At 35.6% G+C, this 63353-nt stretch overlaps 1 protein-coding gene across 3 annotated transcripts; it reads right to left on the bottom strand.

The window, feature by feature from the left end:
- Positions 1 to 26188: 26188 nt before the first annotated feature.
- On the bottom strand, positions 26189 to 62164 carry PIG-N (Phosphatidylinositol glycan anchor biosynthesis class N). 3 transcript variants are annotated; one of them, XR_011332087.1, is made up of 17 exons: positions 61609 to 62164; positions 61407 to 61527; positions 60331 to 60430; positions 52367 to 52601; positions 51797 to 51927; positions 49907 to 50118; positions 48883 to 49110; positions 46238 to 46535; positions 45238 to 45413; positions 44551 to 44738; positions 41786 to 42006; positions 40197 to 40390; positions 38129 to 38218; positions 36743 to 36934; positions 32681 to 32916; positions 31960 to 32116; positions 26189 to 28704 (listed from the first exon to the last, which is right to left on the bottom strand). XR_011332087.1 is itself a non-coding variant. In XM_069826028.1 (16 exons), the coding sequence occupies exons 1-16, from the start codon at positions 61806 to 61808 to the stop codon at positions 32094 to 32096; spliced, it is 2901 nt and encodes a 966-aa protein (XP_069682129.1). In that variant the 5' UTR covers positions 61809 to 62164; the 3' UTR covers positions 26189 to 32093. The 3 variants fall into 3 exon arrangements, 2 of the variants coding, with proteins under 2 accessions (XP_069682129.1, XP_069682128.1); XM_069826028.1 differs by having other exon boundaries at positions 26189 to 32116; positions 32625 to 32916; XM_069826027.1 differs by having other exon boundaries at positions 26189 to 32116.
- Positions 62165 to 63353: the final 1189 nt, after the last annotated feature.

Here is a 63353-nt window from a genome sequence, read left to right as displayed (position 1 = left end):
CACTCATAAGCTTCTGTAATGACATAAAGCCTACGTCCGTCTAAAGGAACTACACTTTCCAATGAAGAAAGAATTATTTAAATCTAATACATAGTTTCCTGAGATTGCCTCATACAAACACACAATACTCTCTCTCTTTATAATATACAGGGGTATCATTTTATTTTTACTTAAATTTTTACTGTACCTGAGTTTTTGAATGTACTTCACTCCCACCCCCTCTACTAATAAACTTCCAACCCTCCTCCACACAGAACCAAGGCGGCGTATGGAGTCAAAGTCGCCTTACGATCAACAGTAGCCTACTGAGTTAGTGAGTATAGTATGTTCCAGATATATCTTCGCGTTTTCCAGTGACGAAAGAGCTTTCAATATTGAATCATATTTTCGCACAGGTACTTACCTACATCGCATCCCGGTTTCCCCCACCAGCTTCTGTTCGCCCCTCTGTAAAGGCTAGTGGCTGGGCTGTCTTAGCTCTTTTCTGACAACATTAATTTCTGTTAGGAATTGGACGCCTACGTAATATTATACAACTGTTTAAAATAACTTAAATAAAAGGGCCTCGTTAAGTAATTAATTGTGACGTGATTTCCCTCCTTTCTACGACCCTGCTACAAAACCACTTGGACGGACAGTAGATAGCATGTCTGAGTAATTTGATCTTTTCGGATCGGGCAGAAGTGAAGATTGAATTTACAGTACGTAAGGTACTCCTTTATAGAGTAGGTACAGAATTATTTCAACATGAGTTACTAGTGCGAAGGACGAAACTGCTAATTGGAATTAGCTACAAGAGTCTATAGTGCGATAATATGCACAAAAGAACTGAAGCCTGTATCGAAATGAACGGCCACCAGTTTTAAAAATGTGTTTAAATATCTATATTACGATTATTTTTTAATTTAAATTCACTCTCTATACTGTAAGCTAATGTGCTGTAAACAGTATTATAATATGCACTGCATAATGAATACGTCCGAATGGATAGCTCAGTTCGTGAGTAAAAACATATTGTTAATATAGTGCTGTATTTTGATCAAACGAAAAATTAATGAAAATTATCAAATTCAAAATCGCGATATTTCCTAGTTTACGTAAATGGATGAACTACTTTTCTTCCCTCCTATACCTAGTAAAGTGATTTGTTTGTATTTTACGCCAGTATCATCGAACTCCAGTCGTGGAAGGGGGTAGCAAACGGCGTTTCCGGTTCTCAACCGCTAATCCAAACGTATAGCCAGGTTAATATTAAAAATGTTAGTAAAAATAAAATGATGTCCCTGTAGTAATATTGAGTATATTATAAACGCATGTCATATCATCCGTATATTAGCCTAATCCGATTGTTGTCCAAGAACTCCAAGGCCGCTTTAAATAAATGCAGAATCATTTATTTTATATTTATTACTCGTATATTAATTGGATTTGGCCATGATATAAAAAAACATTGTTATTTTAAAACAGATATAGGCTATCTCGCAATATGGTAATGCAGAATTCCTGCACGGAAATATGTACTTCGGTACATCATAGTAATATCAGACCTATCAAAATTTTGCATAGAATAGAAGTTATCGGAAATGGTTTTTAAAAAAACTTTTGTTACGTAACATTTGTAAAAAAAATTAGTAATAAGCGAGATATTTCAATTTATTTAATTAAGGCCCACTTATAACCTCCCTTTTAAATAAAGTATTTTGAATGACATTATAGCCTAAAATCTAAGTTACAACGAACTTAATTTATATTCCAATTTTCATCGAAATCCGTTCAGCCATTATCACGTGAAAAGGTAACAAACATCCAGACAGACAGGATACAGATAAAAATTTCAAAAAAAGCTATTTTTGGAAAAAAGAAAATTACCAGAAAAATTTCGGTTACAGATTTTTTATTAGTATAGATTACTCGAAAAAAGGAACATTTTATATAGGCTTGAAATTATTCTAACACTGAACATAGTCGCCAATGTGCGTTGTCATTTCAGTGCGATTGTTTGCTAGAAACAGAAATGAATTATTTAAAGTCTTAAGCTCTCTATTAGAGGCCTATTATTTATTTTAGTGACAAGTTACAATGTTATTGAAATGAATTCGAAGAAACATGAGAGCAAACATTAAAATGTGATATCACACTGACGAACTACTCCTATAGGTATGCTATTTTTAAAATAGGCCCTACATTCTTCTTTCTTTAGTACGTAATAAAAAAAATAATTGTTCATTACAATTTCACCAAGAAAATAATGTTCACATTGAGTATGCGCTCTCTCACCTGGTTGGTAAACACATTTATTGCCATCAGACTACTTAATTGGCCATCAGAGTTCTTAAGTCAATGCTTTGCTTGGCTTTACCTCTGGAATTGTTAAGTTTTTTCTTGAAATGAATTTCACAGGCTGATAAGGATAAATGGATGACTAACTCGCTCACTGAATGAATGCAATCACTCGTATTACCATTCCGCATAGATAAGTAACATACTGCTTTTAGAATGTTGAAGTGTTCTCCGATAACAATGCATAACTACTTAATGCTTTGAAAATAATTAATGTAGACGTCACAAGTCTTTCCTAATCAATTTCGAAGCAGCAAATTTAAAAATATATGGGTTTCACACAACAGTTACATTTTGTAATAAAGTAGGCATTTTTATTAGAGAAGCCTTACACGAGACTTCACACGTCACATACGTGCACTTTGTGGCTAACGAGAAAGACAGGCTTCGGCACGAATCGGAGTCACGTGATTATCATGGTCTAGTCATGGCCATCTTGACAATCGCCTAATATAAATACATGTTCAAAGTTGTAAAAAAAAAAAAAAAAAAAAAAAAAAAAAAAAAAAAAAAAAGTAATTGCTATATTAAACTCATGTTAAACGTGCATTTATATATAAACCTGTTCATTGTTGGCCATGTTATGACTAAGAATGTGACGTCGCGCCGTAGCCACTTTAGATGTCATAGGGGGCTTCCAACACGCATTTTTATATTGTTTATTGTTATAAAAATAACATGTACAAAAATACAATCTTAATTCCTTGAAGGGTCCACACCTGTGGAGTAACGGTCAGCGCGTCTGGCCGCGAAACCAGGTGGCCCGGGTTCGATTCCCGGTCGGGGCAGGTTACCTGGTTGAGGTTTTTTCCGGGGTTTTCCCTCAACCCAATAGAGCAAATGCTGGGTAACTTTCGGTGCTGGACCTCGGACTCATTTCACCAGCATTATCACCTTCATTTCATTCAGACGCTAAATAACCTAGATGTTGATACAGCGTCATAAAATAAACAAAAAAAAATTCCTTGAAGGAGTAAAAACTCGAAATATGGATGTAAATAAAAAAGTGATTTATTACTTCATTGAAAAAAATGGTCTCTCTCCTAAAATCCGAAGTCTACGATACCTATATCAATACACACAGACAGAACTATTTCGGTAAATAAACTTAACACATTCTAAACTATATACAAAAAAACTGCCTTTTGTTATCGTTATTACTGCACTCACATATAAAACCGTACTTCGTAGCAACTGCAGTACCCTCCAATTGATTGCTAAAAATACAGCACGTATTTCAACTTGAGTTTGTGGAGGTAGGCCAATTTCCATTCTCGGAACAGAAACTGGGCTCAATAATAACTATATTAAGGTAGAACATAAATCAGTTGTTGTTTAGTCAACTGTCCGAATACAAGTTGGAACCTCATAAGTGACACCAATAAGGCATCACTCATGAGGCAACTAAATGAGATAATGGGGTAGGGTGGCCAGTTCCTTTCCCCCTCTATTGCATATATCGCTTACTACATATACAGAGTGTCCCATTTATCTTGTGCACTTATTATAACTTTTTTGTTTCGATAGGTATTGAAATTCTTGTTTTTGAATGTTATGTTAGAACGTGGGACTAACATGAGTGTGGAGATTTGGTGCATGTAACTACATTGTGGTACAAGATACACGTGACGTCATCAATTTTTCAAACACCACTACATACTTTAATCATGTTACATTGATTACACACATTAAGACGAGTTCAAATATGAATCACCAATATCACCTTCCTAATCAATAACAACAAAACGAAACAAAAACGCATTTCCAATGTGATAATGTTATGCTTTGAGAGTCACATAAGATGTTCCAAATGGTGACCATTCACATTACTGCACATTCGAAGACGTTTCCCTAAAGACCGAATAACTGTCTGGCATATTGCTGGCTGAATGGACACAAAAGCCTGTCAAATGTGTTGCTGCATGTCGTCTCGTGTTGTCAGAATGTTCTGATACACACTGTCCTTTACAATTCCCCACAGGAAGAAGTCGAGTGGCGACAGATCCGGAGAACGTGCAGGCCATTGTACGTGGATTGTGGCGTCGACAGTTGTTGTGGTTTGTTTACATGTTAAAACACCAAACACACAACACACATCGTGTACGGACGTCAGTCGTCTTTCGTTTTGTGTAAGTTAATGCACAAGATGAATGCACCACAACAAACAGTACATTTTGATGGCATTTATTTTGCATTTTGTTGTTGTTATTGATTGGGAAGGTGACATTGTGATACATTTTTGAACTCGTCTTAATGTGTGTAATCAATGTAATATGACTAAAGTATGTAGTGCTATTTGAAAAACTGATGACGTCACGTGTCTCTTGTACCATAATGTAGTTACATGCACCAAATCTCCACACTCATGTTAGCCCCTCGTTCTAACATAACTCTCAAAAACAAAAATACCAATACCTATTCAAACAAAACAGTTATAATAAGTACACAAGATAAATGAGACATTCTGTATATTACACTAATCAGACTTCAGATGTATGTAAACAATTTTTCTTTCTCTGACACATATCGTCAAGTGAGATTTACTGCCTGATAACAGATGTACGTAAGTATCAGGCAGAACCTCAATCAGAGGGACAAATTGAAAGTATACATTAGTTTGGGGGAACTGCGTTCTGTCATAACTTTGCAAAACTCCCACCTCACCGCACTTTCTTCTTACTGGCTTCTGCTAGGAAAAGAAGACTACCTCTATCCCTAACATGATTTCTTAATTGTAACATTCAAAACTGAAAATTCAGATAGTTCGAATTTTAATCAATCAAGCTTGCCCGGCAGACCACCAACTTTCAAAGAAACAATAAATTACCTGAAAATCTGCATACCCTAATTTACTATAGTTACTGAAAAGTAATATCAAATTGAAATATAATATTGCATACATTAAAACGTCAGTTTAAAAAGTCCGTAATATCCGGGACAAAAATCCTGGAATCCGGGGGGGGGGGGGGATTCCCCTCCAGGTCACCCTCTGAATTCATTACTGCACGCTAAATAACCTATAATTGACACAGCATCGTTAAATAACCAAGTATAATAATACAATAATTTTTACAAGAACAGTTGCCTTAAAAAAGTCACCTTAATATTTTCGTACTAGCCTAATTGATAATACCTAACCTTTTCTCTTCAAATATCTTTGAACGCACTAGGTGAAACATTCTATAGAAAAATGCGACGTAACAAACTGTATCTTATCTAATTGTGCCTCCGAGGCAAGAGATACGCCTTTTTTCCCTTCTTCAGAAGAAATCTAACCAACGGCAGTGTTATCAGCCTTTTAAAGTTCCGTATTAAGTAACGACAGGGTGGATAACAAAAATGTTCCTAAATTATTCAATCCAATGCTGCAACGTAAAATGAAGTTTTTAAAATATGAATAATACTGTACTGACACCAACCTCTTTAAATTTAGAAATATGTGAGCACTAACAGATGCACTTTAACGGAATAAACAGTCAGCGCATCATGCAATGTATTTGCCAATAACTGAAGATCTCTCCGGAAGAAGAATGTAAAATCAAATTCTTGAAACATGTGATGTACGTGGGAAAAGTAATTTTAAGGCATTTATTTGTAACAATAAATTATTGCGTTCAATGACTGAATAGTCCACAACTGTGGAGTAACGATTAGCGCGTCTGGCCGCGAAACCAGATGGCCCGGGTTCGAATTCCGTTCGGGACAAGTTGCCTGGTTGAGTTTTTTTTCCGGGGTTTTCCCTCAACCCGATATGAGCAAATGCTGGGTAACTATCGGTGCTGGACCTCGGACTCATTTCACCAGCATTATCACCTTCATTCCATTCAGACACTAAATAACTTGAGATGTTGATACAACGTAGTAAAATAACCTACTTAAAAATGACTGAATAAGCTTGTATTCTTGTTTAGACAAATGGCTTGGGGAGACTGTTGTTCCTTGAGCATAGTGTACCTTGAAATATTTTTTTGTTTCTGATTTTTGCTGCTACCTAGCCGACTCAAACTGAAGTAGATTGTAGAGAAAGCCGCTGGTAGCTCTGGTTATAGTTCCGATTTGATTTATTATAAAGTATGAGTTCTGTGGACGAAACAATTTTTTTGGTGCCAAAAGTAAGTAACACCGTAATTCAAAATTAAAAAGCAGATTTCAATTTTGTATTGCAAACTATCAAAGATAGAAACACATTGCGCATGTTATTGGATAGAGAAAGGTTCAAAGTTGGACACAGCTGCTCTGTTGTTTGTTTATAGCAACATGGCTACTACACCACAGGAAGAATCATTTTGTGTGTTGGAATTCGCGAGATGCCATGCTGCAAAACTGGTTGTTTCCTCAACTTCATCAAGATTCCAATGACTTCATTTTCATGCAAAATGGCGCCCCGCCTCACTTTCACCTTGAGGTACGGCTTTATCTGAACATCACCATTTCACAACGGTGGATTGGAAGAGGTGTACAACATCTTGTTCATTGTTTTTTGCCTCCCAGGTCACCAGACCTCACTCTCTGTGATTTTTATCTATGGGGTACATAAGAGAGACAGTGTTTGTCCCACCTTTGGCAGCTACTCTTGAAGATATGAGAAATCGAATTGTTGAAGCTGTCAATTCAATAAACAGGGACCAATTGATGAGTGTGGGGAATGAACTGGACTACCGTCTCGATGTTTCTCGCGCAACACATGATGCTAATATTGAGTGTACAGTGCCTGTAGGATAAAACTTTGAACCTTCCTCTATCCAGTGACATGCCAATGTGTTTCTACTATCTTTGATAGATTGTCTGTAATACAAAATTTAAATCTGCTCTTTCATTTTGAATCACGGTGTATTTTGTTCATTATTATATTAATTTTTCTAACGCGAAACCAAATTGTGTTTGTAACTATGAATCAAGAACGGTGTGTTCCCTATCTGGTGAGTAATAAATAGCATATGTTAATTTCCATGATTTATCTGAACTCTAATTTTGGCAGCCACAATTGTTTTAACGTGCACCTCTTGTACCATGAAACACAAAACATCTTGTACCAACGAACATGTTCCATGGTGCATGATGTTATCGGTTTTTATTTTTATTTTATTTTAAGATCATGCTATGAAGTAAATCTGGAGTTTAGAGGACCCCTATTGATCCGGATATCTTGAAGAACACTGTTGAAGCAGTTATGGCTTCTCCAGGAAATAAAATATCAATCAGAGAAGCCTGTAAATGATGGCAAATAGCTACATTTTTTCAATGATTGTGAGATTTTTACAGCTATATTCCTACCTATATTCCCTGTGTTCCAATGTTCCAAGGCACAAGAGCGTGTGTTCCAATGTACACGAACCTGTTGTACCATGAAACACTTTACATATACCTTATTTTTTCATCCATAATAGATCTGTAAAACAGGAAAATACTTGTAGGAAGTTGTAAAGGAATCTGCAATAATCACTTCCATTATTCCATACTCAGCTTTCTTTGTGCTCATACAAGAGCACACTGCTCTGTTCTCTCGCATTTATCGTCGCAATAAAGGGAATCAAGCACCAGAAAATAAATGACAATTATTTCAAACATTTTTTCATTTAAAAATTTAATTTCCAAAAGTTAAAAAAAAAAATAAATAAATAAATAAATAAAATGTGAAAAGTGATTCAAGGTACAACAGTCTCCCCTATGACAGTAAATAGTAAATACAGGCCTAATAAAACATACCTCTGAAATTATTTTCCTTTCTCTTGAAACATGAATTACAGTTTTTTGGTTACATCCTTATCGCGGGGAGGTCTTCAATTTATTAATCGTCCATTATCAGCGGTATACCGACCAGGGAAATTAGTGCACCGTATTATACTGCGTGTTCAGTTCAAATTGTGTCATGGCTCGCTGTATGTCGTCATGTGGCTAGCCGATGAGCCTAGAGAATTCAATCTTCCTACACTTCCGCAGAGGCATATTACCTATGTGCCAGAGAAGTTGCCTAGCAAGTACGGCGTTCATTCAGAAAAGTACTTACCGATAAGTACCGTAACGCTGGTAGTGGCAGGAATGTGAACTGTGTGGAAACATTTAATGAGGTGAGTGTTTTCCTTACTGTCGGGATATGGAGAGAGGTTTAAGACGATTACATACGTACAGTATTTGTTGACATTAACTTCGACGGTCAATATGGACACGGAGCATTTGATTTGTGTTGTGGAATGTTGCCGTTTGCAACCGATGATAACAAATACCCTGGGTACCGACTTACCCGCGCAAAACACATTCGAAAGGGGTTATGGTAGCACACAGACCGTACAGACGGCCATCTGTTGCTACGACGTTCAAGTTATACCGTACACGTTCTCAAGTTCAGATTGAACGCCTTGATTAATAGGCAACTTCTCTGACATAAAAGCTGAAACTCGCTTCAAATCGCTGACTCACCAACAGTGACGTCATGACACACTTTGAAATGAACACCCAGTACTCTCTAGAAGACCCATTACAATGTACAGTACGCCGATGGCTTTAGAGAGGTGCCTTTTTCCCTAAGGGACCAGGAATAAGGGCAGGTCAAGTCAATATTGGACACCTCTCAATATGCAGTATATTAAGTAAAAAGTGAATTTCTCTCTATTACAAGCTGTGGAAGCTCATAGAGGAGCGAGAGGTTAAGGTTCTCACCATTACAGTCAATAAGAATTAACAGCAATGCGGATGTCTTTGTAAAATATATATATATATATATATATATATATATATATATATATATTTATCCAGAGCGTTCAACTGGACATTTCAGCATGGATCCCGGCACGAAATACGCGCATCAGAAATGCTTGCATTGATGTCGTAGACCAGGGATGCAAAACTGTGCTCCAATTGAAGCACGCGTCATAACCCGAAACTCGTAACTCATCCCTTCCCTTCAACTCTCGCATCATTGTACGGTAGGGGGAGAGGAGAAAAGAGAACAGTGTGTATGCCAAACATCACACAAACGTCATTGAAGGCTTCGGCCTTGTGGATGGAGGAATGAACTATTTCCCCATGTTTCCACCCCTCTCTTCCCGAGTTCTGCAACCCTGTCGTAGGCTGCAACATTATGGATCCCTAATCTCCCGCACTATTTTTCCTCCCGTGATTTAGATTAATTATATGCACTCAATTATATTGTCGTTTCATGTTGGAGTTGATTAAAGTGGTGTTTGCATGTATTCACACACTCAATACATATTTTTATGAAATTGTTACTCATAGTCTAAAAAAAAAAATTAAGAAACAGAGTATACAAGAGTACTCCCACACTATAGACGAACTCGGAGACAATCGAAGAAGAAAAATTGCAAGCATTACGGAATGGAACTTCTGCGTGTGAATAACGATTTAATTAAAAGACGTCGGGAATGTATGAATGTAGACAGACACCACTTTGAAAAACTCTTAAAACACAGATTAATACTTATTATGAAATAAAATACAACTGTGTGCATGCAATTTAATGATCAAAGTTGTATGAATAAAAATACGCGAGAGGTTACAGATCGATGACTTCATTTACGCCGGCCACGTAAGCATATCTGATGCGCGTGTTCCCGGCCGGGGTCCATGTTGAACGCTCTGTATTAGGCTATATTAAAGGACATACAATTTTTATGTTGAAACCTTTAGTTCAAACTATATATATGCAGATGAGACAACATCTGTCTTACGGAATATTAATTTATAAGTGCTTCAGAAACACGATAAAATAACCACATTAAATCATGCTAGCAATCCTCCATTAATTTCCTTAGTTTTCATTACATTGCATAAGTGACAAAAGATTTAAGATTTGAGACTTTTTTATTTTGACTGTGCTTCAAAAATTATTTGCAACTTATGTTAAAATTAATAGTAAATTGAACCTCAAGTTCGCTAGCCTTCTATGTCCGAGGTTGCGGGTTCGATCCCGGTCCAGGTAGATGGCATTTAAGTGTGCTTAAATGCGACAGGCTCATGTCAGTAGATTTATTGGCAAATAAAAGAACTCCTGTGGGACAAAATTCCGGCACACCGGCGACGCTGATGTAAACTCGGCAGTTGCGAGCGTCGTTAAATAAAACATAACATTTTAACATTTTGAACCTCAAATTTGATTAGTTCTACTGTGCATGTTTCTCTAGTCCAGGGGTCGTCAGCACAGAGGACCCTGGGGCTAGCGTCTCTTACCCGCGGAAAATGCAGTGCACCTTGGTGCACTCGTAGCTGCTAACGGGTATGCTCTCTATCTCTTCCTGCTGCACGACGGTGGACACGGGACGGCACCGCTTACCCTTTGCACATTTCAGCGAGTGCTGACGACCACTGCTCTAGTCTATTCACTTACCATTATGGAGAAGTATATATATATATATATATTTTTTTTTTCATCATTATGGAGAAGGCTTTCTTTCACGTGAGGACTTGACCTAAGGATAAAAAAATAAAGAATTAGTTAGGCCTAGTTGAATTTTTTTAATTTTCTGAGGTTTTACAAGTTAGATTACTTTCACTTATCTGTCACCAACATTGACTTTATATATATATATATATATATATATATATATATATATATATAAGCATTCACATTTTCTCCTATTATGCAAGATAATGTCTCACTGTACAAAATTCTTCTTAAATTCCATCCAAGTTTTATCAAATCTACAAACTTAATACCTGAGCTGCATATTCCACAACATCAAAATGCAGCAAGAATGAGTTTTCTGGAGTAAATTTTGAAGCTTTTTTCAAAGCACTTCTATCAATATCAAATTATTTTCCAAAATAATTAAACAATTTCATAGAAGTTCATCAATCGTTAAGAATGTTGTGCTATTGTGCTTGTTGAAAGTTCTACTTGTATATCAACCAACAAATTTATCATTAATATTAAAATTCCTTACATTTTTTAAAAGTTTTAATTACAAATACGAATGAATCTCGGGGAGAAGGCCTTCCTGCCACAGCCGATTCCCACATAGTTAAAAAGTTTATAATAAATTACCTTATGAAAAAAAAACTTCCTCCTTTTAAAATTCTTACGCACGGCACTGCTTTCTGCTGTTGTATAAGAAGGGAAAAGGAAAACAAATATATGAAAATCAAGATTTCTCGCTGAAATCGGGAAGGCTGGTTTTATAATATCGGTTTACAAGCAAAACACATTAAGTCAAGAATATAACTTCTGAGAAAAAGTCGTATACGAATATAATATACATAATGTATGTGTATGTACTTGGAATTGGAAAATAAAATACACATAAAGAGAAACAACTTCTAAAAATAATAATTTGAGGATTCAGTTTTGTCAAAATCATTCAAACGCCTTTTTCTCAGAAGTAATATTTCTTATTTAATGTGTAAACCGACGATATGTTACTTACATGTCAGGAGCAGTTTTTGAATATTCGTATTTCAATCTAGTTATTTATCGGGAAAGACCTACGTTGCTTTCAAGTACCTTCTACCTTCTAGAGTAGGGATGTTCGTTCTCTACTGGGTGTTCAGTTCAAAGTGTGTCATGGCTCGCTGTATGCCGTCACGTGGCTAGTCGATGAGCCTAGAGAATTCAATCTTCCTACACTTCCGCAGAGGTGTATTACTTATGTGCCAAAGAAGTTGCCTAGTAAGTACGGCGTTCATTCAGAAGAATACTTACCGATACGTACGGTAACGCCGGTAGTGGCAGGAATGTGAACTGTTTGGAAACACGTACTGAGGTGAGTTTTTTCCTTACTGTCGGGATATGGGGAGAGGGTTAAGATGATTGCTTACGTATTTGTTGACATTAATTTCGACAGACAACATGGACACGGAGCATTTGATTTGTGTTGTGGAATGTTGCCGTACGCAACCGGTAATAACAAATACCCTGCGTACGACTTGGCCGCGCAAAACACAGTTCGAAAGAGGTTATGGTAGCACACAGACCGTACAGACCGCCATCTGTTGCTACGACGTTCAAGTTATACCGTACACGTTCTCAAGTTCAGATTGAACGCCTTGATTAATAAGCAACTTCTCTGACACAAAAGCTGAAACGCTCTTCAAATCCCTGTCTCATCAACAGTGACGTCATGACACACTTTGAAATGAACACTCAATATAATATCTTATGCGGTAGTCCGGGATCATGATTCCATACAACGATATCCCCACTATGTATGTATGTATGTATGTATGCATGTATGTATGTATGTATGTATGTATGTATGTATGTATGTATAAACATCGAGGCGAAAACGTCGAAGAAGTGTGTTTTAAAAGCGGAAATATGAAAACCTTTGATATCTACCGGTACTAGAAATTTCATATAAAGGCAAGTAATTTATATAGACCTAATGTATATTAAAGATAAACTTTCTAAACGTGAAGTAGGGCTTTTCTCAGTCGTTCAACACGAAATTGCACTTCAAAAGCATGAATAAAAGAAAACTGCGACCACTTACCAGGGCGGAAGTTTAAATGAATCGGTCTTTTGAGAAACTCCTTAAGTCACGAAATACAAAATTTTGGGGAAACACAAAACACTGTTTAAAAGAAATGCATGAGTTAAGAATTGGAATATTTTAAATAAGAAATGTTGGTAAAAACATAATGAATATTTATGTACAGTAGTGGCAAAAAAAAAAAAAAAAACCGGACCGACTCTTGTAGCTGATTTCAAAGTCACAGATTCAAATTTTGCTAGTCACAAAACACATCCATCTTATATAATTTTTAAAATTACTCAGTTATATTTGACAAAGTAGTGGTTATATTATATATTATGTGATTTGCGTGAAAGGCAGTATGAATAATAAATCTTAAATTTTGTATTTCATATATTCAATATCTCAGAAGAAAGTTCGTCCGATCGCAATGTCGAGATCTTACTTCAATATGCTGAACTTGATGAAGTCAAGTGCACTTTCTGGGTCTTGAGGATCTGAAGGAGGTTAAACCAGTTTTTCTGTTCCTTCAATTCTACGGGGCTTCGTACTTCACCCTTGTCTTGCTTTCAGATATTCAAATGAAGAAAATCTCATCGAGAGAATTGGCGTCTGGAAAGGTTCCCAAAATGCTGGCTGCGTTCCCACGTTGGATGGCTATTCCTATTCTTTGCCGTAGGTAATTGGTGCAGTGAGAGTCTCCAGTAACAGTCACCAAACTTCTACCAATTTCGGAAACTAGGTCTTTTGCTTCTTTACACCAGGAGCCTATTGTTTCCACAGCAAAGACGATGAAGATGTAATTGTCTACTAGATGTACGTATTTACGACGTTTATTGTGTACGGCAGATTCTGCTGCAGAGCTTGCGAGTTTAGAAGTTGACGGCAAGTGGGATGGAGCTAAGATATCCACACATGTCGTATAAAATTAATTGTAACAATGAAATTTATTGCATTTGTTCGATTCTTACAGTCTTTTGTTTCCTTCAGTGCCTCAAACTTACACATGAAAAAACTTTGAGAGTTTTATTTTCATCTGGGATCAATATTACATTTCTACCTCTATTCGGCAAAGATAACTGCGTATTTTTACATTAAATAACAGTACATACCCCTGGCTTCACTATCCATATCGAAATTACCACAGTTTGACACAATACACAGCACAGGATTCTTCTGTATCAGCTACAAGGGTCGGTCCGGTTTTTTTGCCACTATTATAAAGAATGTCCCGCGCCGTGGCGTCGCGGTCTAAGGCATCCTGCCTAGGACCCGAATTACGGAATGCGCGCTGGTTCGAGTCCTCATGGGAGAAAAAAATTTTCTCATGAAATTTCGGCCAGTGTATGGGACCGGTGCCCAACCAGCAGAGTGATGCACTTGGGGAGCTACGATAGGTAGCGAAATCCGGTTGCGAATGCCAGCTACAACGGCTGCTAACCACACGATACCTCCATTCCGGTTGGATAATCGTCCACCTCTGCTTCGACATGTGGGCGTGAGGCCAGCAGCCAGCTGGTCGGTCTAGGTCCTTCACGGGCTGTAGCGCCACGGATTATTTATATATACAAAAGAATATTTTAAAATAGAATATAACTCAATATTCATGTTTGAAAATGTTTGACTTATGGGGTTTCTCAAAATCTGGTAAAGATTTAACAAAACAATCTCTTTATTTCATGTAATAATTGAAAATTTGGTTTAAAAATAATACGAATTTGATTCTCAAAGCCAGTATTTAAAAGCAGACTTCATAACTTTTGCTTCATGTAAACAAATTTTACTCTAACCTGTATGAAATGTTACTAAGAACATAAACAATAAAGTTCTGCATTAAATAATCTAATACAATTATACATTACATAAAAGACAACAATATTCTAAGAAATCCAAAATTCGGACACAAAATAATTAATTTATCAAACACAACAGCTTAGGCTATTGTTTTGTTCATTTTCTGTCAGCCTTGTCATTGACTTATAGGCCTTCTCCACGAAACCTAATTTTCAAACGCACATGTCACAATAGAAATACCGTTTGACTTGTGGTATTTTTCTACAAAATGCTGTATCTATCACTATCAGAGACCGGCGAAACCTCATTCAGGCCTGCCCATAACTGTTTAACTTTGTGAGTGGGCTTACGCACGGTATCGTTCGCCTGCAGTCAACCTTCCCCCACAACACTGCTCGTGACGTCAAACGATCCTAATAGTGACCCGAAAGTACTGTTGTATTTCGCCGACCTGCGCCAGACTGTGCTGTTTTCAGATGCATGATAAATATTAACCAAGTCTAGTCCAAACCTGATGGGAAGCATACAGATATAGACAAACTACTGTGAACTTAATTTGTCGTCTTCTGAAACGGACCGGTAATAAATATAAAGAAAACTATTTATCGTCAGCATAATATTCATTAAATGCCAACAGTTATTATAAATTACTTACACTTTCCCTTTCATCATATTAATATAAATGTAATGCAAATCCTTCAAACTTTCAGCTTCATAAATAAAAAGAAATCTATCCCTCAGAAGTTAAACAGTAAATCAATATTCTGAAGAACGAAGAACTTTTTTACATTTTACAGGTCTCCATGAAGCTTTTAATTGTGGATAAAGTTACAATGGAATATTTTTATATTTTCCTATAATAGTTGTTGATATTCATACTAATTGTTATCAATGTTTTTTCAAGATATTTCCTTCTCTCCTCTCCACTTCCCTTCTCCCTCATCTCTTCTTTCCTTTTCTTTCTTTCTTTTTTTTTTTTAACTAGTCACAAGTTAAGAAATATTACTGTTTTGTTGAGCCAGATACACTTTGCAGGAAAATGAAATGTATAATATTTATCTTATTATTTTATGGAATTCCGTAGTGCAATAAATTGTAAAATTGTGTTTCTTTAATCAAGAATTATCTGCCGTTATTTCTTGAGTCAGATACACTTTATAAAAAATGAAATGTATAATATTTATCTTATTATTTTATGATATTCTGCTGTGTAATAAATTGTAAAACTATGTTTCTTTAATCAAGAATTTTTTGCTGTATTGTAGCAGAAAATAAAGATTTTTTTTGAAGTGACTAAATAGCCAACGAACTTAGATTTCAAACGTACTGTTTCATCTTAACCAGCGTAGACTGGCTTACATGAATGCAAGTCACTCTACAATACAAGCAAACAGGCAGGCTTTCTAGGGTGCCGCCTGGACTGGCTTATAAAACCCGGGCTGAATGGGCCAGTGCTAACTTTTAACTTGTTCTGTAGCTCCGTCGGAACCCCAGCCTGACGGCAGGCAGTTACGGGCGTGAGTCCCGTCTGACTTGCCGATATCTAATCCCTATAGAACAGAAATTAGCAATAAACTCAATTTTGTTAAAATTTGACTTATGGGGTTTCTCAAAAAACCGATTCAAATATAGGGCGTACCATTCATTTCGCAACCAAAGTCTGGGGCAGATGCTATGCGATTTGTACTATGGAGAAGTTTTCTCAGAGTAATTTGGTTTCCCTAACATTAAGCTATAGTCATGCTATCTCTTTATCTCTCAATAGCTTCCTTTTTTTTGTCGGTTATTTAACGACTCTATAACAGTTACTAAGTTATTCGGCATACCGGTACATTCCCCAGAGACAAAAACATCGAATTTGGCGAGATAAGACCGAAGATTCGACATATTATTACAGGATATTCGCCTTAAGTTTGGGGAAACCACTTCTTGTAATTGAAAAAAAAAAACCTGTATCGCAATAATGAGTTTATTCCATTGTTTTCGTTCTGCTAAGTAGCATCGATTGTCGCCTACTATTTTAAATAGACCGGCCCGATGATCTAGCGTCACAGCTTCTGGCTACAGTTCATGAGGTATTAGGTTTCAATTCCTGGTTAGAAAAGACATTTTTTCCTTCAAGGAAACTGTTTCTGTGTTCATCAATGGTCTGGAAATTAGGTTAAGTTTAGGTTTAAGACCAGATAGGCCTATTCATAATCATCCTATCATACCATCCTCCTTCCGGGTGCCCCAATCTCAGAAGTGGGTTACACAAAAACCATTGCCAGAAGAGATTATGTATCGAATGGTTTCTTCCGAGGTCTTCCCCAGCCGTGGGACTGAAGCCGGATGGACTATGGCGAATCCTCAGCCTCACTTCATTTTACCCCCTTTGGTCTGATTACCTGGTTGGGTTTTTACCGAGGTTTTTCCCAACAATAAGGCAAATGCCGAGTAACCTTTTGACGAATCCTCGGGCCTCACATCATCTTACTACAGCTCCCCAAAATATTGTAAAAAATTGTAGAAAATTACAAAATTGTAAAACTGTAAAAATTGTAAAATATTGTAAAAAATGTAAAAATTGTAATTGTAATATTGTAAAATTTTGACTTGTTCCACATCTTAAAGCTTCATTACTCATGTAAAATCTATGAAATATAATAAATGAAATGAAAAAATGAAATGAATGACAACCTGGTGACACTGGGAAGAGGGGGGGGGGAGAAATATATTTTAAACAAGAGCTATGCGCCATGCTGACTACATGTAAATGTCCAATATCTGTTAAAAATAAAAAAATGAGGTCGAAACGGAAATGATAATCATGATGGTGGTGGTGGAGGATGATAATAATGATGCTGATAATTGTCATCTTAAATAATAAACGATTAAAATATTTAGATGTAAATATCATATTTGAAAAAAAGGCTTAGTTTATTTTAATTCTAGAATATTAGCAATATTCAGTCAGTATTTACATTAACTCTACAACAAAATGGCAATGCTGTGAGTATGATAAACTAGCAAAAATCTGCTTTTAATAGTTCTACGGTAATAGGTCTCAGCCCATTTGACCTTGCATTAAAAGGCGACCCTGGTACATTCCCCAGGGGCAAAATCATCGAAGCATGGAACCGACAAATCTCGTCTAGCGAGAGCCGGTGGCAATAAAGTGCGGCCAGGAAGAACTTTAAACTTTCAAGGCACAAGTGTAAATGAAGAAATTCGTTATGTAATTTTCTCCACGAGGAAGATAATGTGTAAATGCAGCACGCTTCACAAAACAAACAACATTTCCAGCGGATAATGTCAGTTTACACTCCACGCACTGATAAAGGTCGCTCTTTACAATCAGAATCCACGTTACTCAGCCAAGGATGTCCATCGAGCAATTGCGGACAGAGAAACTCCTGTGAAAACAGCAAAAATGTCCTCTGCTCTCCTGACAGATATTTTACTTAGTTTTATTTCCATATTGAACAAGAGTCAGCGAGAGTCAATGAAATAATGCAATTGGATCAGTCATTTCTAAAAGGGCCTTATTCCAAAACTACAACAGCAAACAGATCTCCATAAAAATGATCTTATTCCAGCAACTGGGCCCTTTCAAAACTTCTGTGAATATTTTAAGTCTGTATACACCTTCATAAATGCATGAAATAATGACCTTTAAAAGAAAGGTTCATTCAAATGAGACGAATACGAATGTTTTTTTTTTTTTAACTGATTTGGGCAAGAACTGGAATATTGTCCATTTAGAAATGAATGATTCAATTATCAAATTATGAATTGACTTGTGCACGATTTTAATGGAAACGGACAGGGCCTAATTAACAAATGAAATATGATTCAATAGTTCTATTCCCTTAAAAAAAACTGGATCTCTTATTCTGTATTAATCAGTGGTACCACATCTGCAAGGAATTTTAATAACATTAGGCTAATGTCTAATTATTGTCACATGTACGAAACATACAATAAATCGAAGAAGAAGAAGAAGAAGAAGAAGAAGAAGAAGAAGAAGAAGAAGGAGGAGGAGGAGGAGGAGGAAAATAAAATAAATGAGACAGAAAAGTAAGAAGACGATCATGATATGATTATGATAAGAGTAGGTGAAGGTGAAGGATAGGAGGGAAGCAGGAGAAAAATATGAGAAAGTAACGCAGAATAAAAAATTTGGAACAAAAAAAAAAAGACAAATCGAAAAGAAGGAAAGAGGAAGAAGATAATAAAGGAGATAGTGACTGTGATGATGATGATTATTATTATTATTATTGCGAATAGTAACCTATAGGGAAGGGAATGAAGAAGACTGAAGAGAGGGAAGGCGGGAAGGAAGCTGAAGGAAGAAAGAGTGGGCGAAGCAAAATAAGAACACATTAACACACTAAAACTGGATGGTAGTCGAACATTAAAAGAGCATTTGGACAGTCTTCTTTATTTTTTTCTCTTGTACGGAGGAGGGACCCGAAGGCTTACACTGCAGCCTGAGGCTTATTGTGCTTACCACTCCTATTCTGTGAATGATTGGGTAACCGAACGGCCGCGCTCTTATACAAGTACAGCACGCCGCACCGTGAACTGAACCCGGGCTTTGATTTATTGTATGTTCCGTATGGATGATGATGATGATATGTGAATTAATGATGGCGAAATGAGTCCTACGTCCAACGCCAAAAGTTACCCAGCAATTCTGCTTCAATTGGTTGAGGAAAAAACCCCAACCAGGTAACTTGGCCCAACCAGAATTTGAACCCGGGCCCTCTAGTTACATAGCCAGACGTGCTGATCATTATTCCGTAGCTGTGGACGTCTTCTTTATTTACTGTTCGATCTAGAAATTTCTTTCCGAAGGCGAGACAAAAGAATAATAAATCGTCAACCCTTTTTATTCTCTATAACCTGACATTATACGGCATCTTGGCAATTTCAGAATTATTCATTAGGCCTACAAGATGAAATTCACAGACAACGTACTTTTCAAAACTAACGAACACCACAGTATTACTTAATTTACATTCGCATACTTCTCAATTGAACGTGTTGGCTGCACATGCACTATAATGTTAGGCCTATCATTTTATGTTCAGGAATAACAGAGTTCGAATCCGTATGTTGAAGCCGATATTTAAAAAAAGTACGGTATACTGTACTAATCTCTAAACAATTACACATAACAGTTTTACCTTGTGATGTTGTTCAGCGAATCTTTAAAGAGGGACATCTGCAGTATTATGAAGATTATTTGAATTATTTCACGGCCGTTGGAAACACAATTTGAAGTTTGTCAATGGGAACTCGTTGACGCGCGCGGCCCGAACTCATGAAGGTTGAGATCCCTGAGAATAGGATTGGTCAACAGGGGCACGGCCCAGGATGAATTAACCGATAACAAATATTACGGATGAAAGACAAGTGACTGTCACACTCCGAGATAGTTCGGCGAGTGTAATTTGCGCAACAAGGACGTAAGTCTTATCGCAATCTGGTATTGATCTCATTTCTACGAGTTCATAAGAGTAAATAACATCACTATCTCCTCCACATTGACAATGTGGTCGTTTTTCTGTACACCAATTTTACTCCATCTTACGCAAGATGAAATAAATAAATGGAATTGCAGTAAATGAGATTCCTGAGACCTCTCGCCGTAATGATAATGAATAAATGATGATAATGATTCAGAGTTTATTCATAGCAAGGGCCATATTTATATATTTCTCGTAGTACTGAAATGCTTCTACTAAATTTCGATGAGGAAACAGAATGTCAGGCTTCAAGAGAAAATGAAATTGGAAAAGTAAACCAAATGGGGTAGGCTAGTAGGCCTAACGGAAACGTGAATACAAAACGGAAATCTATAGGAGGCCTGTAGTTACTACCTCCACAAACGTTACTTTGAACTAGGTATCTCCGACTAATCTAATTTTACCAAAGTCTCAAGTATGAAAAGCCCATTCATTAACCAATGTACTACTTAGTGCTATCATGGGTGCCATAGGGGTCTATAGTATATGGGAACCTACAGTTTTTTAATGAACTGTATGGGGAAGAGAAAATTTTGCCCATACAGAGCCATGCGGTGTACAGGTGCCTAAGATTTGTACATGGAGATCTGTACTTACCTTAGATCATTTCTTGCTATTTATAATATAATTTTGATATTTACAAACATAAATGGTGCACTCCTATATCGCTGGAATCCAGAACTCTATATAAAGGAATGGCTGAAGAACACAGAAGTGCTGCAGATACACACTCCAGAATACATCAAGACAAGACTGTGAGAGCTTCATGGGATCGTGTTTACATGAAACTTGTTTCACAATAATTAAAATGTAAAGTAAAATAATTTCTTCATTTCTTTTTTTAATATGACAATATCCATTCAATGACGGTCAGAGGGCTAGAGAGAAGAGAGGAAATGTATTTGAAGGGCAAATAAGGGAGCAGGCATATGGTCAATGAAAAAAATTACCATGACATCATTAAGTGTACTTTTGGTTTTAGATTAGACTTGGTAGTCCAATTACAAGATTCTGACGTTTCCATTCATATCTCACTGTCAACACACTATTTATAATAATTCTTGTATAACAAATAGGTATCATCTTAAAGCAGAAGTAGCCCGTAACCTATCCAAGACTTTACAAAATGCTTAATTAGTGGACATTATTTCATAGAAAAAAAAAGAACATTATCGACAGATAATAGAATAAAAAGAAAACTGAGTAATTATGTAGTAAGCATCAGTCAGATCAAGAATAAAAAGAAAACTGAGTAATTATGTAGTAAGCATCAGTCAGATCATCTTCCTACAATGGCAGTCCTGGGAATATACATTACCAAATGTGTACAGTAGTGGCAAAAAAAAAAAAAACGGACCGACGGAATAATCAAAGTCCCCGAAATGAGCCACTACACATGCATGCCTGCATTCACAAGATAGTGAGTAATCTATTGAAATTGTTGTAGTTTCGACTGCTGACGTAGCCCATTTCGAAAGCCATTACAAAATAAGCTGGTAAAATTCATCTTCTGGGAATAATAAGTTCATTAAGTAGTAAAATATCGCTGCAATCGAAAAGTATTGGGAATAAATTTGAATATGGAACAAAAAAACGTTTCCTTCCCAGGCAGGATTTGACCCACGAAAGTCTCAGTTACCAGTCTATCGTGCTGTCACTGTGAACAAGGCTCTGAAATCAGCTACAAGGGTTGGTCCGGTTTTTTTTTTGCCACTACTTACATGCATTTTAATTAAAATTTCGTATTATTCACTTACTGTCAGTCTCTTTACAATTTTAACAGTGAAATATATGTCCTGGACCTCTCTATTGCGGGAAGATTGCAGCTTGGTCGATGCTTTTTTTTTTTTTTTTTTTTTTTGGAAGGAGGGTCCGAGGGCTAGCACCTCAGCCTAGATTTATTCTGCAACCTCCATTTATATCAAGATGATTGTTGGAGATCTTAGCTCTGCATTCCTCTAAGTGCGTGATTCACTGTTTGATGCCATCTTATCACTTAAGCTACAACATCCAGCGCTGAAGGAGTCTGCATAAGCAGGAAAGACTCTCTGTCTCCCTGTTGATGATCTGCCATCTCCTCAGATCGATGACATCTGTTTGCAGTTCACATAGGTACTACGTCCTGCTGCATCCTATATTGGCTTGAAGATCACAGCACTGTAGATACCACGACTCACCAAGGTGTCATCTGTCTGAGAAAGCTACACACTCTGGTCTGCCGTAGTCTGCTGTGAAAGCCCCCCCCCCCCAATACCTCCTTGGAATGTGAGCAGCTCCCCCAGACAGATGACATCTGTAGGTAAATCAGGGTACCATGAAGAAACTATTGAAGATGACAGATGAAGTTGAAAATAATGAAGATGAAATGAGTCTAAGGTACAACGCCAAAAATTACCCAGCAATTCTGTTTTAAATCGTTGAGGAAGAAAACTTAGGAAAAAATTTCAACCAGATAACTTGTCCAAACCAGGACTTGAACCCAAGCCCACTCGAAGAATCGTGAGATGAATTCAAATTACGGAAACTTAATCACGAAGTTACACACAGTAGGCAAAAACTTTTTAATGCGAGTTTCGTGATCATGAATTTACTGACCTATATCTTCGCAGTCATACAGGAGAAAAACCTTTCAAGTGTGATATCTGTAGTAAAGCTTTTAACCTAAGTAAGTATTTATTGAAACATGAACGCTTTGACACGTGAGATAAACCTATAAAATTTAATACCTGTAATAAAGAATTTAAACTCCAAGATCATCTCGTCAGACATATGCAGTCAGTGGAGAGAAGCCTCTCAAGTGTAAATTATGTGGAAAAGGAAGAGAGAGCTTCTTAAACACAAGCACGCAAGAAAGAGACCTTATCAGTGTAAAACTTGTGATAAAAACGTTTTGCAAGTTTGAAAGTATTTTTTAATTTCCCTGCAATATATTATTTGAGAATACTGCAAGAAAGGAATACAAGAAAATATTGCAGCTTTAATATCTTAGGTAAGTGAGAGGCGAAGAAAAATGAATGCTGCAAGATATGCTTATTTACAGCCAATAAAATATTATTCCTGTTTGGAGATTTACTTGTACAGTAGCGTGCAAATTAATCCGAACGTAATTACTTATGCAAAAACACTCAAACGGGATAAAAAAAAAAGGATCTAAGACATATCTCAGTAATCTATGTGGCCTCCCTTGTTCCTAATAACAGCTCTGAGACGATTTGGCATGGATTCCACTAATTTCCCACAAATATTCTTCATTTCTTCATCGCGAAACCATACACCAATGAAGGCAGAAATCATCTTCTCCTTTGTCGAACAATCCATTTTTTGCATTCTTCTTTTGCAAATTGACCCCAAGTTCTCAATGGGGTTGATGTCGGGTGAGTTCCCTCACCAGGGGAGTACCTGAATATTCTTCTTGTTGAAGAATTCTGTAGTTTTTCGAGACGTATGGCATGGTGCCAGGTTTTGTTGGAACACACCTCTGCCATCCGGAAATGATTTTTGCAGCTGGGGTACGATTCTGGTTTCCAATAAGTGAATATATTTGTCAGAATTCATCATTCCCTTGATAGGTATTAATACTCCAGGCCCTTCATGTGTAAAACAACCCAAAACATTACTTTAGGGGGTATTTGGGTGCTTGTTGGAGATGAGCTGCTGTCACTTTTTCGGATCCTTTCCGTACGTAAGAAACACGGTGGCCATGGACCTCGAAATGAGACTCATCAGAAAAAAGTACATTCTTCCAGTCATTCACTGTCCAGTGTTGATGTAATTTTGCCCACATTAAGCGTTTTTTGCACATAACAGGGGTTAGCAGTTGCTTCTTAATAGGCTTATGAGCCCTTCGTCCAGCTTCCAAAAGCCTATGCCGCACTGTTGTGACGTGAATATTCGCCCCAGTGGTAGCCATTAACTCGCGGGTTAAGTCTACAGCAGTTAGTCTAGGATTTAATTTACTTTTCCTGACAATTAAACGATCATCTGCAGGTGAAGTCTTCCTTTTCCGGCCACAGTTTCCTTTTTTCTGGGGTGTGATGGATCCAGTCTCCCTGTATCGTTTTATGATCGAATTAGCAGTAGCCAAACCGATGTGACATTCTGCAGCAATTTGCCTCGGTGTCATAGAAGAATGCTCTGCTAATGTTATAATTTTAGACCGTTTTCGTGGAGTTGTATCCATTTGTGAAGATGACAGAATGTACACAGGATTGCAGTATTAAGTCTTCAACACAACAGAAATGCTTATAAGTACAAAACGACAGGCAAAATGTCACATATTATAAAAAAAAAATAATGACAGACCTTCAACAATGGAATTACACGTACTACAGATGTCAATTAAAGCGGTATGAGCAGCTGTGAGGCCAACAATGACAGAAAATGTAAAAATATGTTGTGTTCGGATTAATTTGCACACTACTGTATTGTGGAAATGTACATTATCAAACCATACATATGGACCTCTCTTCAATACCCTTGCAATATATTAATAATTAAGTTATTAAACGCCATCACTATATTACTAGATAATCTGTGTACCACCACGGTTACTGATTGATCACTACACTTACTAGCATTCGAGATTCTGGTCGTGAAGAACGGATATATAAATGTGACAAAATTTGCAGCTTCATTTTCTTCGTAAAGACTGCAAGAATGTGGCTTTGTTGCAGGTAGATTTATGGCATGTTATTGAGTTTGGTCCCTGAATGAGAGCACTCAAAGCAATATTTACCCGTAATTTTTCGTCAGTATCAAAATTCCATTCATCTACCCATGATCGTACTCTATCATACCATCATCGAAGGTAATGAATTCCGCCAATTCTGAATACTGCTGGATTAGTAGAGATGAGGAATGTTTTCGACAAGGGGATTGCATCGACGACAATAATGTACAAATTTCACGATTGTGTATGATATCTCAACAAGACTTCATTTCTCTTTAACTACTAAAATAATTTATTATAATTAATGATCATTTTAAAGAAAACAATACGTCCGTGAATTATGAATCCAATCATGGTGTTGGACAGCCTACATCAATTATTTTTCCCAGTAACTTTTAGTGTGTGGAATGTATAATCCTGGAAAATCACTGGATTACTTGTAAACTTGCAAAAGAGGTGTATCTTCCTGTGGGGACTATTAACACAGTATTATTCACGAATATCTGCATTTTGGAAAGATTAGTGCATGCTGCGTACTAAGACAACATTTCACCTTCTTCTTTTGATAGGCAGAGAATTTTGCAAGTTTGTCATGAACTGAAGAAAGGTTGGGACCTTGTACCAAGCGATTATCATCTGTCTAAACCTGTAAAATATTTTTTAAGACAACAGCATTTTAACAGTGATGACAATGTAAAGCAAGCTGTCCAATTATGATTCTGGAGTACCAACAGATGATATCAAGGCACTAGTGAAATGCTGAGACAAGAATGCAACTGTAGCAAAGGGTTACATAGAAAAATAAATGTAGTTTTAATTAATAAGAATGTGTCCTGGTATATTTGTTGACATTACCATCAAATTATTCAATTTTTATCAGTTCCTCCTAGAACCAAGGCATTTGTGGAGTGTATCTTCAATTTTTATAAATATTCGTATGTGCTAGTCTATGGAAAAAATATTACTTTAGCATGAAAACTATATCAGCAATGTTAATATTGAAAAAAACATTTTCATCTGTCATGTTCAGTTATATAATTATCTTATGACAAATCATGACCCCATAAAAATTAAATTCTCTTGAGAGCATATACTAGTCTAACTAATCTTTATAATAAATGATAATAAAGATAAAACATTATTGTAATAACTGTTAATTCCTTTCATCTATTTCAAAACATAATAACTAATATAAATTTTCACAAATAAAACATTATCACCTCAATTTTATACATAGGCTGAGAAATAATCAAGAAAAAAAAAATGGTGGCTTTTCAGTTTAAAAATCTTTCCTTCTTCAATACATTGATCACATCTTTAAGACTGTTCTGTTTTCAAGATTTATGTATGCCTAAACAAATATTTCAATTAAACAATTAAGGAAGAGGATTTAATTAGGTTATGTTATAAGGATATCACATAAATGATGCAAAATCAATAACACTATCTCTAAAAAGAAAAGTGATATATTCGTCATGGATTATAACTATTACATATCAACATATTATTAAATCACATACTGTGTACATACACATATTATTTTCATGAGCACAATTTCGTTTATCAGTTCTTGTCCAATTGTGTACATTTGGAAAGAATAAAATACTGTACATTTAGTAAGTAATGGTGAATGCCTGGAAACAGATTTCACTTAGTAGAGCACTGTTCGAAAAGTGACATGGGCAATTACACCGGGGACAGAACATCTAGAAGCTTGGAGACCGTTACTTTTAAGCGATCTGACCACCCTCTCCTCCCGCACTAGCAGGTACAGCATCATTCATCTGCAAAACATTTTCTGAACGGAAGTTATTGTATTGTGAGAGTGCAGCCGGATCAGTAAAGTAGGTGGTCAACGTTTTCAGTTTGTAGTGCAACGAACAATTCTGCTGTGTGTGGGCTCTTCTGTAGTGACATCACTGAAGCCTCTGGTTGTTCTGTCCCTGATGTAGCAGCTTGCTTAGTGGTGATTCAGCACATCAGCTTTTGGCAATAAAATCTCGTGGCATACATTACATTATAGTTGTAAATAAACTGGCTTACCTTATAAAAAGTGTTGTAACTGTCGACCATCCTCTCTAATGCACATTTCACATCTCTTGAAAAGATTTTCTAGACACACACTGGATTTTATCTATCAGTAGAATTGATAGTCCAGGTCTGTTTCATTTAATTTATGAATTACTGTTGTCTTACGAGGCTTTAGTTTTAACAATTTCGTCACTTTCCAAGCTGATGTCTTGAATACACCTGTTTGTTGAGCTAACTTTATTAATGATTTCGTGGGAGACTTCTAGCCTTTAGCCCAGCCATTTTCACCCAATGTGCCAAGAGAAAATGAAAGTAGTAAAGGCTGCTGTAGAAAAAATTGGGGAAAAAAAAAAAAAAAGTGAGTCCACAAGAGTCAACTTAAAGTATATGCGGCACAAATCAACACTGCATTGCGATCTTGTTCAGATCTATTGTGCTAGCCCTCTGATGACGCATTCCCAAACCCACACCAGCCGACCACACTAAGGTTCTCTGATCCAGGTTTCGAGCAGGCAACCCCATTCGTCCCTAGGCCAACCTCCTCCATGTGTCGCTGGCCGGCATTTGGGGAACACTACGGAATGATAATGAAATGGAGAAATGGTGACGGAATGATGTAAATGCCTAATTTGGGGAAAAACGGGAGAACCCCAGGAAAAACCTCAACTGCGACCTTGTCCGCCACAAGTGTCACTATTGTTTTTTTCAATCCCAGACCTGACCGGGTCTATTTTAAGAAAATTTTATTAAACTTTATATGCGGACGAACGTTTTCATTCGAGTATCGAGCATCTTCACATATCTTTTTCATTAAATTTTCTATTGTGAATCTCAGCATACTTTCGTAGAAATAAAGCACGACAATTTTGGTACGATTTAGTCATAATGTACACATCATAAATGAAGATTCGCTGTTGTAATGTGTACTGCATTGCCACGAACTAAACTGAACTGCACTGATTGGAAGTCAGCTGTAATTCTGATTATCTAACCTTCACGACTCTTCGACCTGTGTTATCTGTTTATACCAGCCATTTTGAACAGGTGTGCTGTGTATGATCTGCTTGTGTGCCACGAGAAAATAATAAATGTTGTCGTAGCAAAAATTGGAAAAATAAAAGTGAAAAGAGTAGTAAAAAAATGAGTCCACAAGACTCAACTTTCAGCAAAAGCAGCACAAGTCAATATTCAGTAAACAGAGTGTACATGTGTGTTCGGCAGAGAAGAGAATGACTGACGTGGAACTAGGGTTGCCAGATCAGTGAAGTTAAGAGTATTGTACCAACCTTCAACTGAATTTGAATTTAAAGGAGGGGGCACTACGAATTCCCAAACCCACATTGGCTAATCACAAACTAAGGTTCACTGCATATCTAGGTTCTTAACAGAACAACCCTACTCATCCTCCATGCACTGCCAGCCGGTGTTTGAGGAATCCTATGAAATGCTGACGGAATGGAAAAATGTTGACGGGATAATGTAGATGGGAAATCAGGAGAACTCCGAGAGAACCCCCAACTGCGACCTTTTCCGCAAAAAAAAAAAAAAAAAAAACTTTTTTACGAAAAAAATCCCCCCCTCTAGTTAGAAACCACTAGTTTAGAATATATTAGTGTGCCACAGGATTTTAAATTACAACTTCAGTGTTCAACATATTGATGTTGATAAACGCTGATCTATACCATGCAACATAAAACCTTTCCACATTCTATCTACAGGAAATGCACACACTATTTCTTCAGTAATTGTGTTCGTAAGAAACTGACAGTATTTACCTGAGCGAAACCTGTTTCCTGACGAACACTCTGTAGCAGGTTTATTAAAATTAACATTTTTTTTTTTTTTTTTAAATTTCCATTGAACTTCACATTATTCCATAATAGCAACTACAAAACAATATTATCATCCTGCATAAAGTATCCAATCCATAATACTGGAAATGAAAAAAATTAAATTTCAGTCTCACTCAATAATAATAATAATAATAATAATAATAATAATAATAATAATAATAATAATAATAATAATAGGAGCAGCAGCAGCAGCAGCAGTAGTAGTAGTAATAATAATAATAATAATAATAATAATAATAATAATAATAATAATAATAATAATATACCGTATTTTCTCGAATATTCCGCACACTTTTTCTTTTCCAAAATATACAAATAAAAAATACGGGTTTGTGGCTTATTCGAAGTGATGTTAGCAACATCACCTGATTTTCCTCCTGTGCAATTCCTAAGGTGGTAGTGCATGCCATTATCATCCCGCATGGGTATTTCAATTGTTAACACTGTTAAAAAATCAATTCATCAGTCTGTTTTTAAGTGAAGTGCAGGTGTGTTCATTTATTATCTCTCTCATTATTCAGCTCGTGTATTTTTGACAGTAATTTACCAGTTATAGAAGTTATTTGCAATTGCCTTAATCTGTACTCTGAAAGTTGTGATTAAGTAAAAATATTGGTTTTTCTAGAATATGACTTAACAAAGACATTAAAATTCTCAATCATTAATGAATATAGAATGTCTAAAACTGTGAAGAAGGAGAAGGAGAAGAAGAAGAAGAAGAAGAGAAAACTGTTAAATGACGTTTGGATTAACAGTATATGTATCAGAATCAAGTTCAAGTGTGATAAGTGTAGAGTTTGTGCATCTTACGTTGTCAATGGATCTATGATGCATGGGCACGCATATCGCTCCCTCTTGCTGAAAAGAGCTTAAAAAAGTGTAGCAGCTCCAACCAGCTGGACAGAACAGAGGACAAATATGTATGGAGAGCTGAGAGTGAAAACGATTGTCTGGGCGACGACGACGACGATGGTGATGACGAAACTAGTGCAGAATGAAGAAGTTAATAGTGATAGCAGATACTGTATTTATTATCACAAAGCACATTGTATCATACAAAGATAAAGCTTCAATATGTATGTGCCACTACAGAACATACTGAACCTTCCATCATACAAAATAAAGGTAATTAATTTACTGACATGTGCTGTTAATATTGGCAAGATAATGTGTAAACAGCCAATTAAGCAAGACAACTGACATGCATGCAGTGCGTGAGGTATGCATAGGATGGGTTTGAAATGCGTCCTGTACCAGGATAAAATTTACTGTTAACTGAAATGCATTGTGTTTAATTATTTTTAATTTGTTGTCAATAGATTTGTTGAAAATTTTATTTTTGTATTTTTTTTTTTCTTTTCCGCCTTTCAAAAGTGGGTGCATGGCTTATTCGAGAAAATACTGTACTTTTATAATAAAATAAATTATAATTCTACAAAGAGAAGTAAATTCAAAAGAAGAATGAACATTGGTAGGTAAGTTTCCAGTGGTTCAAGATAATCAAGATGATTTCGCAATTCTACTTCACTCACAAAGTTAAATTCTTAATTTAATCCAAGGTTAGCAATCAGTAAATCGGAATTCATTACTGCTGAGAATGTCAAGAAAAGAATTTGCCTATCAACATCCGAAAAAGTCATTTTGTAAAATAAAAACTAAAATTAAATTGTGCGTCTTTATTTGAAATCAAATAGACATCGTGGTTGGTCAAATAGAAGGGAGCTCTTTGTAATGAAACAGTTTACCTGCTTTTCATAATAAGTTATACATAGCACTTCCATATTCGAAGATTGTTTTAAAATGATTTCAACGTGAAATCTTTTTTCTAAGAGTTTGGAAGACTGCCTTTTATGTGTAACCCAAAAAACGGGAGATTATCTTTTTATTTGGGTGCCTAGTTGTTTGATTGATACCTAATGCTGAGCAGTTGACAATGATGTCACTCACTCTCTTGCACTCCAATATTTAGCAGGAAGTCTGAAAAACTGAGTATAAGTTAGACAGTAAAGAAGATGATCTTGAGCCATATCTTAATTAAGATTACAGAAAGGGCATGTAGGAGATTCTGCAATACCAATTCTCTGTAAGTATTTATTGAGGCAATCATGGGCTGTGATCTGAATATTGCCACTGCAGATTTTCATGGATCTACAGTTATTAAATTAGATGTATTGCAGAATATAATATATTTTTTATTTTCCATTTGCATTAGAAGCATTGTGGGGCAGCTGGGTAGCTCAGTTGGTAGAGCAGCTGGCTATGGACTGGAAGGTCCGGGGTTCGATCCCAAGTGGTGACGGGATTTTTCTCGTTGCCAAACTTCCAGAATGGCCCCGAGGTTCACTCAGCCGCCTATAAAATTGAGAACTGGGTCTTTCCTGGGGGTAAAATGCGGTCAGAGCATGGTGCCGACCATACCACCTCATTCTAGTGCTGAGGTCATGGAAAGTATGGGGCTCTACCTCCATGCATCCCAAGTGCCTTCATGGGGTGTGATGGGAGCCTTTTATTAGAAGCATTGTAATTTTCTATTATATTCTTGGGTACATAATAAATGATTTATTTTCACTTATACTGTATACACTGAATGACAGTTTTTTAATATGTCCTTTCAGAGAACACTGTACGCAGAAGTTCCTTGCCTGAAAAATGCATCACTCTAAGTAGGGTTTGAACCTACAATTCTAAGACTGGAGGCAAGAATAGTAACCAGCGGACCACCGAAGATCACTTCATAAGGAATAAAATTACAAACGTGGCTCATTTATTCTAACTTTATAGCTTAGTACCTTTCTGCAAAATGCCATCTGTTTAAAGGTGAAGGCTTTCTTCTTCCATTTTTTAAAGCTGTCATGATGGGCGACTGAAAAGTTCTAAACACGAGCTCGTAACTTATGAGAGGAAGGGCATGACAAATTGTGCGCACTATGTAGCTTAAACCTATGGTAGTATTAGTCCAGCTAAAGTGAACACCGTGCAGTGAGAGTAAACATGAAGATTCGAATTAATTTATGTCAGTGTGCATAATGTGGCATAATTGAAATTTTTACCCCTGGAAATCTGTAACCTATAGAAAATCATTAGCAGCTAATAGATATTTATGATGACTGTGTGAGCAGATCTAATTAAAATGTGTGGGAGGAAAAAGGTCAACTCTGATCCTGACCAAAAGGATTCGAATGACACATCTTGTTCAGGAAGATGTGACAAAAAAGGTGATCACTACATTCATAACAACTGTCCATTAAAATCCTACAGAAGTTGAAAAGGAGTGTACATGTTGAGATAACTGTGCTACATCATCACAATGCAAGACCACACACCTCAAGACTCACCAAAAAGCACAGCAGAATAAAATATGATGTCCTTCCACATCCTCCTTACAGCTCAGATCTGGCTCCATTCGACTTTCACTCATCGTCAGTGCTAAAGCGTGACTGAGGAAGTTGTTTTGACTGTGAAGATCTCATTAAGGCTGCAGTGAAGGATTGGCTGAAGGAACAAACACCACATTTCTTCAGTGATGTAATGGAGAATCCATTATATGTTGACAGAATATATTTACAATGGTAGTGATTATATTCTGATGTTCTGAGCTCACATCTCTGTTTTATCTAAATATTTTAACCTTTTTAAGTTATGAGCTCGTGTCCATAATTTTCCAGTTAATTCTCGTCAATTAAATCACTTACTTTGCTGAAGCTTGCAATATACTAGAGTAAAAATTACAGAGCCTAGTCCTGCTGCAAAAGAATACTGAAAATGCGAAGCTTACACTTTCATATCTTTTCATATATCTATTATTTTTTATAATCTGCTAGTAGGAACTGAGCTTACGTATCTTGCAGTACATAATTAAATACAAAGGCAACAATCATTCAATAAATTACTCAAACATCATAAAAAAAAACAGATGCAATTACGTAAATGCTGTACATAAATAAACTGGTAACAATTTCTATGCATAAAACATTATTCTATTATTCTGGATGCTGCTTACTGTTCATTATTTGCTTCCCACCACCTGATTCTAGAGATAAAGAAGATTCCTCATACTTGCTTCTCACGAAGTTGCAACGTCTGGCAGCTTCTAAGAGTGAGATGTCAGTAAGCACAATAGCCAGCCCATACAGAAGCACCAGGAATAAAACCGTGGTTTGCACAATTACATAATGGCTGATGGATGTGCCAATATCAAGCCAACTGCCACGATTGGTGACAAGATGAAGGAAGTGTAGACACATTGCTTCACAGAAAATTAAAACAATAATGAACAACTTTTCAGTTGGTGCCTGCGAAAAGAATAGAACACAAAATTACCAAAACAATTTGGACACATCCATAACTGAATAGTCAAACTTCCAGTTTTCCCCATCATATTAATTATTATAGGAAAAAAGTCTGGTAGAAAGACGAGCTGGAACCTGTTTAACAGTACATTCCTCATTAACAAGAGATCAAGTGTTATATCCTGGTTTTATCAATGTACTCATGCTTCTCCTTTCAAAATCCCACCTCTTCTTCATTTAGACATATAAGATGTACAGGCAACTTCGTTACAAACCTTGGAAGCAATTGTCGATGTCAGAAGGATAAGTTTTTGTTAATGAACACATAACCAATGACACTCTAGTATGAAACATGTCTTTGAAAGTATCATTTCGCATCTGACCACCAGACAACTCTCTTGCTTGTTTTAATAATAGGATTAAGACCACACTCTTACGTTTTATTATTTGTGATTAATAGTGTATTGCTTGTTGCTACATAATTTTAATTACATTATAAACTGTATGGTTTGGAGAAGGTTCTGTAAAATAGTACCAATTTCGCTTGGTTTTGTTCACAAGCACCTAATATTCTCCACATTCTAAAATTGGGTATTTCGTAGACTATTTGTAAGGACACACGAGAAAAAAGTAGAGGTCTAGAGACCATGCTAACCAAGCAATAGTACCTCCTTTTCAGAAAAATGTTGATCCAAATATAACACTCTTAAAAACATATAGCATTGTACTGGATCACCACTAGGTATGGGTTCATTAGTAAAACTTGTTCCTTTTAACACCTATCACTCTCCAGAATTTGTATCAAACAATCTGTATAAAATGACACATGGGTTCCCTATTTATAAGTCACCTGCACTAATCATAGCAAATACAGCAAGTAGAAACCATTGGATGATTGTGTATCAACAACAGAAAATTCATTCAATAAATTCACTTCTACCTTTACATGAGAGTCTGAAAATGCCTGCCATCACAGTCCAGACACAATTGGTACCTCTTAAGTAGGCCTAAGTTTTGGAGCACTCTTTGAAGTTCAGCTGGTGTTCCCCTGGTTTTTTTTTAGTAGGTTATTTTACGACACACTATCAACATCTCAGGTTATTTAGCGTCTGAATGAGATGAAGATGATAATGCCAGTGAAATGAGTCCGGAGTGCAACACCGAAAGTTACCCAGCATTTGCTCATATTGAATTGAGGAAAAACCCCGGAAAAAACCTCAACCAAGTAACTTGCCCTGACCGGGAATCAAACCCGGGCCAGCTGGTTTTGCGGCTGAATAGTATCTATTAATTCTTAAATTGCTCATTATTTTCATAAACGTTTCCTTTCAATGTTATCCACAGATAAAATTCGCAATAAATTGTTCTACTTTTTTTTTTGTGGGAAAAATGGAGCTAATGCTGCTCATATTGGTGTGTAGCCATTTGCGCCTCTGCCTACTTTTATTGGTGATTATGATGATGAGAAATCAGGGAATGTCACAAAATAGCAGTATTGAGAAAAACAAATTTTAATACCTGAACATTCCTGGTTTTCAACCAATGTACCAAATGTTTAACATTACCTCATACGAACATTTCCACTTTTAAACTTCTTGTGGTTGGACAGTTCTATAGTCCTAGTTGCCACCTATAGAATATGCTATATACCATTCATCCATAGTGTTCTGTCCAAGGGCAAGTCTTTCACTGCAAACCCAGGATTATCCAATCTTTCCTATTTTCTGCCTTTCTCTTAGTTTCCTCAATCCATGTTGTCTATCATCTGATATAATCTTCTTCCCAGAACTTTTCTTCCATTCACTATTTCTTCCAGTGCATCCTTCAATGGACACTTTCTTCTAATCAGTGACCCAGCCAATTTCTTTTTATCTTCTTGATCAGTTTCAGCATTATTCTTTTTTCATTAAATATTTCTAGCACAGCTTCGTTTCTTATTCTGTTTTCTCCCATCACCCTTCACTGAGTATGGAAGTAGGCAGGATGGATGAAGATGAATTATGAACGCGAAATGAGATCAGAGTTTGGTGCTGAAAGTTACCCAGCATTTGCTCTTAATGGACTGAGGGAAAACTTCAACAACACAACTTGTTCCAACCAGGATTCGATTCTGGATCAGCTAGTTTTGCAGTCAGAAATGCTGACCACTAATCGTACTATAAGCAGTAACATGAGTTGCAGCCAGGAAGTCAAATGGAGGATAGCAATGGTCAAGGAAGCTTTCAACAGAAAAAGGATAATCTTCTGCGGACTTCTGGAAAAACAACTAAGGAAGAGACTAGTGAAGTGCTTTTGGAGTGTGGCATTGTATGAGGCAGAAACATGGACATTACGACTAAATGACGAGAAACGAATAGAAGAATTTGTAATGTGGATATGGAGAAGAATGGAGCGTGTGAAGTGGACAGACAGAATAAGAAATGAAGTTGTGTTCGAAAGAGTGGATGAAGAAAGAATGATGCTGAAAATAATCAGAAAGAGAAAAAGGAATTGGTTGGGTCAATGGCTGAGAAGAAACTGCCTATTGAAGGATGCACTGGAAGGAATGGTGAACAGAAGAAGAGTTCGGGGCAGAAGAACATATCAGATGACAGACGACATTGAAATATGTAGATCATATGCAGAGATTTAAGAGGAAGGCAGAAAATAGGAAAGAATGGAGAATGCTGGGTTTGCAGTGAAAGACCTGCCCATGGGCAGAACACTTATGTATGTATGTATGTATGTAATCCAAAGTAGTGGAGTGTTCTGAACTGTAACAAATCATATTGTACTGTATGATACTGCGTAACTACGCATATATATGACTTTCAATATGCCTCCCTTGAGTCAAGTTTATGATATCATATACTCGTAATGTTGTTGTTTTCTAATGCCAGGCGTTTGACAATAAAGTCATTTGACCTCTTGCACTCCAATATTTTTCAAAGATATTATCATGACCAGCCACTGAAGCACAGATTTTGAGGTGTTCCGAATCCATTTCTTGGTTTGAGTTGCACAATGGACAGTTAGGGGACTGATATATTCCAATTCTATGCAGGTGTTTGGCCAAACAATCATGGCCTGTTGCCAATCTAAATGCAGCTACAGACGATTTTCGTGGTAAATCGGGAATTAACTGTGGATTTTGATGCAGAGAGTTCCATTTTTTCCCATGGGATTGTGTTATCAAATTTTGTTTGTTGAAGTCTAAGTATGTATGATTCACCACTCACCCATAATCCAACAAATATCTTCCCTCCTCCCAACAGAAACAAACAGCAGATAGAGATATTGAGGTGACTTATACATAGGGGACTCTGTAGATGGTAATGTACTGCTATAGTGAAAAGGAATGGACATAGAGAATTTAACAATTACCAAGCAGTGCCAATTACATGATAATTTTATCTTCCATAACTATACAAAGGCCTGAAAGTTGCCAATCTTTTCTTCAGCATTTCAAAATAATATATACATTTTTTTAATCCAATGCCACCAGGTTGTCTTTTCGACATTTCTGGTCTTCTCTCCTAGCCGTGGCTTAGTTGTAACCCACTTCTGAGGTTGGGGCGCCTGGAAGGCGGAGTTACATTACCCCAATGATGTGATAGGATGATTATGATAATGTGGTGCCAGGAGAGGTCTTAAATCTAAACTTAACCTAAATTCCAGACCATGGACGAACACAGGAATAACTCCCTTTAAGGAAAAATTCCTGTACTCTAACCAGGAATCGAACCCAGGACCTCATGAACTATAGCCAGAAGCTCTGACCACTAGACCATGAGGCTGGCCTTTCAAAATAATATAGTGAGATAAAAATTTATATTTAAAGCACTTTTACCTGAACAATGATGTTGAGGGCACGAAATGTGCAACTCACAGCCAGAAATGGTATCATTATCTTCCACATTATTAAAATAGTCATAATGAATGGTGAGAATACTGTCAAGAAACATCGTACCCATGTAGGATCAAATGAATTGATGCTTGCTATGTTGCCAACTCCAAAAAATGATAAAAATATGTAGAAAAACTGAAAAACTGTTAAAGTTCATATATAAACTTATGGTTCCTACAATATTGTTAAGACTAGATGTGATATACAAACACAATGTAACAGTAAGTGCTTATAACGAACATTCACCAAAACTTCCAGTATAGCAAAACAACAATTCAGATTAATGGACACTCCATAAAAATGCGATAAAATGCAAAAGATCACTACTTTTCATTGCAAATTTTTGTAAACAAACAACTAATGCATATATTCACACTACGATTTAACTGTCATTAGAGTAATCGGATATAAATAGATAAAGACAACACTGATGAAACAAGATACATTCAATGGATATGCTGCAATCTCTTACGAACAACACTTCTCCTTCAATATTTAAAAGATAGTTTTTATGTAAGTTTTATTGATTATGACATTACAACAAACTAACCATTTACACTAAGATTCAGAAGATAATCATAAAAAAATGGAGCGCAGACCTCTAAAGAAAGACATACGGCAGATCTATTACACAGTCACTAGGTAAGTCCAGTTTGTAATGCCCTCCAATTATGAATATTGTAATAATTACTGATATAAAAAACTATTAAGAAAATTGTTATACCTCATCATTAATAACAATGGGGAGCAGAAGACTGAAAAATTAATTAGAAATTAAATATATAACTTACAATTACTTCGGTAATCCTACAGAAATGCCATTCTTATCCAACAACAACACCAACACCAATAATAATAATAATAATAATAATAATAATAATAATAATAATAATAATAATAATAATAATATTAATAATAATAATAAAAATAATAATAAAAATAAAAATAATAATAAAACAATAAATATAAACAATAATAATAAAAAATAATAATAAATATAAACAACAACAATAATAATAACATTAATAATAATAATAATAATAATAATAATAATAATAATAATAATAATAATAATAATAATAATATAGTAATAATAAAAATACTCAAGTGGAAGACAATTATTACCCTTGGATATTTACAATTAGGATTAAAATAAAGTAAAATGTGATTAATAAACGTATTCATGAAACTATATTTGGTAAGTCCCTGCAATTTTATACAAACATAAATTTGAGGCCTCACTATTTACAGTAACTCGGACAGTTTTTTTTTATTACGGCCTTGTGAAAAGTAATGTTGAAATCTATCACCGTTTCATTTAAAGGATACAAAGAAATAAGCTCTTCGGAAATCCCTCGATGATAAACAGCGTTCTTTTACACTCTTATCAGCAGCAATACCAAATGCGAAGTCAAGTAACTGCAAAAGAAACAATGAAGTGACATATTTTGCAATAATTCTTACATAACAAGATAATTATCTAACGTGTTTAAAAGTTAAATTCTATTTAGTAGCATCTTATTTTGTGAAGTATTATTTATTACTGATCATATGTTTTATTTTTTGTCATGTAGTTCAGTTGGTACAGCAACTGTCTGCATACTGGAAGGTTCTGGGTTCAATCTCGGGAAGCAGTGGGATTTTTTTGTTGCTAGAACTTCTAAAATGGTTTTGTGGTTTATTTAGCTTTCTGTCAATTTTAATACTGAGCTTTTCTGGGGGTGAAAAGTGGTCAGAGGATAGTGCAAAACTACACAATTTCATTCTACCTCTCTCTCCATGCCCCCTTGCGCCTTCATGGCATCTAACTGGAATAATTTTACTTTTTTACTACATTTTTGTTTACTTGAAAATTTTAAGATAACCGCAATTACTATAAATTAGAACTTTTCAAGGAATAAAATGTGTTTAACAACTTTATAAATACATCTTAATTAATGGCAGTTATTCAGATATAAAAACATGTACAGATGCGATCAAAACAAGCAATTTTTGGTAACTAATTATAGGTATTTTGATAATTTGGCAGCCAAGCAGTCCTCAAACGAACATAAGCCTAATGTTTCTGATATTCACGTGACAGTTTTCTCCATTTAGTGTTTAACCGGCCATATTAATACTGAATGAAGCATGTAGGGAAATAAGTGTTTTATTATCAATTTTTTAAAGTGATTTCCATGTTTAAATTCAAACTTTTTCTTCATGATTTACATGTTTAAATACAAATTTTTTTTTTTTTCATGATTTACATATTTAAGACTTTTTCACGATTTAGATATATAGTAGTTTGCAAAGCAAAGCCAAAGGACGTACGTCAACTGACTTTAATCTATTTTATTCACAATTTTACAGTGTCCCTACTTAAATAAGAACTAATTCATTAAAAATCTACATACAGTAATAACATTCAACAGAGAAAATAAATGTTTCACGCAATTACAGGGATCCTATCATCCCCTGTCACTTTTATCACTAAACATGGAGTAACAGTGCATGTTAAAATGCGGAAACAAAAGGTGATCACAGCACTCACTGTGGAATGGTATGTATGAAAATATTACGTGCCAAACAACCTGTATGTATGAAAACATTGTCGTCCTATGATGGTTTCGCAGACCATCAGCTGAGTCAAGTTGTTGAAATTCTCTAAGCTTTTGGCTACTAACTCTATAGCCTCTTCATCCCTGAAGTTAGTAGCCGAAAATATGGAGAATTTCAACAACTTGTCTCAGCTGATAGCCTGCGAAACCATCATACAGAACCATTTATTTAGTATTCTGTGGTCTGTTCACAAGTCCACGTGTTTTTCCATGCACACTGGCATCTGTTGTAGTCAACAAAAAATTCTGAGATGACTGCCAAGTTATCCAATCACAAGACGGCATTTCACCTTGCAGTGCTCCAAGTTCCCTGGTTCATAACTAAGGATTATTTATCTTTTTCTTATCTCTCCTCCACCCACGTGGCAACATCTTCTTTTCCATGGTAACCATTTCACTTTTGTTTATAAATAACGAAGGTCTAAGGCTAACTATACATCTTACCACTTAGTACATAGCGTGACAATTAATTTTCTTTCATCAATGTGTGTTAAAACTGCTATTACCCATAATGCTCAGCATAGACAGATTTCACTGATAATATATAGTTCAGGGTTTCATCTTCTAAAGTGACTATTGAGTCTTCTGTTGTAACTGAACGTCTACTAGTTCATTTTTTCTAGAACTGATTTCTAACAAAATTTAAATTTCTTCCCATGTTCAATATTTTTCACGTAATGCTCTTTAATAACGACCATTTTATATAATTTGAGTATTATGCATATGTTCAAATTATTGTTCATGTATCACACAATGAGCTTAGTTACTTAATACTCACTTTTTCAAACGACATTTACCTTGTTTTTGGCAGAGTCAGCACAGTGATGCTCAAGCAATAGCCAACAGAACATATTCATCATCAGAGCCAAGATGAACAAGCCCTCATGACTGGCTGACAGAAGCAGGAATGGAACTATCAGTGACAAATCAACACTGTAAAGGCGCAACAACATTCGTCGTGAGCTCATCAGTGGGAGGCACAATGATATTGCTGAAAAAAAAAAAAAAAAAGCATATCATTAAGTTGTTTTCTGAGGACTAAAGATAATTACAATCCGTACTGCTTAAGATCTTTGACACTTGCATTAAGCAGATGAAGTTTTACAACTGAGAACTATGTTTCTATTAAGGGGACACTCATGTAAATTTTATAACTTCTATAACATGGCCCGCCAAAGTGGTGTGCAACTTGAAAATGGGTCACAGTCCTGCCATCTATCACACACGCACATGCACATGCACACACATACGAGCCCAACAGACTAGGTGTTCTCTCTAGTCACACTTCTTTACCCTGATGATGAAATGTAATTTCGAAACATTGGAAATGTTAAGTTCTAGGGCATGACTGAATATTCAAAAGTATTTTTTTTTTTACATTTGTATTGACGATTTTCTATTTCTATTTTACAATGCAAATCATTCTGTTGGCTAATACTCAGTGATGCTCCCACTTCATCTGAACCTCTATTATCCGTGGTAATGAAGGGGATGGACTGAACGGTTGATTGAAAAAATCGAATAATCCGTACAATGAAAGATTTCGTTATTTCCTCTATGGTCTTGTATTTAACTCGCTAGGTAGTGGATCAGAAGTTCAATAATTTAAGTCTGGTTGCCAACGACGGGTTTTTAAGGAGCAAGGAAGCCCTTTGTAATGATTGTCTCAGGAAAGACAGGAATAAAGGAGGTCTCATGTTGTAGATTTACATAATTTTTTACACTTTATCCTTGTTTTTTTTTTTTTTTATTAAATCGCGCAGTTGTAACTCCAATCTCGTATTCTGATGCGAGATGAGCCACAGTTTCTCTTTCTCAAACCATTCAATTATTTCCATTTTTTTCGATACTTAGCACAATACGTTTTCTGTTATCATCCGTGGAAGACATTTTATATACAAGTTATATTATAGAACGGCAATTTGAACAGTACACAATGTCGTGTAACAATAAAGGCTTGTAATAACACTCTCTAGCAAAAACATGCAGAACCTATTTGCACAAAATAGTACTTCATATAAGTTATTTATTTCTGAAGAAAAAGAAGAGCGAGAAATAGACAGTCGGATAATCGGTTAACAGGGTGACGGATAATCGGGGTTCTACTGTATGAACAATAAGAAAATTCCTCTAAAATCATCCCTGCTCGTCATTTTATAATATAAATTCCACCACATAAATTAATTCAATTCTGTAAGACTAGCAAAAGTCCAGATCTTAAGCAATCACATCAGTATGCACTGAAAACTATCCAACCACCATATTAAAGAAATTAAGTTGAGAATTTTCTTGAATGCATGAAGTAGGCAAGAATGCACATTACATATTTCATACATTCAACGAAAACACAAGTATATTCTTCATTCAAATATAATAATAAACTTACCAAGAAGTGACCAAGATATAATTTGGTTTATCTGAAGCAGCCCTTGCTTATCATCTATACTTCTTGCAACACTAACTAGATTCCATATTGCAACAACTAGCATTAAGGGTTGGACCAACAGGACGGAGAATGTTTGTAATTTCTTTTCAACAATGGATGGAGATGCCAGAGTCCAGGCACATATAATGGCTAGCAGAATAAACATGCAACCTGAGACACACCTGGAAAAAGAAAAACATACATAGAGTATGTACTAGAGTCCTGATTATCTAGCCTTCTGTGTTATCCAGATCGCTTTTTTTTTTTTATAGTGTACGCATATACAGACTGTACTGCATTATGAATAAAAAAAACTCGTTTATTATGTACATGTGAGTAACATCTTTCTACATTACTGGGTTCGACCTTTGTTTCTTTAAGATTACAGGATCAAAAACCACATAGCACCCTCACCTTCTGTATTATCCGGATTTTTTATTATCCAGACTGTTCTTGGTCTGTATAGTCTGGATAATCGAGACTCTACTGTATACTTTAAAATTATCTGGTTTGCCCAGTACAAGCAAATCTCTGTAAGCAGTGAAGGTGAACACTTAAAAATGTTAAAACTTTTTAGATTAATGCAAATATTAACAGTCATGTAAATAAGGAACACAAAAATTAGATAAATATTTTACTTGATGGTAGTTAAAATCTGAAATACGATTCTGTGATAGGAAGGAAGTGTAAGAGATAAAATTTTAGGTATAATATAAAATATGGAAGAGAGAGTGCGTAATTTTCCTATAAGAAGAAATTAATGGATTGATTTATAAGATAATAGCATTGTGTGCAAGAATGATGACTAACAAGATTAAATTTTGACAAGGGTGCGAAACAATCAACAAATTTTGTCCAGATCTCTCTTGTTCAAGCATAGGGTTCTTGTGTTTGATGTAAATCTAAAACTAGGTCCTGTGACCTTCACTTTTGTCATAAACGAAAGTTACACTCAACATTATTGGCTGCGGTCCACCCAGAAAATTACTGTTAAAAATAAATGTTTTCTTGAAGTTTTTTTTTTGTTTTTTTTTTAACGATGTTGTATCAACTACCAGGTTATTTAGCGTCGATGGAATTGATGATAGCGAGGTGATATTTGGCGAGATGAGGCCAAGGATTCGCCATAGATTACTTGACATTCGCCTTACCCTTGAGGAAAACCTCAGAAAAAACCCAACCTAAGTGGGAATCGAACCCGCGCCCAAGCAGAACTCTGGATCGACAGACAAGCACCTCAGCTGACTGAGCTATGCCGGTGGCTTTTTTTAAGTTAAAAAACAAAAATGGAAACCACACTTGCTGAATATGACATGACTATATTTAGACTTCAACAAACAAAATTTGATAACACAATCCCAAGGGAAAAAATGGAACTCTCTGCATCAAAATCCACAGTTAATTCCCGATTTACCACGCAAATCGTCTGTAGCTGTATTTAGATTGGCAACAGGCCATGATTGTTTGGCCAAACACCTGCATAAAATTGGAATATATCAGTCCCCTAACTGCCCATTGTGCAACTCAAACCAAGAAATGGATTCGGAATACCTCAAAATCTGTTCTTCAGTGGCTGGCCATGATAAGATCTTTGAAAAATATTGGAGTGCAAGAGGTCAAATGACTTTATTGTCAAATGCCTGGCATTAGAAAAAAACAACAACAACAACATGACTATATTATGTTTTTTACAGAATAAATAATTGAAGATGCAAGATAATTTTAAATTTTAGCTGGACATAACCAAAACATTATAGTCCTGTAAGAACAGCTATGATCTACAAGAAATTTTACACTTCACAGGGTGTCCTAATGATCTTCCATCTGGTCGATAGTTTAAAACTTCCACAGGGATTCTGGATCTGGACATTTGGTTCAAATACTGATGTCAATTTGATATTGGTGAATATAGTCCAAAATGGGCATTATTTCAAGCTGCTTTAAAATGCCATCCTCTTCTTCTATGTTCCCACTTTGTACAGCCTGCTGTTCGATGCATGAACCTAAACTCAAATACTGTAATTCTACTTTAATAACTTTTCTGTAAAGTCCATTTTTCGCTTTCATAGAAGAGGACGCGTCTTTCTAATGTCAAAATGTAACTCCTAGAACCAGCAGTGCCTTGTAAATCCATTGCCTTTGACCACTCTTAAAAAAGGTAAATTCATGCTACATGATATAGGAATGACATAGAAGAGGAGTTCATAAACAATGCAACAGTAAAGCTACGGTTTGTTCACAGTGATCATCACCTGATGCACATCGCCAGCAATTATAAACACTGGCGATGATCGTCATGAAGTGGTTTCTTTATCAGCGTACATCACTGTCAATTCTCATTTGTTTTGTTGCCATAACTCGATTCAATATTTCTACATGGCCTTCTCTAAATATCGATTATTGAACATGTATGCAGTGATGTGGGTCCTGAATTTGCTTCAGAAGTAACCTCCAGCGACCTGCGTCATGTCCAACGATCTATGTTGGTGATCATCGCTGTAAAGAAACCGTGCGCATTCATTTTAACTGCTAGCATCTCCAGGCGACAATTGCCAGCAATGTGTGCCCGGCGATGATCAGCGTAAACAAATCACAGCTTAAACATAAAGAAATTGGGTATGATGATTATTTTCAATATATTACTCAAAAGAAACAACTTATTAAATAGTTTATAAAAAAGACAATTTTACTGTATTCCATGAACTTTCAATGAAATGTATACTTACACAAGCCAAGTGTTGGGCTCCCTTCCTATTACTGGAAGTAATGGAAATACTGCCAAAAATAAACTTGAGATCATCCAGCCTAAAAGAAGTGAAGAACGGACGGGCTTGGAAAATGAAGTCAGCACAGGCCATAATGCCAGTCCTAGCACTGCAATGCTCAGGATAAAGCGGTAGAAGAAAGACAGAACCTTCAAACACAATGATAATAATGAGATACCACAAAATAAAATGCACAGGATGTTTCAGACTGATGTCTTAAAATATTCAAGAACAAGTTCAATGAAGATAAAAAATTGAAATCACAGAGTTTGTAAGTATGTGGTTCCAATGAGGTGCACAACTCTTTAATATCAGGCAGAGTAATACTGAACACGTGTCATTGTCTGCTTGTCAAATATTTAACATTCAGTACAAATACTGACGTCAATAGAGATGTACTTCTTCCAGCACAAAATTGTAGTGCTCGATTATAAAATATTTGTTTAATCTATGCTAAAATAATCTGAAAGTCAGAGAATTACTTTTAATAGTTCCTTGTACTGTTAAACATATTTAGTATAATTTTACATATAATACTTATTAAGACTTAATGACAGCTGCTTGAACTGTGACACTGAGGTGCCATATAGATTTCCATGTATCTATTTTCATTATAATCCAATGAAAGAGTAATCGTATCCTACTTACAAGAAGTTCCACACCCAAAATGTGGAAGAAGAGAAGCATCGAAAGTTTCTTTAGACCCATTGATCGCCTTAAATTGTGAAAGGCTTCAATGAATGTGGCTTTAGAGCGAACCACAGCCCACCAGATGAACTCAGGTAACAGACAGTACACATAGAACTGAAGGGGCAACACTTGTACTGAAAACAAAACCAAATTAATAGTCAAGAAACATTGAATTTTATCTTCATGTGTAAGTATATTTTATGTAAATATTTACGCTCATAAAAAAAACATTAAAACCTTACCTTAGTCTACCTTAAAAACTGAATATATTATAACAATGACAACTACATATCGTCAAAGAGGAAATGATAAAATTTTCTAAATCTTCCTTCATAATTATAAAGGGTGATTAATGACTAATGACCCGCACTTTACGAATCAGTTTTACAGGCCATTTTGAGCATAAAATGTCATATGAACATGGGTCCGATTATCATTAGTTTGAAAGTTATTTGTAAAAATCTAAAAGTCTTACTGTGAATCAGGCTCTGAAGTTGCTTGCATCATAATACAAACATTGGAATGTAAACTAAACTGAGTACTGTGCTGTAATGTGAAGTACGGGGAAGAAGGGAAAGATAGGTCTGGTGATTATCAGCTGCGCTCATCAGGGACAGCTGTGCCAAGGTATAAAATGCGTGAGCCATTCACATCTGTGTGGCCAAGTGCACTGAAGTGGAAGGAGGGATATTTGAAAATCTGCTTCTAAGAAGAAGTGTGTTTGTTTTATTATTAATACAGTATTTTGAATCAATATTTCTGTGTATTTAAGTGAATTCTTAGTTCTGCTCAAAACAACTGCTACTTTCCTAGGATTCAATCAGCTATAACTCCTTAATGGTTGATAATCAGACCCATGTTCACATGACATTTTATGCTCAAAATGGCTATAAAAATGATTCTTAAAGCTTGGGTCATCAGTCAGAATCACCCTTATAGAAAGATTTTTTCTACTCACAGGCTAGCAAAGCAATCGTCAAAATGATGATGACCAGGAAGGCGATGTTAATCCCATAACCTCCAACACAAAATCTTGCATGGACCAATGCTAGTAGCTTCTTACGATTTGAGTAACTATCAAGAAGTGAAATGTTTCTCACATTACTGCTCCCGTCACTAATCAGGGATTGAAACAGCCATGCAATCCATCCCAGAATTGCAAGAGTTATGCATGTCAGCAACAAACTCTGATAATAGTTCTGGTAGTAGTCCAGTCCCAGAAGACTCAATTCGATTAGTTCTCTGCTCAAAGCAATCTGTTAACAGAAAACGTGATGTAAGCATATTTTTGTACAGGGGTTTAGCCTGAGAAAAATTGTTTGCAATTATTTTCTCAGTGTTTAAACTACTGAAGTATATGCATTTCATAATTAATATCATAAATAAAGAAATTACTGGTGACACTAGCAAAGTAGAAATAAATGGTATTTCAGTTGAAATATTCCTAAAAATTAAGAATCATGCCATTCAAAATTTGATGTACTATACAACTCTATCAAGGGACTGTGGCCTTAAAGCGTTATAAATGGGAAATGATTTATGAAATGAGAAAAAACAATTCAGACACCACTTTTTTAGGAAACATATTTTATTCTGCATTAGTTACAGTGGAAAATGCAAATAAGAGCTAATTTATGAAAAAAAAAAAATCTTTGATTCCTTGTCGTGTTTTTGTACTGATAACATTTTCAATGCGGTTCAAGTAACTAAAGAACAGAGAAGTAAGAGGGATTAAATATTTTAATCGATTGACAGCACTACATGAAACCTCCAGTGAAATTTACTCCTTGAGAAAACAATTGCACATGATACGTGAAGTAACAAATGTGTATGTGAAGTGGATGTGGTTATGTTCCTAGTTGGGTCTTTCCCATGGCTAACGAGAAAGACAGACTATGGCATGACGTCACATTCTTAGTCATAACATGGCTAACATTGAATAAGTTTATATGTAAATGCACGTTTAACAGGAGTTTAATATAACAATTCCTTTGATTTTTAGAATTCTGAACATGTATTTGTATTAGGCGATTGTCATGATGGCCATAACTACAGTGAGGATCATGTAAGAGTAGTTCCTAAAAGTCTAATTTGGCAGTCTCGTCAGTGTTGCCAACTAATACCAGATATCACCAAAGAGGCTAAAATCACAATGCTATGTACTGAAATAATAATAATAATAATAATAATAATAATAATAATAATAATAATAATATGTTAACAATAACAATGTCTTGCTTATTTACCCCATCTCATGTTTATGTTGCGAGGTGTTTCCTAAATGGTTCAATAATTTATTTATGAAATAATATATTTTCCTCCTGGATTTCTCGCATATTATGTTGGTAATTAAGATTAGTATGATCTAATATTACAATTTATTTTGTCAGGCAACATGAAATTTATTGCTTTGACTAAAGAGTTTACAATTCATGAGACCTAACCTAAAAATGTATTTACTTGCTTGCATTTTTCATCAGTTTACTTTACTGTAAACTGAAATCATTGCTGTCAACATAACAGTTAGAAAATAACTGCCAGTTTTAGTATTTGTCAGCACCCGAAATTTGAAATGAAGTTTGTAAAAGAAAATTAAACCTCAGAGCTGAAAATAACTATAATCCACTAGCATATTTAGTAATAGTGGAAAAATGGTTAGGTTTCACCCTTAGGGTATTAAATAAGCTGATCCAGACTATAGACCGAGATAATCATGTGACTCTGATTTGCACCATACCTTTCTTCTTAGCTATGGGTCCTTCCAAAGTTTGTTAGTTAGTTAGTAGTAGATTATTTTATGACGCTTTATCAACATCTTAGGTTATTTACCATCTGAATAAGATGAAGGTGATAATGCTGTTGAAATGAGTCCAGGGTCCAGCACCGAAAGTTACCCAGCATTTGCTCATATTGGATTGAGGGAAAACCCCGGAAAAAACCTCAACCAGGTAACTTGCCCCAACCGGGAATCGAACCTGGGCCATCTGGTTTCACAGCCAGATGCACTAGCCGTTACTCCACAGGTGTAGACTCCTTCCAAAGTGAAGTACTAAAATATCCTATACCAATGCTTGAAAAGGTGGTCTGTCACATTTCTTGCAATCCTCCTTCGACAAATACTACCTAAATTTTTGTGAGGAAACTCTTCTCTTGAGATTCTCCTCTGTAGAGAAAACTTTGTTCTCAATCCAGTTGGTGCAGGCATCCATGATGGAATCGACAAATTTCAGTGAATGATTCACTGTCTGGTGGTTGAAATTTAAATCTTAGAGTTACAACCACCTCTAGTCATTCATTATTATGGTAATTTGTGGTTCCATGTGTTTTGCAACCAAGGCCTCTAGCATCCTAGTATCACTCTATTTGTCAGACAAACCATGAGACGAATTTTTCTGGTCTCTCAGTCAACTCAAGGATCAACTGCCTTTCAACAAACATAAGAATTATTATAATGTTATTGTTCCATTGGAGATTCTAAGAATTTTACCATCATTGTAGCGACAGATAAAATGTATTGAAAATGTAGGAAATATGCAGGAACTGATCAAGTTTATCATTACCAGAAAATTAGTAAAACCACAGAATAACTAACAACAAACTTACAGACTCATTATATCTTCCAACAGTAATGTGAAATTTGATTTCATTCAACAATTGATCTTCCTTGGATTCACTAAGGCCAGGGAACTCCTTGTACAGCCATGATAAAGTGCCAGCTTTTATCAATTCTTGCTTCTTCTTATATTGTGCTGCCATCTGACGAGCATTGGTGAATACTAATTCAGCCAGCTGATGTTCTGATACATTAAAATAATCCTGAGGGAGAACACCCTGAAACAGGAAAGGTTTTAATAATGTATAAGGAACAACATAAGTAAACTTTTATCATTGATACTTCAACTCCTAATAGATTAATTTTATGACATATGAGCTATTAGAGAGATATATATGAAGGGCTCAGAAAAAAGGTGGTACAAGTGACAAAATCTGAAAAATTGATTTTATACGATATAAGTACTCTATGTTATGTGAAAAGCTCAGGAAAAAAGTGGTACAGTTGAATCTTCGATTGATGCTGCGATCTGGTTACCTAAAGTTTGGATTCTTTGTAAAAACAGTCGAATGCTCAGAAAAAATATGGTATAAGTGCACTGTCTTCTGCAGATGTTTATATGTCTTGTGTAAGGTGGCTAAAAAACAAGAAGAAAGTGATTTATGTGATGGATTATAAATGATTATGAAATGTAAGATGTTTTATCCATTATTACTTATTTAACTGTGTAATAATGTCATGTTTATCACATAATAAATATCCACTACTAACATGCAATTGTGATGAATGGAAACATAACTTCATATTGAGATTAAAACTCTTCTTTTCACTCACCTAAATAAATAATGTTACATAATAATAGGCCTATGGTAATTATTATAGTAATATTACTATTATTAATATAAATAATGGAATATTTCAATACACATGTATTAGTGCTGATGAAAAAAGTGAAACAGGTAATAAGCGTGACATGGAAATCATGAACTTCGGTGATTTAAGTGATACTCATAAGATACTCCAGACTCAAATGCTACTTCTTCTGACGAATCAGGTTTTGATCCAGAGCTTTACCACTGAGTTGACAGGCACTGGAACTCCGATCAAACTAGCCATGAGAGGTGCAATGTCTGCTTGATTCACATCATAGCGAGCCACATGTTCAACACTCCAGGAAAATGGACTTGGTGGGTCGTCAACTCTGCTGGGTCGGGGTCCACTCACTCCTGCACCCCAAGCTATGAGGGGTGTCTCTGTCTCACTCTTATCGCCAGCACCATGAGAACCTAAAAGGATATTATTGTTTAATCCTACAGCAGCAAGAAAGAACTGTAAGGAAGCTGAACTTAACTACAATTAGTAGGCCTACTGCCATAAATTAAGCATTCCAAGATGGCTTATTAAAGTGGTATATGATAAAATATAGCACCCATTCTAACAATAACTACATGAGAACTAATGATTCTTTACACTAACACACTGTTTTTTTTATCGTTAAGTATTAATGCTACAGCTAAGCAATAAATGACAATAGATGGGTAATTTCTCCAAGTTTTATTTTAGACCTTACAAGTTCTTGAGATTTGAATCTCTGGTCACATATCACACATCTAGACGATTTTACACTCTCTGCAATTGTGATGCAATGCTGTAGCTCTTCCAAGTTATTAGACAAAAAAGGAATGTAAACATTGTCCTTTACCTATTCCCCCCCCCCCACCCAACAGGAAAAGTCATAGAGATTAGGTCAGGTGAGTACAGAAGCCACCTAATGAACTTATCGGATAAATCGTAAAACAGCGAACGTCAGCAGGGGAAGTTATCCCTACCCTCGCTGCTCGGCACCTCGCTCGCCTGCTCTCTCTCTCTCTCTCTCTCTACTACCTGCCCCACTTCGGTGGATCACTGCCTACCGCCTAGCACGTATTTCATATTCTACAACACAACACAATACAACCAAATTAAATGTGCATTAGACAACAACCACATACGTACTAAGACATATCCAACGACACACATTGCATTTCTGCAATACATTATGGCAGTTCCCTTGAACATAAATAAATTCATTTTTACCTTCTACCACCAACTCGTCTCGGTAGCCGAGAGGTCTAAAGCGTGACCAAAAAGCGTGCGTGCATTTCGTTAGGAAGATCAACGGATCGAATACTACTCTCTGCAAAGTCATAAGAAAAAAAAAAAGACATGAAGCAAGGAAGAGAGAAGGAGAGGCTGGAGAGGGAAACAGGATAAGTTCCTCTTTTGCTTCGTAGATGCCGCATTCACTCTTTTTGTTCCACTTTTCTCCACTAGATGTCACCCCACCCTAAACCCCTATTTCCACTCTTTCCCGCTAGAATGTGTGGTAAGCTTGTAGGGGAAAAGTGGAAAGGGATTGTGGGCAAAGCTTAGCATTCGCTGTTTTACAATTTCAGCAATGCAACAGTCAATCCAATGTTGAAGGAAATGTTCGTTAGGTATTCATGCACATGATGGTGGAAGTGAGGTGATGCACCATCTTGCTGAAAAATACTAGGATATTCTTGCTTGGACCACAAAAGAAATGAGGTATCATGCAAGAACTTCAATTATAACCAGTCTCACAGTTTATAAACAAGTACTAGCTGCAGTGGAAAAACCATGTCCAACAAATGAATTGGAATAGACTTCCAAAAGCCAAGTTTCAATACCGTCCTCAGGGGAAGAGGTCCTTGGGCAGTCCAAAAAAAAAAAAAAAAGGTGGACTGAGAATGACACACTGACTGAACTAACAGATTTAAATTCTAACATAGTCCAAAGATTGCAGTGCGTTCATAATGCCTGCATACATTTCATTTGCAACATCCGCAAATACGACCACTTATACCTTCCCTTGAAACGCTCCAATGGGTAAGATTACAGGACTGAAGATACGGTCCATCATTATTCTAACGGTAAAACAAAATTATATTTACAAATACTCACCCCAGTCAGTCATGCCATGATCTGCTGTGAAGATGTACGCAGTCTGTTTATCATGTTGATAGAATTCCTCTATCAGTTCCTCTACTCTTTTTATTCCCTTATCAACAACATGGATATTTTCTTTGTATTCTCTGTTAAAGTAATATAAGGAAATATATAATTATCAGGTATATTGTAAATATAATTATACATAATCAATCTCAAAAGAAAAAAAAAACTTAAACTGTTTGGGATAGTAAAGAAAGGAACACACATTCTGACTTCAAGTGTCTCAAGATTCTGGTAGTGTTAATATTCAAAAACTTAATAATGGGCATACGTGATAAAAAAAAACATCTGTGATGTTCTCACTATGTATGATTTATGCATTGAAGTTCTCAAGTTTTTAATCGATATTTTCATTTTTTATAATGGAGTCACTCCACAAGCATTACTGGAGCCAGGAAAGACATTCAACTATGGGCCCATTAAAACTAATATATAGAGTGAACCTAATCTGTCTCTCTAGTTCGTTTCTACTCTATTATTCTATAATTTAAAATATGTACCTATTTACTTTCAGATACTTACACTGAATGAGGTTTGTGTGTATGGCCAGCAGTATCTAATCCAAGAAGGTGTAAGAAAAACACAATTTTCTCTTCATGGAGTTTTGCATTAAGAGTTGCATCTGTCTTGGCATATTTCAAGAAGCCTTCCACTTTCCTGAAAACCCATGTATCAAGTTTTGAAGTAGACTTTTTTCCAGAAAAATCTTCTGCACTAGGATTATATGAATCTATGTAAACATGGTTTCCACTTGCACCTGAATAAGAAAAACACAATCACTTAAGGTCGACATATTTTAGACACAATGTATCTACAAGCCAAACCAAATCTCAGTACTTCAGCTCTAATGAATTCATTACTCTTATCTCTGTGTATGCGTCTTTTAAGAATACACTAACTATACTAGCAATCCCCAATTCTATAAGATGACACTTGAGTCCATACTTTTAGTCTCATGTTACTTATTATTTGGTATCATAAAACTTGGTAATTATCTGTAAGTACTGGGTTTGGTGTTTTATGAATTCAATGTTTTAAAAGATTGTCATTATTATTTATAATGTGGAAACACTTAGAAAAAGTGAGTGGAAAAGAATCGTAATTTATTATGTTTATGTACTTATGGATATCAGCCAAATGGAAGTGGTTGTGAGCCATTTTGTTTTTTATGTCTATAAGAGGACAGGAACCATTTCACTGTGACACATGCGCTGACCTGTCATGAAGTGTTGGGGTGAAGTGATATTTACTACGTGAATTTATTTTCGCGAATACATTCCAGATCAAATCAAGCAGTTTCCTTCGTGCTGTGGTTACACATCTTACATACACATTGCATTCGGTAAGGCCCTACACCAGTGGCTGTGCAGACCATACGGGACAGGTCAAATAGAACGTTGCGCACGACGCCATTACTGTGGCAGCTCAAGCTAGCAGGCTATTAAGTTTCTAGCTATAAATATCACAAATATAAGTATCCAGACCCTTAATAATACATCAAAATATGATAAACTGTGAAATTATTGTTTATCCTTACTATAATAAAATAATAAGTACACAATACGATTTATAAAACCAATATAACTGGATTGCATTGCGTCAATAAAGTTTCTTACGAAGGCCTACCTACTGCACTTGAAGAAATAAAGTACCTACAGTATATGCTCTATAATTATATTATTTTTTTCAAAACTAACAATCCTCTTGATATTCATATATTAAATACTATACAAGTGTTATTGTGACGAACAAAGTGGCAATAAAAACGGACAGGAATGAAGAAAATGTAGACCTACTATTCATACTAAAAAAAGTAAAGAGACGTTATTATGTTGAGTGCTATTAATCAATCCACTAAATCTTACTTCAAAATGCATTAAATTGGAATCTCAATAATATTAATAATAATAATAATAATAATAATAATAATAATAATAATAATAATAATAATAATTTAGGGCTATTATATTAAATTATTATTATTATTATTATTATTATTATTATTATTATTATTATTATTATGGAATATTGTAGCTCTCTTTATTAAATCAGCGTCAGATCTGAAAAATTTGCTGTTTACAATGTCATGCAAATTTTTGTTGATCAGGTTGTTTTTCCTTCAGTTTTTTAGTCAAGTTCTTAAGTTTGATATTATAGTTGCATTTCTGTCACATCCTCTGATTGATATTCTGGCTGATATGTAGGCCTACATCTATTATCAGGCAGTACATCTCACTTGATGATATGTGTCAGAGGAAGAACAATTGTTTGTATGCATCTGAAGTCTGACTAGTGTAATATGTAGCTAATCGGCGATGTATAAAATGGAGGGGAAAATGAACTGACCTAGCTAACATATTAGTGGAGCCGTCTTGTTATCACTTGTGATGTTCAGACCTGTCTTCGGACAGTTGACTAAACAACAATCTGTCACATTTTCTTTTACAAGCCAGATTTTCATTTTTCAAACTCCTAATCTGTTCATTTTTTTTTCTATAACTCACCTTTTCCATTAATCTCAATCTTTTTTTTTTTTTTTTGAGACTGAGCATATAATTGTGTTCTGCACTAATAGTGTCAGGGACGTGTGAACAATTCGCAATAGCAGTTACATTGTCTAGTTCTTAGACTCCAGTACTTTTCGGAATCCTCATAGGATGTTTTTCTACCTAAAAATAATATTATACCACGAAAAAAAGAAATTCTACTAAATAGCCCATACTTTCAAATGATGAAGTTCAAGCCAATGGAAATTAGGTCTATGTGAACTTAACTTGTTTCAACAATGAACCTATCAGCATAAGATGTTCTGAAAAATTAAAGAGGAATGAAACTGCGTGACTTTCCTTTTTTCATGTGATTTCCGGAAGCAATCTTCTGTGAAATGTTCAGAATACAATTTATGTTGTGATAATTTGTTCGAATAAAATTATCTCTTCTAATGGCAGATAACCAATCGCAACAGTAGTTCTGCTTTCTTTTTAGGGGGAAAGCTAAAAATAACACACTTTAAAACAATGTTTCTATCATATTAAAAAAATAGCAGCAATATGTTTGCCGAAATAGTTTTAGTGTAAGGTAACAGAATAATTCAATCTACATAAAAGTGCTATTTATTGCCAGCATTAATTGCACCTTAAACTATTACATGCATTTAAATATCGTTATTTACGCAAGAAAAGTGATGCTGTAGCCTTTCCTGAAGCGATTTGTGCAGTTATAAGCCTTACAAAAATGCATCATTATGATAGATCCATCAAATGCACATTGGATATACTCGCAGTCACTATCACAACTACCTGTTAAATGCCACACTTGCCACAATGATGTTGATGTGCGAAGGGTTTCAATTTTGTACAGCACAGCAGCGCTCGCTGTGCGTCTAGGTAGGTAACTATAACGTCATTGGCATTCGGTTAGTTCAGCTTTTTATTAACAAATCCGCGCAAGATTCTATCGCGAGTTAAACGTGTGTAAGTCGATATTTGATGACGTAACATTAATTCGATATTTGTTGTTTTCCTTTTGTTTCCGTTACTCTGACATTAGTTCTGGGAAAGAGCGTGTACTTCTACGCCTCGTGATGGTGGTTTGTGTAGATATTACAATATAAGTCCTTACGTGCTATGGAATTTATATGGTTATGTAAGGATAAAGAAGAGTTGCGTGGGTTTTTGTTTCGTCACAGTGTTTTGTGTGATATATATGTATGTGAAAACTGTGGCTCAAGTTTGAAGGCAAAATGGAAATCTGGGTAAATATCTAGGCCTATAAGTAATTACTGGTTCTATCCTTTCGACAAAATGACATTCCAAAACCCCCTCGATTTTTGCCCTAAAAATTAAAACACTTCGAAAAAATGAGCAGAAAGCATTAAATTTTTTTTTGTGAATTTTTTGTATTTTGAAGTTAATTGCGAAAATTGGAAGTTTTCACATTTTATTTCCTTGAACTTTTTTTCGAAATTTTGAAGCTTTTCGCTCATTTTTTCTAATGTTTTTTTTTGTCGAAAGGACAGAACCAGTACTTACAGAGATTTACCTGAAACGGGGGCAGAAAAATATTACCAAACAAGATTGCAAACAAGGTCTGAAAATTACTAAGGTTCCAATTAACTTGCCTCTTTTGATGTAAAAAGTAGCCAGGCACATTGAGTCCATGGGAACTGAAGTACCTCGGATAGAGTTGATACTTTTGATTTAAGACAATCCAGGACATGTTTCAACATGTATATAATTTTATCCCTATCCTGCAGGCGGTGTATGTACGCACATACACTTTCACACAAAACTGTTCAATAATCAAGCGAAAACATTCGTCCATACATAAAGTTTAATAAACATTCATCAAATAGATAAGCTACTGATGGAATTTTTACTTATATAATAATATCACTTGGTTTATCAGAATCACAATGTGTGTAAAAAATAGAGTAAATTGCAGAATAAAAATAATTAGGCAGAATATGATTTGTAATAACTTTTCTAATAATTTATTATTAATAACTGTTACAAAATAAATAATTTTCGATTTTGTTATATCTAGACCTACCAGAGTCGAGCATTAATTCGTGACAGCAAAGGAAAATTAGGCAAAAAGAAAAAAGTAAATTAAAATTAGGTTAAACGAGTGTTGAAGTAGTTCCCTTCCCATTTTGCTTCCACACTTTCAGCTGTCTGCTCTGTAATGCCTACATAACTTTGGTGACATTTAGAAAGTTTCACACTAGTGTACATTCAGGCTATGCCTTGCTTATATGAATCTGTGACAGGTTAGGTTTGGTTAGTTTAGGCTTTTATTATACCTTGCATATACGAATCTCTGCAAGATTTTCAAAGCCTGGTGATTTTTTTGTTTAGTGATGTTGTCAGAATAATGGCCGAAGTGGAAACGAAGTTACAATATAAGAATTTTGTGTCTATTTCAGGGGCGGCTTTAGAGGTAGTGCCGTTTTGCCATGGTACTACCAGAATACAGAAGGAAAAGGAGAATTCATATTTTCCGCTCAAAACCTGAGAGAAACAAGTTACGCTTATACAAACTCTACCGTCAATATGATCTTCACAGCGAAACACGTTGTAACCAGTGTTTGGAGGATGGATCTGTGCCAGGCACTACATCCCATAAGAAATATAATGGGATGAGCGCACAATCTTCATGTTCGCTCGTCTTTTCAGCATCTAAAGCATGATCTGAAATGTGCCAGGCACAAATTGCCACTGGCTTTTCCAATGCTTGTAAAACTGTATACATCCCCATTTACTACGCCGATCCCTTACTACCTCGCGCTCTGTCTGTCCTTCACTTTGTCGGAACAAGTTTCTAGCGAAGACTGCAACAATTAGATAATAAAATCTCTCCCAGTTCCTTGAAAACTTGGCTTAAGAAAGTTTTCACTTTATTATTTCTACCAACAGTACCAAGTGTAGTGTGAACGTGTTAAGTCGTGAGGTTGTCTTCATAATAGTGGTCGTGTTATCGTGTTGTGTACTGTTAAAAAATGAATTCAGTTGGCGCTTTATTGAAATCTCAGTTTTCAACATTAACATATGAAAACAAACTTCGTGTTAAAGAATTAGGCAGACCAACACCGCACTTAAATATTCATCAAAAGCAGCAAAGTGCTAAAGTTAACAGATCTCGCAAATTCAACCCAGATATTTATTTAAAAAACAACTGGTTGTGTGGATGTGATGTGAAAAATGCGTTCTTCTTTTTCCAGTGTGTTCTGTTCGGAGGTGAACTTAGCTGGTCAAAAGTGGGTGTGACAGATTTAGTACACTTATGGGGTAAAATAAAAACACATCATAAGTCAAAGGTTAATATGAATAACGTCTTCAGTTTGTCTATGCTGGGTAAAGCGAACACTGAAAATCAGTTAAATTCACACTACAGACTCGCGATTGCAAAACACAATGAGCAAGTTGATAAAAGCAGATATGTGTTAAATTTAATAATAAATTGTATACCATTTTGTGGGGCACTAGATTTAGCACTAACAGGGCACGATGAATCTGAGGAGTTTTGTTTGCAAAATAGACAACTTCAACAAAAAAATGATGGATTTATTTTCAAGTCAGAAGAATAGGCGAATGGGTTTTATCTATCGCGCATATTAACCTGGTCAACAAAAGTGCTCACATGCTCCAGTTGTATACATTTTGGTGAGTGATTATTATTATTATTATTATTATTATTATTATTATTATTATTATTATTATTAGAGACGAGAATTTCATGCATTATAAAATCCCAAAATATGCATGCATTCATGCACTATCAAACTATGAAATATGCATGATCAAGCGAAAAATACATTAAAATATGCACTTTTATTTTTGTTTCAAAATGTCTTATTTCACTTCACTTTTTTTGCACAGTTAAAAACCTAATAACATTTTTAAATTGGTTTCTGTGAGGTTCCTGCACTTGTCTCTATATTGCAAGAAGTTACGGGTTTAAACTTGAATGAACATATTTGTGACAGTGTCACGTCAAATTCTTCATTCAAGTTTTCGCCACAAATAACCTTCTTCACTGAACAAAAGAATCCGCAGTCCGGGTTAGCATTTAGGACCCTGTCCAATTTGTTTTTCGCCGCTACATCCACTTTCCCACGGGCATAACTGAGGGATCTATGAAATTATTTAAAGATTATTTCTTTTGTTGCATTCTTGCAATATGTGAAACAGATGCGACATGCTGGTCGACTTGAAATTTTTTAGTGCATTTCATCTGAAATTATAATAGACCTTACGGTTACCTAGATACGATTTAAAAACGGACATCGTAATTTAATAATTATTTTGAACAATTTTTGTAATTTTTTTTTACAAAGAACAATTGTCATATAAAATATTCGGAAACAGAACAGCATTGCTTTACTCTTTACTCCAACAGTCGCAAAATACGACATCCTCATCTGACCTAATAAAATCTTTTCCTTTAATCCAATGTGCAAAGAGTACACTTTTGGAATCTTTAAATTGGAAACATATTAGAACCACATTAACACGCGCAAACAGAATAAACACGCACATTAACAACTTACGACATTCACACACTGCAAACACAGTTTAACGATGATTCCAAGTTTAGAAGAATCTAAATTGCTACTAGTACTAGAAAAGGAAGAGAATTTACAACCTCCCTGAAAGAGGATGCTTTTGACCTAAATTATTTGTCGGCAATTTCCTTGAACCCTCTATGTACTTACTATTCTCAAAATATCCAACATAATAAATTTATGACACGCAGTGTATAGAGGGTCGTCGGTAGAGTGTTGTAAAAGTGGACTTCCGTCCAGGGAAAGGTCCTCTAACACCTTATTGTGAAAATCTTAACATTTTATTTAATTTTTCTGTTATTTAGTTTTTTTTTTCTTTTTTTTCTTCAATCCTGATTTCTGAAGCTAAAATATGGGACATAAAATCGAGAAACTAAGGTGTCCACACAAAACCATTAAAACATGCATTTAAACTGAATTTAATGTATATTATATGCATTATTAAGCTAAAAATTACCTAAATATGCATTATGCATGTTTTTATCCCTAAAAAGTCGAAAACATGCAAATATGCACGGGAAAAGTACACATATTTGGAACCGGAAAGTAATGAAATGGATAAGTACTAAGTATGAGCTATGTCCTATGTTCCTATAAAAACATGCATTTGCATGGAATTCTCGTCTCTAATTATTATTATTATTATTATTATTATTATTATTATTGCTTATAGTAGGAAAAAGAGTTACCCTCCCCCTTAGGGTATCCTGGATATACCACTTATTTTGGCACTATGCATTAAATATGTATGAGCCGCCACTGGTCTATTTCATTATTATTTGTTTTGCTTCACTGTATTCCAGTGGTTATTGAATTAATACAAGTTTTGTATTCTTCACATTACATCGCATCGTGTGTTTTATGGCCCTATGTTCCCTTTCTTCACTAGAAATCACGTTTGCACTTCCAATAACACTCACCTCTCATTTCACAAGTAATTTAGACCTACTACATTTCCAAACAATTTTCTTTTCTTGAAATATTTCCCTATAAAATCCTGAACTTTTGAAATCCATCTGCGCAAGAAATTCCTTACAAATTCGACCATTTTCACTTCACTTCCAATAACACTCACCTCTCATTTCACAAGTAATTTAGACCTACTACATTTCCAAACAATTTTCTTTTCTTGAAATATTTCCCTATAAAATCCTGAACTTTTGAAATCCATCTGCGCAAGAAATTCCTTACAAATTCGACCATTTTCACTTCACTTCCAATAACACTCACCTCTCATTTCACAAGTAATTTAGACCTACTATATTTCCAAACAATTTTCTTTTCTTGAAATATTTCCCTATAAAATCCTGAACTTTTGAAATCCATCTGCGCAAGAAATTCCTTACAAATTCGACCATTTTCACTTCCAAATAACCGAAACTACCTCAACGCTCGTTTTTCCTAAAATTGTAAAACTAACCTTTGGCAAACATAGGAAGAATATCGGGACTTCCCCAGGACCAAGTGTACCGGCTTTCATTGAAAACAGAGTCAAATTCCACTGGATTTTCTTTCCAACCCTAAAAACAAATAATTATATGAAAGTTACACAACGCAGAGCTGCATGCATTGTATTCTTCACCTGACATAATCAGGAACATAAAATCCAGACGTTTGAGATGGGCAGGACATGTAGCACGTATGGGCGAATCCAGAAATGCATATGGAGTGTTAGTTGGGAGGCCGGAGGGAAAAAGACCTTTGGGGAGGCCGAGACGTAGGTGGGAAGATAATATTAAAATGGATTTGAAGGAGGTGGGATAATGATGGTAGAGACTGGATTAATCTTGCTCAGGATAGGGACCAATGGCGGGCTTACGTGATGGTGGCAATGAACCTCCGGGTTCCTTAAAAGCCAGTAAGTAAGTAAGTAAGTAAGCCTATATTCCAACATATTTATGTGAATACTGTACTATGTAAACTGAAATAATACGATGACATTTACCAATATTATAATTATTATAATATTGGTAAATATTCAGAACAACTTCTTCTGCCCTTTCGAGAAAAAGACATTTTCAAAACTCTTTATTATATTTACCGGGTAATATTTTGGCGAATCCTCGGACCTCACCTCATCTCACTACATCTCGCCAAAATGTAAAAATTGTAGAAAATTACTAAATTGTAAAACTATAAAAATTTGTAAAAATTGTAATTGTAATATTGTAAAATTTTGACTTGTTCCACATCTTAAAGCTTTATTGCTCATGTAAGATTTATGGAATAAAATAAATAAATGAATTAATGAATGAATGAATGAATGGACTCTTACACAGACCTGAGCTGTGAACTGTGTAAAATAAATGTCACAATCACCAGATTGTAATAGACCCTATAGTCAGTTTTAACTGCTCAAAAAGATACCAGCCATACCTATATAAACTTCAAAGGTGCAAGCCTACATGTGTAAAGCAGTACTAAAGTATAAAAGCCTGCAACTTCATTAAGTCTAAGTTATATTAATATACATTGCCTTCTTCACCCTTTCCTAACCTTTGCTACTGCAGATGGATCCTCGTATAATCCAGCAATCAAAGCGACGTGCCCCGGTCGCGATTCTGTTGGTACTCTGGTATGTGACACGCCCCACGTCCCTCTATTCTGAATTATTGATCTGAAAGGAAACGATGTAGGTTATATACGTCGTATAACATGTATTACATACGAATCAATGGAATGTCTTGTCACCGCATACCTTAAGTACAAATCAGGTGTCTCGTAAAAAGAGTCCGCACGTAAACCATCAGCAACCATGAGTACCAGTCTTTTTGCTGGAGGATCAGGGGGAGTTGACTGTGGAGTAATGCCATGAACAACTGGCGATTTAAAATAGATATCAAACACTGATGCCAAGAAGACTATATGCACACATAAACCACTCAGAATAAGAAACATTACTCCCAGTCAAGTATCATCATTCAGTTGATACTCTTATGCTCCAACAACCGCACCAGTTTTCATTTCATCCCAAACTTCATAATGACAACGAAGAGTATAAGCAGAAAGATGAACCACAACACAAATCACAATGCTCAACATTCAGTATAGGTACACAAACTCAAAGATTAGAGAAGAAAAGCATTACATTGCATTAGAAACCATGGCTTCTTCGACTTATTAAAATCCAACGCCGGTAATAGAGAACACGATGAAAGTGAACACAAAAATAACATATTATATCAATGATTTTTTTTAATATTGTCGTCAACATGCCATATCTATTTCTGCAAATTATGGGTAGGCCTACAAGCACGTACGGACAACGATGGGAATAAAATAGTGATCTGACTGCCATCTGTTGGCTTTTAGTGGCAATTCAAGATTGCCTATACCGCTATCGTTACTTCTGTTATGGCATACCAACATTGCAAATACACGACCAAAAACAATAGCGAGAATGGTACAACACTATATCCCCTTCTAAAAACATGTGCATTGTCAACATCTAAAAAAGTGACAATTGATTAACTGCTAATTTTTTTAAAATAATTTATTGATCGATCAGCGCATTTAGCGCTATACAGATCATTTCTAAAGACAATATAAATACAATACATGACACTGAATTGAGGGCAGCCTAGATTGGGCTCCTCAATGAACAAAAATAATTGTTAATCAATAATTATATACATAGGTTGGTGTGATGATAAATTTTGATTATAATATGAGGTCCATTGGAAGTCGGCTCTTGATTCTGGTGGGAAATGTGGACTTCCTTCCGAGAGAGTAGTGGATGGCGCCTGGAACATTTTCTAGGCTGTTACAGAACTTCTTAGCTTGTGAATGAATAAATTGTTTGTGTCAATACCAGTTTCTTTGTGTAGTTGGCTGTTACTAGATCAGTGCTTTTGTATGGTTCAACAGTATGGGGCTATGCAGCTAAGACAACGTTAAATCCCATTCGAGTACTACAAAATAAAGTCATCATCAAATGCTCTTCGGATTAGGCCGTTGGGCCAGTTCCGTCTCCTGTAATCAGCTGGTCCCTCCAACGTTTCTTCGGTCTGCCGATGTTTCCCCTTCCTCTTGATGCGTAGTTCAGGATATTTTGTGATACCGGTATTCTTTCTGGGGGCATTCTGATCACATGGTCGTACCAACTTCTTTTGTATGCATCTAGAATTGTAGTTCTGTACAAAATAAAGTGTTTCGTGTAATTCGTAACAGCGGGTGGTAAGAAACGAACAGATACATAAAAATCTGAAAGTGGAAAGTATCCCAGTTATCATTAGGAGATTCGCTGAAACATTTTATAAGCAGGCACAATCCCACCAAAATGTGTATATATCAAAACTAGAAACTTATAACCCTGAATACTACACAAGACATCGCACACCTTTGTTCCTCTTCTCATAGTTATGTCAAATTTGTTTTCACACTGCTCATCCTGGGTATGACAGGAGTGCAGCATCATACACGAGGTACCGGTACCTCTGAGCA

Source organism: Periplaneta americana, chromosome 5 (genome assembly GCF_040183065.1).
Source record: "Periplaneta americana isolate PAMFEO1 chromosome 5, P.americana_PAMFEO1_priV1, whole genome shotgun sequence".
Taxonomy (NCBI): Eukaryota; Metazoa; Arthropoda; class Insecta; order Blattodea; family Blattidae; genus Periplaneta; species Periplaneta americana.
Note: the sequence above shows the minus strand (reverse complement) of the source record. Positions and strands in the feature narration are given on the sequence as shown.

Excerpts from the sequence above, each read along its gene's own strand:
- PIG-N (XM_069826027.1), bottom strand. The coding sequence starts at position 61,808 with ATGTTTCTTATTCTGAGTGGTTTATGTGTGCATATAGTCTTCTTGGCA. Across the intron at positions 61,528-61,608 it reads ACACCTGATTTGTACTTAAG|ATCAATAATTCAGAATAGAG; the intron begins GTATGCGGTGAC and ends GTTTCCTTTCAG. Across the intron at positions 51,928-52,366 it reads ACACACAAACCTCATTCAGT|AGAATACAAAGAAAATATCC; the intron begins GTAAGTATCTGA and ends TTACTTTAACAG.